The following is a 72,089-nucleotide window of genomic DNA, read 5'->3' on the forward strand; positions in this document are numbered from 1 at the left end:
GGTGAAGGTGCATGTTCAGTTGGTTCAGCATCATCAACTGTAGGTGTATCATCACTTGCATTCTCACCATGATCTTCTTCTTCATCTCCCCCATGATCATCATGAACTACAGGTGAAGGAACTGGACCCAAACTCCAAGGAATATAAACAGAGGTTTCTGGCTTCTCAACATTACCACTATCATCAAACAATTGGTCTTCAAGAAACACAACATCTCTGCTTCTAATAATCTTCTTGTTCACTGGATCCCATAATCTGTACCCAAACTCTTCATGACCATATCCCAAGAAGATACATGCTTTTGCCTTATTATCAAGCTTGGACCTCTCATCTTTGGGAATATGAACAAATGCTTTACACCCAAAGACTATCAAATGATTATAAGATATATCTTTTCCTCTCCATACTCTCTCTGGAACATCACCTTGTAGAGGAACTGATGGAGAGAGATTTATCAGGTCAATTGTAGTTCTCATAGCCTCCCCCCAAAATGACTTCGGTAACTTGGCGTGAGAAAGCATACACCTAATCCTTTCTTCAATGGTTCTGTTCATCCTTTCTGTCACACCGTTCTGCTGAGGAGTTTTAGGAACTGTTTTCTCAAGCCTAATACCATGAAACCTGCAATAATTCTCAAAAGGACCCATGTACTCGCCATCATTATCTGATCGAACACACTTTAGCTTCCTACCAGTTTCTCTTTCAACACTGACATGAAACTCCTTGAAAGCATCGAGTACCTGGTCTTTAGATTTCAAAGAAAAAGTCCAAACTTTTCTAGAATGGTCATCAATAAAAGTAACAAAATAAAGAGCACATTCAAGAGTTCTAGTTTGCATAGTACAAACATCAGTATGAACTAAATCAATAACATCAGATCTTCTAGATGATGGATATGTCTGAAATGCAACTCTATGTGTTTTTCCAACTAAGCAATGATCACAAGATTTAAGAGATGTACCTTGCAACTCTGGTAAGAACTGCTTTCTAGCAAGAGTTTGAAGTCCCTTCTCGCTGATATGTCCAAGCCTCTTATGCCAAAGATCTATACTTTCACCTTTTCGAATTGCATTAATCTCTCCTTTGTGTAGCTTAGCTTCCATGACATAAAAAGAGTTAATCTTCTTTCCTTTTGTCACAATTAGAGAACCTTTAGTGAGTTTCCATTTACTTTCACCAAAATAATGTGCAAAGCCCTCATCATCAAGTCTACCTGTAGATATCAAGTTAAGACGAATATCTGGAACATGTCTTACATCTTTGAGTATTAATTTGCTCACAATACTGGTCTCCAAGCAAATATCTCCAATACCCACAATCTTAGATGTACCATTGTTTCCCATTCTGACATTACCAAAATCACCTGCAGTGTAAGATCTAAAGAAATCACCATGAGAAGTGACATGAAATGAAGCACTAGAGTCAATTACCCAGCTACTGTCCTGAGCTACAAGGCTAAAACAACCTTCATCACAAACAATAGTGATATTACCTTCAGCAGCAACTGTATTGGTCTCTTTCTCATTTTTCTTCATTTCATTCTGTTCTCGCTTCCAAAACCTACACTCTTTCTTCATGTGACCTGGCCTGTTACAATGAAAACATTTGATATCTCTTCTAGACTTGGATCTTCCTCTATAACCATATGGATTTCTGCTATGACTTCTTCCACGTCTTTCTTGTTTTTCAGTAACAAATGCACTAGAAGAAGATTCACCCTGTTCTTTCCTTCTGGCATCTTCATTTAGAAAACTGTCTTTAACCATATCTATGGTTAGAGTCCCCTCTGGCGTGGAGTTACAAATAGTCATCACATACGTTTCCCAACTTTCTGGTAAAGAGCTAAGAAGTAATAATCTCTGCATCTCATCATCTATATTCATTTTCATAGCAATCAACTTGTTTGCAAGACTTTGAAATAGGCTTATGTGCTCAACAATGTTACCACCATCTTTATACTTCAAATTTACAAGCCTTTTGAGGAGAGAAATTCTATTTCCCACTATCTTTTTCGCAAAGAGGTTTTCTAACCTTTACCAAACAACATCAGCTCTGGTTTCATCTGAAATATGCTCATGTAAGTTTATATCCATCCATCTTCTAATATAGGCAATGGCTTTTCTATGTTGAACTTCCCATTCTTCATCGTCCATAGTAGAAGGTTTATCTTTAACCTTGATAGGCTTATACAAATCTTTGCAATAGAGTGTTGAATCTCGTATTTTGATGATGAAACTACTTGATATATGTCTATGATTTAATCTGCATTTTGAGTGACGCAGGATGCTTTGATCAGGATGAGACAATTAAAGCAGGAAAATCATGTTATGCCAGAGAAACATGTCAGAAGATTAGACGTCGGGATGGTGGATCGGTCGACGTATCGACAGAAGGCTTCGGGTCGTGGACTCGGGCATCGGACCAAGAAGAGCGGGTATTGTGCCAAGGATATCGGAGTTGCAGAGTCAACTGGCCGATTGGGCAATAGGCTGCAGGAGAGGACGATGCGCCAAAGAATCGGACGAAGCGTCGAGGGACCAATGACATGTCGGACAACTTGGTTAATTGCTTAGGATTAATTGTCTCGATCGAAGTTTTTGTTTTGAGTGTGCAGGATTAACTACGATGAAAGTAAGACATCCAGTAGGAGTTGCGCCGGAGTCATGACAATGATCACGTTGGGAGTTCCAGAGCTCGACGGAAGTTCGGACTGTCGTCGGAGGTTCTGCGGGAACAAATCTGAGAAGTCCAGAAGCTTGCCAAAGGAGCTTGTCGGAACTTGCCAAGTGGATCATCGCAAGTCTAGGAGTTTGCCGGAAGTCCGCAAGAGCATCACCGAGGGTTCGTCGGATGATCGACGAAATTTTGCCGGAAACTCGCCGGAAGAAGCGATTGACGCACCGGAGCAAGCTGCAGAATTTGTCTTAGGAAATAATCGTAGTTAGCACATTGATTAAGTTAGAAATGGGAGGTGATCCCATTAGCTTAATCTTGGGGCAATTGGGCCCCTGAAGAACTCAAATTGGGCCGAATGGATTAACCCATTCGGACCCAGGTTGCTGTGGGAGGTGCAACCGCCCAAGCCAGGAGGTAGCACCACCCAGGCTATGTCTCCCAACGAGACTGGGCAGTGCAACCGCCCCAGCCAAGAGGTGGCATCACCCCGGGCTCAGTCTCCGAGCGAGACTGGGCGATGCAACCTCTTCTGTCAAGAGGTAGCACCGCTAGAGCTCAAGTTTCGAGCTCTGCTAGGCGGTGCAACCTCCCCAGTCAGGCGGTGCAACCGCTTGAGCTCGATTTTTGAGCTCTGGCAGAGAGGTGCAATCGCCCCTGATAGAGGTGGCACCGCCCAGAGGCTCAGTCTTCGAGCTCTGCCAAGCGGTGCAACTGCCCCAGTCAGGAGGTGCAACTGCCTGATCCCGGAATTTCGGGAATTGACATATTTGAGCTCCAAATTTGAACTGGGTTGGGGCCTGTAAATACCCTACCCATTCAGCACTGAAAGCACATAACACACACTCAAAATCTTGCTGTCTTTTTGTGGTTCTTAGAGCTCAAAACTGCTAGTTCTCCTCTTTCTGTTCTTCAAAGTTTGAGTTGTAAAGAGAGGAGAGAAAACTTCTGTAAGGGTTATCTCCTAAGCCCGTCAAAAGGAGTGAATCTGTAAGAGGGTGGTTGGCCTTCGCCTATTGAAGGAAGGCCTCTAGTTGACGTCGGTGACCTCGTCGGTGGAGGAAGCCAAAAGTGGAGTAGGTCAAGATTGACCGAACCACTATAAATCTCGGTTTGCATTTCCTTTGAGCATTTTACCTTCACTGCAAACTTCTCAATAGCTTACTGCCCTCTGTGATTTTACGAACGAGTTTCAAGGTTCAGACGTAAATCTGCGTTTAGACGTAAATTTGCTTTTTCGTATGATCATCATATTGCAGATTGCATTTACGTTTTGAGCTTTACCATAACAGCACACTGCCTTTATACTCCTGCTTAAACTGCGTCTTATCTAATCAAGTGATTTACGAATCAGCATTTAGACGTAAATCAGTTTCTTCGTACGAACGTCGGATTTCAGTTTGCGCCGATATTCTGGTTTTCATCATAGCTGCAAACTGCCTGCATAGATTGACTTTCATACAGAAGTTGTTTTTATCGTTCAAACGCAGCTTTCGATTTTAATCGCAGAAAGTTTTCCGCTGCACTAATTCACCCCCCCCCCCCTCTTAGTGCTCTCGATCCTAACATAGAGCAAATCTTCCATCAGATGCCTCCAAGTGGAATAATTTGATAAGTTCAATTTAATCATACCATCTAACTGCTCTATTTCAATCACACAAGAAAACTAGCACCAAACAACCTGATGCTCTGATACCACTTGTTGGGAAGAAACCTGTTAAAGCGGAATAATTCTTTCCCTCTTTGTGTATCAAAATAGGTTCCTCATTAAAATACCAACTTGATGTCCAAATAAAAATATCATCCAACACAGCATAAACAATAGAGCAAAAATCAATCACACAATGAGACCAAATATTTTTAACGTGGAAAACCCAATGTGGGAAAAACCACGGGACCGTAGTCTACCTCAAACTTCCATTATCAATAATACTGATAATAGGTTTACAGTAGGTCTTCTCTAAAATAACTAGAGGATCAGAATAACATCAAGATCATATATCTTGGCTCAGCATATATTGGATGGATCTCCTCAAAAGAGAATTCTAGGTCTCAGAAAGTGGATATCGTAGGAAAGCACCTTAGAGACGGTAAACTGTAGATTAACACTATTAGGATTGTAGAGTTTGCTGCAAGGATTCTCCACATAAAATTTGGGCCGAAACTGACAATGTTTGGCCACCGATCGTCAAGTAGAAAACTCAGAAACCTAATTTTTCTCTCTCATCTTTCCTCTGCACACCGCCACACGCTGCACGCGCACTCTGATCTCACTTTTTTCTCACCTTCTCTCTCCTCTTTTTAATTTCTTTCATTTGCTGATTTGGGCTGAATAGGCCCAATTGTCCAAGCCCACATATGGGCTGGACCCAACAGGTAGGAGTAAATCATTTAATCAAATGATTTGTATCCAAACCACTATTGATTATAGTGGTAGTACTAACTATATGGTTTTAGGAAGATTATTATACTTTGAATTACTTACATTTAATCGAGAGGATGCGTTCGTTATGATTTTATGCTAATGTGGTCGCCAATAGCAGCATGTCTTTATTTTGTACTAGTTACCTAATTGTTGTTTAGGTCTTCCTTGACGATGAACACCCAATCATCATATCATCAACTCACATGACCCGAGATTTAGGATACTGGCTTCTTTCAAAATAGAAGATTGGAACCACATTACACTGATAGTGATCATTTACACCATTGCTGAGTGGGTCGGCATGGCTTGGTTCGATCCTGAGTGAGCAAGATCATCCACGTTGGTTCTTGGTCGGTAGGAGCCGTCATCCGATAGGGGATCGGGCTCAAATATGGGCTTCGAGATATGAAGACTCCCCCTTAGCTAACCGCCTTCCTCCCTATTGTCTATCCCTGCACATAGATCGAGGTCGGGAAGGGGGCTCCTGAGTTCGACCCCTCCGAAGATTTTGTTAGAACCGGGCAAAAAATGGGCCAAGAATCGATCCCTATTGCCAGCTTCACAATGGATTTTTATCCCTCAACCCGAGGACCAACTATACCTGTCCTGTTGGGTGGCGGGCTTACCCCTGGAGCAGATATAGGGCGTCCTCAGTGCCATGGCATCGAACAATGATGTCGTACTCGGTGTCGTCCCTACCTTTACGAGATGGCACCGTACTTGGTCGACGTTGTCCCGATCTTTGCGGGACGGCGCTGTACTTGGTCAGCACTATCCCGATCTTTATAGGATAACGCAGTACTCGAGCAGCGCTGTCCCGACTTTTGCGGGACGGTGCTGTACTCGATCGACACTATCTTGATCTTTACGGGATGGTGTTGTACTCGGTTGGTGCCATCCCAATCTTTACGAGATGGCACTATACTCGATCAGCGCCGTCCGACACTTTTGGAATGACATTGACCGGGGGGCGTGGTCTGTTATGTTGACCTTGACGCTAATGTGGCTATGAACAGTGGTTGGAGGGCAGGTTACTGAAATGTGCCCTATGATTCTCCCCCCCTAAAGAGCGGCTTGTATCGGGTTGCTCCCCAAGGGGCCTAGTGCATGGCGCAGTGCAATGTCGTAAGCCGGGTTTGCATGTGTAATGACTAGTGGTACAACCGATGGTTTGTCGGGGATTTTTGTGAGGGGAGATCGATCGTAGATAGGGTCCGTTGGGAGAGACTATTTATTATTATTTTTAAGGCAATCATAGATCTATTTTTGTGTGATCTTTCAATTATACAAGCATTAGATTCAAATTTAATGATATATTTATCCTTTATCACACAATTGACTAATGCTTAGTAGATTATGTTTTAAACCATCTGCTAATAACACATCTTTAATTAAAAGGTTTGACTTATTACCTATGATTCCTTTGCCAATAATTTTTCCTTTGTTGTTGTCTCCGAAGATAACGTACCATTCATCTTGGCTAGTAAGCTTAGAGAAGTGTGTTGGATCTTCGGTCATGTGACTTGAACATCTATTATAATATACCATCTTTTGCTCTTAGCTTTTGATTGTAAACATATCTACAAGAAATGAGATTTTCTTTTAGATACCCATTTAACTTTGGGTCCCTCATTAATAGATCTACCTATTTTAACTATTATTATTGAGTTATTTAAGGTTCCTTTAGGCACTCAAACTAATTTGTGTGGACTATACTTTTTAATAGAACATCTATAAGTATAATGTCAATATTTTTCATAAAAAATATATTTATTTGTAGGTGAGACATGTAATGTAGATCCTTTAAAAAAGATAGTTGGCTTTTGTTAAGTGTTACTCACAAAGTCAATTCCTTCCTTTCTATGAACATAACCCCTATTAGCAAAGATCATGTATAGAGATTTATTACCTATTTTAATTTTTTCTAATATTTCTTATAGTAAAATATTTTCTTCCTTAAGTGAATCTATCTCTTCACACTTAGTGCAGAGAGCTAATATACTACCATCATGCTCATTTTTTAATTTATCAAATTCACTAACAAGATAAGCATGCTCTTTTTTTAATAATTTATACTTTTTACTAACTAATTTAAAATCATCAAACAAATCATTAAAGATAATATAATTCATCGTAAGATAAAGAAGATGCGTTTAAGTTACATACCTCATTGCCAAATATCATTAATGCGTAATTTATAACTTCTTTGTTGATAGGCTTCTCATTTTCAAATGCACTTGAGTCGTCCCAAGTAGCTTTAAGCATTTTTTTTTCTTTAGTAGTTTTTTCTTCACTTGGGAACATTCATTTTTGAAGTGCCCCCGCTTCTTACACTCATAACAAATTATTTGATCCTTTTTTAGTTCACTTTTGTTCTTAGTGTCTTGTTTTGTTTTGTTTTGTTCCTTTTTAAAAAAAAATTAAACTTTCTTGTAAGAAGTGCTAAGTCATCATTGTCGCTTTGAGTTTTCTCCCAAATGGTCTTCTTTCGTTCTAAGTATCAAATATTTCTTGTTCTTTGGAAGGTTGTTCTCAAGTTTATCATATGCAATATATATCATTTCATAAGTCATCAAAGACCAAATAAGTTCTTCGAGTGAAAAATTGTTCAAGTCCTTTGCTTCTTATATTGCCGTTACTTTATGATCCCAACTTTTTGGAAGGGATCTTAGTATTTTATTGACAAGTTCAATACTAGAAAACTTTTACCAAGTGCTTTTATACCATTGATGACATCCCTAAAATGGGTATACATATCGCCAATGGTCTTACTTGGTTTCATACGAAACAACTTATAGCTATAAACCAAAATATTAATTTTTGACTCTTTAACCCTACTTGTGCCTTTGTGTGTGACTTCGAGTATGTGCCAAATCTCATATACAGTTTCGCATATAGAAACTCGATTAAATTTATTTTTATCAAGAGTGAAAAACAAAGCGTTCATCGCTTTAGCATTCAAAGATAAAGTCTTCTTCTCCAAATCATTTCATTCATTCATTAATTTGTAAGACTTTTCAAAACTACTTTCAATAATATTCCATAAATCGAAATCCATAGAATGCAAGAAAATACTCATTCTAATTTTCTAATACGTATAGTTCATCCTATTGAACATAGGAGGATGAGTGATAGAAAGACCCTCTTAATTACTGGTGAAAGTTATTACTCTTGGGTGTTAACTAAATGAGAAAAACCTTGGCTCCGATACCAACTGTTAGGATTGAAATCGGTACTAAGAGGGGGGGTGTGAATTAGTTTTTTTTAGAAAAACTACGTTAATTTAGAAAACTTCAATAATTTGGAAAAGCTTGATTCGATGAAACCATATCGGAAATGATATCCAAGTATGCTTGACTTAGAGTAAATGTAATAAGTAGTTAAAGTAGAAAAATAATAGTAATGAGGAGGAGAAAGAAGATGCATATCAAATTTATAGTGGTTTGGTCGTCGTGACCTACATTTACTCTCGATTCCTCCTCTGTTGAGGCCACCGACGTTTATTAATGGTCTTATTTCAATTGGCGAAGACTAAATATTCTCTTACAACCCTTTTCTCCTTTTCACGGGTTTAGAAGACAGCATTTGCAATTCACTCATCCTTCCCTCGAACTGAATTCAAAACTTAGAGCTAGAGAAAGGGAACATTTAAAGATTATAATAGCATTTCACACTAATTTTTATTCACTTTTCGTGCTCTTTCATGCAGGAAAGAGTGGGGTATTTATAGGCCCTAAATAGCTTCAAAAATAGAGCCAAAGAGTGTCTCATCCAAGGTTTCCGGGGTACTGGCGGTACCACCGCTAGTACTCCCAGACACTAAGTAGTACCATTGTCTAGTCTGGTGATACTACTGCTTGATAGGGCCTCGGAGACTGGGCTCTAGTGGTACCATCGCTTGCTTGGGCGGTACCACCGCCTAGACTCCCTAGGAGGCTAAGCCTCAAGCGGTTCCATCGCCAGCTCTAGCAATGCCACTGCTTGACATGGCACTAGGTCATGGAATAGGCTATCCATCCAGCCCAATTCAGCCTTGATTCAAGCCCAGTTAGCCCCTAATTGAGTTAGTAGGATTTCTTCCAAAACTAACTCAAATTGAAACCCTAACTATAATAATAAGGCTAAATAATTATAATACAATCAATCCTAGTTGTCCAGCATATCAATTGTTCATCCGAACTCTCAGTGAAACTTTCGGCACACTCCTGGCGATCTTCCAACGAGCTTTCGACGAACTCCCGATAAGCTTCCGACATATCGTCTGAACCTTTGGCATATCCCTTTATTCTTCTAGCCCGATGCTTGATCTTTGACTCTGACCCAATATTCTATTCTTCTTTAATTATTTTACCTTTTCATGATCGTAATTAGTCCTGCATCACTTTTCTCAATATATGGATTAAATTATTAATTTATTAATTAATTTTATTATCAAAATCGGAGATTCAATAAAAGTTTATTAAATCTCCCTCCTTCTACATGTGAAATTATCAATGCATATCCTCTGGGCATCGATCTATCAGTTGAAGTTAGGGCCAATGGGTATATAGAGCCCACGGATCGGGCCTCTAACTTAGACACCATTAACTAAGGATAATAAGGCTTGTTGAACTCAATGATAAGAGATCACGACACTCCATCTATTAGATGCTCAATTGGTTGTTGGCATTCAGGGGCGACATGTCACGATTATTCAAGGGATCTCAACTGAGTGTTAGTAGGGTTGTTGATTACTATAGGGCATGGGCTATTGTCAATTGGGTTAGTTGAGGGAGGAGAGAGATGATAAAATAATACATCATTCCAATCAGCATCTGAATTTGTTTAAGTGGAGCTTAGGAAGACCTCCATGGGGACCATCATGTGGGTATAGTTCTCAACTAGTTGAGAGAAACTAAGGTTATTGAATAATCGTTAGTACTATATTAGGGTCTGTATTGAGGTGAAAGTGTTTATAGTTAGAAACATCGATTGTTGTCTATTATTAGTGAAGATACTATGGGTCACGAACAGTGTACCCTAGTTCAAGCACTTATTAACTGGTCAACTACATAACATTCTTATGACATGGGCTCTCTTTTTAGCACCAAAATGATATAATAGATGTCGGTAATATTTGGATTAACCTGACTCAATTTGAGTCTATGTATACAATAAGAGGGTCTCAAAAGCCTAATTAGATGCCATCTTGGATAAAGACTAAGGTGCGATGTGGTTCCTCTAATGCTCTAATTAGTTCCAAAATAGAATGTTGGAGTTTCAAGTAAATAATAATCGACCTTGATAACTATGGTGTGATGATTGTGGATTTAACCATAGGAATATTCTATTATATAGATAAAATATTTCTTTGATATATTTTTTTAAATCGATGTTCATGTGGTTTAATTATTGAGTAGGCTCATATGGTGTCGAGCCGTGATTGGTGTGGTTATCCGAGCAAGAAGTTGATTGGGAGCTAAACTTTGAAATTCATATGAATCATGCAAAACAACTATGTCGAGGCATTTCTGATAATATCTCTTTGTATTTTCTCAAGGTGTCTTACCTATGAACCCCTTTTATGATAGATATTTGGGGCAGTTATGTTCGGATATTGCGCAATTCATGCAATTACGAATATTACGCAATTCATGCAATTACGAGGATATGGATTTCGATCATAACCGTTGCTATCTTGAATCCAGATTACATTGCTTTCTAACACATGTCAATGATAAGATGGCCAACTAGCTTCTCCCGCAAGGTCTTGGGCAATCGTACGTAACTAGATGGGATAAAATAATATTAATACATCTATAATAAATATTATGGATACTATAAATATCTCAATGCTTCTTATTTTAAATTTTGCAGGCCTACGAAACTAGAAGGGATAAAATATATGTAAGGGATCTCAATGCTTGTTTTGGTACATGTAAGGGCGAGTAAGTTATTTCAATTTTTCTTTTGTAGTCACTGTTTCAAGAAAAAAAAAATTTTAATTTACAATATTTGAATGTGTTCTTGACGAACACGTCGTATAAAGAACTTTCCTCACATATGCAATCTGACTTCCAAATTGGTCGAGTCGAATCTAAATTTACATTAGTTGTTTGTCTCCATTCCTATATTATTTGTTTGAAATGTCACAATTACATTAGACCATTCAATATTTGAATGGTCTCGTCCAATGGATTAAGGATGGATTAATGTGTGGAAAGGTAAGTTCATACATAACCAAAAATAATAATAAAATCTTGTATATTTATGTTTTATTGTTTTCTTTATTATCTTATCCGGAAAGACTCTAATGCAACTACCAAATATGTCACAAGGTGACTAGAAATGACAACATTGAATTCCTATCTAAAAATCATGTAAGATTACAAAGGGGTTGTACTCGATAAAATTCTTCTTATGCTTAAATCAATAAATAAATTTGGATGATTTGATTTCACATTGAATCTAAAGCGAGTCTAATCATGTAGTATGATAGATAATCATAAGAATGAGGAGAATTTTGAGGTAAAACATGAGGTATTTAGATTTCGATTAAAAAAATAATAAAATAAATAAAAAGTTAAAAGATGAAGTATAGAAAGAAAGCACGTAATCATTGTCTTAAAAAAAATTATATCCTTACATGTAGGATGGATCAAGATTGGGTTCTATCCCAAGATTCAAACTTGTATTATCCCTTAGAGTGGAGTGATTTGGCTTACTTTTTATACCAAAACAAATAGCAATACTGTTCTCTAAATTAGATTTATTAAGGGGTTTAGACTCTATTTATAGAGCCTACAAATGCCCCAAAAATTACCATATAAATATTTGCATTTATCCAAAGGACATGTCCTTTCATATATAATCATCAAAAAATAATTTTAAAATTTTTTAAATTTTAATAAATTTAATCTAACAATAATCCACAAAACTTAAAACTTTTAAGATTAAAATTAAATTCATTAATAAACAAAAATAACAAAGTGGTTGCTCAATGCTTAGACTATATGAACAGTGAAGTCATTTATAAAGTTTGAATTTCAATTAAGTAAATAACTTTCAATATAAACGAAATGATGTGGACTAAGTCTTGCTATATATTTTTTTTATTCAAATTTTTACTATTACACACATAATACTGTTGAATCTCGTATTTTGATGATGAAACTACTTGATATATGTTTATGATTTAATCTGCGTTTTGAGTGACGTAGGATGCTTCGATCAGGATGAGACAATTAAAGCAGGAAAATCATGTTGTGCCGAAGGAACATGTCAGAAGATTGGACGTCGGGCCGGTGGATCGGTCAACGTATCGACAGAAGGCTTCGGGCCGTGGAATCGGGCATCGGGCCAAGAAGAGCGGGTATTGTGCCAAGGATATCGGAGTTGAGGAGTCAACTGGCCGATTGGGCAATAGGCTGCAGGAGAGGACGATGCGCCGAAGAATCGAACGAAGCGTCGAGGGACCAATGACATGTCGGACAACTTGGTTAATTGCTTAGGATTAATTGTCTCGATCGAAGTTTTGTTTTAAGTGTGCAGGATTAACTACGATGAAAGTTAGACAAGCAGCAGGAGTTGCGCCGGAGTCAAGTTCATGATCACGTTGGGAGTTCGAGAGTTCGACGGAAGTTCGGACGGTCGTCGGAGGTTCTGCGAGAACAGATCCGAGAAGTCCAGAAGCTTGCCAAGCGAAGCTCGTCGAAACTCGCCAAGTAGATCGTCGCAAAGTCCAGGAGTTTGCCGGAAGTCCGCAGAAGAATCACCGAGGGTTCATCGGATGATCGACGGAAGTTCGCCGGAAACTCGCCGGAAGAAGCGATTGACGCATCGGAGCAAAGCTGCAAAAATTGTCTTAGATTTAATCGTAGTTAGCACGTTGATTAAGTTGGAAAATGGGAAGTGATCCCATTAGCTTAATCTTGGGGCAATTGGGCCCCTGAAAAGATTGAAATTGGGCCGAATGGAGCTAACCATTCGGACCCTGATTGCACCAGGAGGTGCAACCGCCTAGGCCAGGAGGTGGCACCGCCTGGGCTAAGCCTCCCAGCGAGACTGGGCGGTGCAACCTCCCCAGCCAGGAGGTGGCACCGCTTGAGCTCAGTCTTCGAGCTAGACTAGGCGGTGCAACCTCCCTGACAGAGAGGTGGCACCGCCTGAGCTCAGTCTTCGAGCTAGACTAGGCGGTGCAACCTCCCTGACAAAGAGGTGGCACCGCCTGAGCTCAGTCTTTGAGCAAGACTGGGTGGTGCAACCTCCCTGACAGAGAGGTGGCACCGCCTGAGCTCGGTCTTCGAGCTCTGCCAGGCGGTGCAACCTCTCCAGTCAAGAGGTGCAACCGCCTGATCCCGAAATTCCGGGATTTGATCGTTTTGAGCTCCAAATTTGAATTGGGTTGGGGCCTATAAATACCCCACCCATTCAGCACTGAAGGGATATAGATCCACACCGAATTCTTGATCTTTTCAGTGATTCTAAGAGCTCAAATTTGTGTAAAGTCCAAAAGTTCTCCTCTTTTCTGTTCTTCAAGTCTTGAGTTGTAAAGAGAGGAGAGAAAGGATCTGTAAGGGTTGTCTCCTGAGCCCGTCAAAAGGAGAGAAACTGTAAAAGGGCAGTTGGCCTTCTCCCATTGAAGGAAGGCAGCTAGTTGACGTCGGTGACCTCGTCGGAGGAGGAAGCCAAAAGTGGAGTAGGTCAAGACTGACCGAACCACTCTAAATCTCTGGTTTGCTTTTATTTCGAGTACCTTATCATTACTGCAAACCTCCTACATAACTATGGCTCTCTGCGCCTTTACGAACAAGTTTCTAAGTTCTAATCTTTCCGAATCTGGATTCAGACGTCAATAGGTGTTTTCGTACGATCTTTACATTGCAGCTTACATTTACGTCTTGAATCTGTTTATAACTGCGAACTGTCTTCTACGCTTTTACGAACGAGTTTCCTTGCAATTTACATTTACATTTTGATTCTATTTATAACTGCAAACTGTCTTCTGTAATTTTATGAACGAGTTTCAACATTTAGATGTAAAATTACATTTAGACGTAAATCGGCTTTCCTCGCACAATCATCAGATTTTAGTTTACGTTTACGTCTTGATTTCAACTGCATACTGCCTTCTGCGAGTATACAAATGAGTTTCAAAGTTCAGACGTAAATACGCGTTTAAGACGTAAATCTGCGTTTACACGTAAATCTACTTTTTGCAGATTACTTTTTGAGCTGTACAATAGCAGAACATTGTCTTTATACTTCTGCTTAAACTACGCTTAGACGCAAACTGTGTTTAGACGCAAACTGCGCTTAGACGCAAATTGCGCTTAGACGCAATCTGAGTTTAGACGCAATCTGCATTTAGACGCAAACTGCATTTAGATGCTAACTATGTTTAAACGTAAACTGCACTTAATCATAAGTAATCTTAGAATCGGCTTTTGCATCAAAATAGTTTTTATCGAACGAACGTAGCTTTCGTTTTTAATCGCTGAAAGATTTCCGTTGCACTAATTCACCCCCCCCCTCTTAGTGCTCTCGATCCTAACAATTGGTATCAGAGCGGGGTATTTCTCATTTCGGATTTACACCCGAGAGAAATGGCTCTTCAAGAGGGCTTGTCGGTCTTTCGTCCACCGTTCTTTAACGGATTGGACTACACTTATTGGAAAACTCGAATGAGAGTTTTCTTGATTTCTCTAAATCTGGATTTATGGAATATTGTTGAAAACGGTTTTCAACTTCCCTCTAAACCGATGAACGAATGGTCGGATTTGGAAAAGTAGTATTTTTTTTTAAACGCAAAGGCTATGAATGCCTTATTTTGCGCTTTGGACAAAAATGAGTTCAATCGGATTTCCACGTGCGAAACGGCTTTTGACATTTGGCGAACACTTGAAATCACGCACGAGAGAACTAGTAAAGTCAAAGACTCGAAAGTTAACTTTTTATTGCATGATTTCGAGCTTTTTCAAATGTAACCAAGCGAGACTATAGGCGACATGTACACCCGTTTCACGGATATCGTCAATAGTTTAAGAGCTCTTGGAAAATGTTTTTTGGATTTTGAACTCGTAAACAAAATTTTGCGTTCTCTTTCTAAAAAGTGGGATTCAAAAGTAACTGCAATACAAGAAGCTAAAAATCTAAACAACTTACCACTTGAAGAACTAATTGGTTCATTGATGACATATGAAATGGTGCACAATGCACATGATGAACATGTTGAACACAATCACCTTCCAAAGAACAGGAAGGATTTGGAACTCTGGACAAATGAATGCCACTTGAGCGATGACTCAAGTGATGAGGACAATGATGAACAAACCAACCTTCCAAAGAACAGGAAGGATTTGGGACATAGAACATTTGAAGACCACTCGAGCATAAACTCAAGTGATGGTGAACTTAAACTACAAATGAAACGAAAATTAAAAAGCAAAAAGAATCGAACTACTTGCTTTAAACGCAAGAAGAAGAACAAAAATTGGGATGAATCGAGCTCCTCCGAAGAAGAGAAAGTCAACAAAAGCAAGGCGGCAAACTACGACTTAACAGCCTACAATGATGAGGTAATCGAAATCCCCCTAATTTATTTTGAAATTACTTGATGCTTTCATGATGTATTTTTCTCTTTTAGTTTAGAATTAATTTTCTTAAAAATTACATGTTTAAAAAAAAAAATTATTATGATCATACTAAGTAATTTCAAAAATGATAATATTGCATATTTTATGATAAACAAATAAAATGATCTTGATTGAAAATATGAAATCATAGTTAAGAAGTAATAATGTGTATTACGTTGATTTCCATTGTTATTTCTCGATTTTGATTAAAGATCATGTTTGATTTGAAGAAATGCATAATGATGAAATTAAATATTTTGATTAACAATTTTATGCATGAGATTTTAAGCCGATGATAAGCATGTGTTATTCTCATGAGTATATTTGAAAAACTATGGCAAAAATATGCTCGAATGCATAAACGTGTTAAGATTATTTTTCGGACATTCTTGATTCAATGCTCAAAACACTTAATTGCCATGATGATTTTACACTATAACATGTTGGAAATTATATTTTTTGGATACATAAATTTTTATGATCATGAGCATGTTTTATCTTCATAATTGAACTTGAAAATCTATAGCAAAATCTTATCCGAATGCATGAAAGTACTAATTTCATTTTCGGATTCACTTAACAATTGGTATCCTAACAATCGGATTTTCTCATACACTTATGAAAAATATTTTTCTAAAATGGATTTGATGAAATGATTCCTGCTTATAAATTCCATCTCGAAATATGAATGATAGTATTTTTGCTAAAGAAAATAATTATTAAAATCATGATCTTGATAATTATAACATGAAGCTCTTTATAAATCAAGATCGTTCATTATGCTCCCTACATTTATCAAAAAGGAGTTCTTCAAATGAAATGCAACTTGTCTTTTGATTTCTTAGAATTCAATGAAGTGTCATATTGATATCTTGAAACTTGGAATATTTTAAAATGTGATCTTGATATGAATGTTTCAAGTTGCTCTTTGTACTATATCTTTTCAAATGAATCATGAGCCTTGATATCATATATTTCATAATACAGAAATAACAAGATTTCTTCGCCTTGTATGTCTTGTGTGATGATTGTACATCAATTTGCTTTATTAAGAATTATATGAATCTTGATCATGAACTTGTTATGAAGAATTGTAATGAACCATGAATCATATCTTTGGTATTCACGAATTGATCCTCATTGATATCTTTCATTGATATGATAAATTATCATCTCATGATATGTCGCATAATTATATCATGCCTTGCGATTGTATCATGTGATCGTTGCTGAATTTTCACATTGATATTCTTCATGACATGATTTCTTTGCATTGTTGTCCTGTATGCTTCATGTGATAATATGAATACATGAAACACTTATGATATGATTTTTATGCAATTCCTTGTATTCATGAAATGTTTATCTCATCACCTAATAATTCTTCTTGATATTCCTTATGTGAAGAGAAGAATACATGAAATATTCATTAATTTGTTTTGATATATACAAATAAGAAGTTTCAATCATGTATGGTAGGATATAATTTGACAAAATTGATACCATCATGGTATATTTATGATGTGCAATTATGCATGCAATACTTGTGCTTTCTAATTAAGATGTGATGTATTGCATATGATGTAAATCATGATTTAAAATGCTATGAGTGCTAAGTTACACACTTTGAGAAAAAATTGCTATATTGAAACATTAATGTAATTATGAATGATGATATGAAATTATGCATGTAATACTTCAACCTAGGATAACGATGCATGCAATGATATTCATGATGAAAAATTGTCTTGACATTCATGACTTGATTATTCATCCTTTGTCATGATTTTGAAATCATTGTAAAAGGAAAAAGAACTACAAAACTGTATTCTTCCTTTCTTTTTGACAATGACAAAGGGGGAGATAGCTAGCTTGTACAAGTCAAGAAGATGCAAAAACTTGATTGCTAGCTTGCCTATCTTAAGTAGCAAAGATTGCTAACTTGCTTATTTCAAGAAGAAAAATTATCTTCTTGAACATCACTATCTTGAATATCTCAAGAAGCAAAACTTGCAATTTGCACATTGCAATATGAAGCAAGAATCATGAGCTTACACAAGAAAGCTATCTTGCATTTGCTTTCGAAATTTTTGCTAGCTTATATATTGTGAAACTTGTATATCGTAAAAATTGCTAGCTTGTTGGTCTAAAGAGAAGCAAAAAGTTGCTATCTCAAAAGAAGCTAATGTGCTATCTTGCCTATCTCAAGAGGCAAAAATGCTAACTTGCGCATCTAGCAAAGTGAACAAAATTTTCAAGAAGCAAGAGTTGCCTTCTTGAACATCTCTAATTTGCTAGCTTACATGATGTAGAACTTGCTATCTTGAACATTACCAAAAGTGCTATCTTATATGCTATAAAACTTGCATATCTAAAACTTGATAGAATGAATGTTCTAAGCATGATTCAACACTTGCTATATTTTCTAGCAAAATTGCATGATGATAAAACTTGATATTATGTTTTTCATGCAATGAGTTGAACCAATATCACAAACACTTGATTGTGATACTTCTCCTTTTTGTTGATGACAATGGGGGAGAAGTATGTTGATGACATGACATGTGATGCATAAGTTTATGCATATGTTCATGTTGACGTGTTGCAAGTATTCATAATGAATATTGCAATGACTTGAATTCAGTTTGAATTCAAGGTTCTATCAATATGACATATTGATAGGGGGAGTTTGTTTAAACTCCGGGAGTTAAGTTTAACTCCGTCATCAAGTGGTTGTCATCATTAAAAAGGGGGAGATTGTTGAATCTCGTATTTTGATGATGAAACTACTTGATATATGTTTATGATTTAATCTGCGTTTTGAGTGACGCAGGATGCTTCGATCAGGATGAGACAATTAAAGCAGGAAAATCATGTTGTGCCGAAGGAACATGTCAGAAGATTGGACGTCGGGCCGGTGGATCGGTCAACGTATCGACAGAAGGCTTCGGGCCGTGGAATCGGGCATCAGGCCAAGAAGAGCGGGTATTGTGCCAAGGATATCGTAGTTGCGGAGTCAACTGGCCGATTGGGCAATAGGTTGCAGGAGAGGACGATGCGCCGAAGAATCGGACGAAGCGTCGAGGGACCAATGACATGTCGGACAACTTAGTTAATTGCTTAGGATTAATTGTCTCGATCGAAGTTTTGTTTTAAGTGTGCAGGATTAACTACGATGAAAGTTAGACAAGCAGCAGGAGTTGCGCCGGAGTCAAGTTCATGATCACGTTGGGAGTTCGAGAGTTCGACGGAAGTTCGGACGGTCGTCGGAGGTTCTGCGAGAACAGATCCGAGAAGTCCAGAAGCTTGCCAAGCGAAGCTCGTCGGAACTCGCCAAGTGGATCGTCGCAAAGTCCAGGAGTTTGCCGGAAGTCTGTAGAAGAATCACCGAGGGTTCATCGGATGATCGACGGAAGTTCGCCGGAAACTCGCCGGAAGAAGCGATTGACGCATCGGAGCAAAGCTGCAGAAATTGTCTTAGATTTAATCGTAGTTAGCACATTGATTAAGTTGGAAAATGGGAGGTGATCCCATTAGCTTAATCTTGGGGCAATTGGGCCCCTGAAAAGATTGAAATTGGGCCGAATGGAGCTAACCATTCGGACCCTGATTGCACCAGGAGGTGCAACCGCCTAGGCCAGGAGGTGGCATCGCCTGGGCTAAGCCTCCCAGCGAGACTGGGCGGTGCAAACTCCCCAGCCAGGAGGTGGCACCGCCTGAGCTCAGTCTTCGAGCTAGACTAGGCGGTGCAACCTCCCTGACAGAGAGGTGGCACCGCCTGAGCTCAGTCTTTGAGCTAGACTGGGCGGTGCAACCTCCGTGACAGAGAGGTGGCACCGCCTGAGCTCAGTCTTCGAGCAAGACTGGGCGGTGCAACCTCCCTGACAGAGAGGTGGCACCGCCTGAGCTCGGTCTTTGAGCTCTGCCAGGCGGTGCAACCTCTCCAGTCAAGAGGTGCAACCGCCTGATCCCGAAATTCCGGGATTTGATCGTTTTGAGCTCCAAATTTGAATTGGGTTGGGGCCTATAAATACCCCACCCATTCAGCACTGAAGGGATATAGATCCACACCGAATTCTTGATCTTTTCAGTGATTCTAAGAGCTCAAATTTGTGTAAAGTCCAAAAGTTCTCCTCTTTTCTGTTCTTCAAGTCTTGAGTTGTAAAGAGAGGAGAGAAAGGATCTGTAAGGGTTGTCTCCTGAGCCCGTCAAAAGGAGAGAAACTGTAAAAGGGCAGTTGGCCTTCGCCCATTGAAGGAAGGCAGCTAGTTGACGTCGGTGACCTCGTCGGAGGAGGAAGCCAAAAGTGGAGTAGGTCAAGACTGACCGAACCACTCTAAATCTCTGGTTTGCTTTTATTTCAAGTACCTTATCATTACTGCAAACCTCCTACATAACTACTGCTCTCTGCACCTTTACGAACAAGTTTCTAAGTTCTAATCTTTCCGAATCTGGATTCAGACGTCAATAGGTGTTTTCGTACGATCTTTACATTGCAGCTTACATTTACATCTTGAATCTGTTTATAACTGCGAACTGTCTTCTGCGCTTTTACGAACGAGTTTCCTTGCAGTTTACATTTACATTTTGATTCTATTTATAACTGCAAACTATCTTCTGCAATTTTACGAACGAGTTTCAACATTTAGACGTAAAACTGCATTTAGACGTAAATCGGCTTTCCTCGCACAATCATCAGATTTCAGTTTACGTTTACATCTTGATTTCAACTGCATACTGCCTTCTGCGAGTATACAAACGAGTTTTAAAGTTCTAACGTAAATCTGCGTTTAAGACGTAAATCTGCGTTTAGACGTAAATCTGCGTTTAGACGTAAATCTGTGTTTAGACGTAAATCTGCTTTTTGCAGATTACTTTTTGAGCTATACAATAGCAGCACATTGTCTTTATACTTCTGCTTAAACTGCGCTTAGATGCAAACTGTGTTTAGACGCAAACTGCGCTTAGACACAATCTGTGCTTAGACGCAAACTGTGCTTAGACGCAATCTGCGCTTAGACGCAAACTGCGCTTAGACGCAATCTGAGTTTAGACGCAATCTGCATTTAGACGCAAACTGCGTTTAGACGCTAACTGTGTTTAAACGTAAACTGCACTTAATCATAAGTAATCTTAGAATCGGGTTTTGCATCAAAATAGTTTTTATCGAACGAACGCAGCTTTCGTTTTTAATCGCTGAAAGATTTCCGCTGCACTAATTCACCCCCCCCCCCTCTTAGTGCTCTCGATCCTAACAAATACATATAATTTACCACAGGGTTGCATGTTAATAAATGTGCATGAATCTTAATTTTTCAGTTGAGCTTTTAGGAATTGCTCGATTCCTTATGATTTTATATAGATATCCTCGTACAAAAGTGTGCCCCTATTAAGGGATATGTACAGAGTCACATCTTGCATAATACAGAATTTCAAGTCTATTTAAGAGTTAAAACTCTTTTATTACCACCACATCTTAGCAATAAGCATTCACTAATGGATTGTTTATTCTTTATTTTTCGATATGCTCTTTGATTGATCAATCAACTTACTATTATCATATTAAATCTTTTTTAAATAATTTCTTTTATAGAGATTGAGTTCTTATCGTTCGATGATCCGCTAATGTATCCCCCCTCGATGATATAGGATAACAGACATTTTATATTTATATCTTTATTAATACTATCATGATGAATTATGTAGTCAATTTTTTTTTATTGTTTGGCATCCATAGCAAGAATAAACTTATAATCATAAATCATATATTTAATTAATTGACAAATGTGTCCAAAATGTAAATAATAAGTATAACAAGATACATGTAAACAAATTCATATATACAAATAAGATAGTTAAGGCCCCTATATTTTTAATAAAATTTAACATGAAAGAATTAATAATTTACTCATAATATTGAATATATAACTTACTCATTTGTATTTTTATAAATATTATAAAAAAATATTAAATAAGTTATATATTATCATTAACAAGAATTGAAATCCCAAAATTTTGAAAAATTAACATCTTAATCTTCATATATCGTAGCCCCATATTATTTCAAGAACATTTAGCATCTAAACATTTTGCAAGGTAAACCTTGTTGGAAATTTAAGAGTGTATAATTTTTTTTTTCATATGTGAATAATATTTCCATTCTTTTACATTTACATAAATAGAATATATCACACAGTAAATCATAAAATCTCCCACGTTTCAAGAAAAGCATAGGCCAAGCTTTTGGATTTAGGTCCATACAAAACAATAGTTATTTATGATGAGTAAAAGTGAATATGATGTATATGGATAAGCTTAGAAACACCTCAAAAGCCAGTCATACTGAAAAGTGATACTGGAAAGGCAATTGTCCAGGAGACATATATGTATTAGAGCTTAGAAATACCTCACTAGTCATACTGGAAAGGCAAAATTGTCCTAAGTGACATGTCCTTTCATATGTAATCATCAAAATAATAATAATTTTAAAAATTAAATTATAAGAATTAAATCTAATAGGAAGCTCCCATAAGAATCACAATAATAGATTTGAAGCGACAACCCAAGTTATACCATCGTGACTGTGCTTTAAATTGTATGTCTAGTGTCGAGTCATTAACGTGGAATTCCTCTATCGATTTAAATATCCTCACTTAATGCAATGCCAAAATGTCAAAACAATGCATCGTTGATATGCCATAATGGGCGGCCAGGTGTCAACTCTTCACATGAGCTTCAATGATATTTTTCTTAATATTTAATAATTATCTTCATTCGACTAGAAATTAAGCTCCACAATTAAAATTATACTTGAGTTAAATTCAAAATTAATAATTCTTATAATCATCTGAGCCAACAGTAGGCATATGCTTTATAAAACTCAATTGTTATGGTGTCATGATAAATTTGATTTGCATGTAATCTTCACAAAAAAAAAAATTTAATAAAAAAATAAATCAAATTTAAACTTATCGTTTGAGTGTTTGACAAGAATATGATTTAATAAAGTCAGAAAGTTGTAAGATTTTTCAATTAGAATTTTTTGAAATTAATACATATAATACTGTAAATTAATACATAAAACATATTTTTTGGATAAAAATTAATACATAAAATACTGTAAATAGTTTACAGGAAACATGTTTTGGATTGGGCTGAAAAAAATACATGACAGCTTTGGGGAGATGTTTTTGAAAATTTTGAAATAAGTGGTCACTGTTTAGGAATTATATAAAAAAGATATCATTCGAAAAATATCTTAAAATAGTATATTTTTCCTAGCAATCGCCCTATATACATCTCATAATTATTATTTACTTCCTAATTTTTGTTATATCCTAATATTAGATGCATCTCGTCAATTATTATTTATTTTATAGTGTTTTAAAAATACTGTATAGTGTTTTATTTTAAAACAGTGTGACATCAATATTTGGTTCAAAAACATTATATAGTGTTTTAAAAAAAAAATATAGTGTTTAAAATAAAATACCATGTTATAACACTATATAGTGTTTTTAAACTAACCTTATAATATTTTTTGATTAAAAACCAACCAATATTTTTGGAACATGAAAAATATTGGTGACTGTTTGAAAATTTTGAAAAAAGAGGTAACATCCGTGAAATACGCAAAAAAAAAAAAGATAATTTTCTCATTCGCCTATAGATAATTATCTCAATATTAGATTTATCTTATTCAACAATCCCCAATCTCAGTGTTAGATAGTCAATAGACCTATCTCTATTCCATATATATAAATATACTATATATATATATATATATATACATATATATAGAAATTGCAATTTTTTACATTTTTCCACGAAAAAAAATGATTTTTAGCCGCCGTCACCCGTGATGATCCGATTAAAACTCCCGCCAAGATTCGCGTTTGGAACATGATAAACGGACAAAGCTGATGGCGGAACACGACTCTGAAAGCAGACTCCTCGCGCCCCGACCGACTGGACCCGCTCGATCTATAAATAATCCCCTCGTTACCCCATACACGCCCCCTCGCTTCCGTCCCATTCGCCTTCCTCGTTTAGAAAGAGCTCTCTCCCTCCTCCAGTCCGAAACCCCAGACAAAGGAGGAAGTCGCGGTCTCTTCCCCTTGGCTCCCGATTTTTGCGTAGGGTAAAGATCAAGATGTGGAACGGCGGCGCGCCGTCGTCGTCGGCTCCGATGGCGCCACCAGGAATGATGCCGGGGCCTCGGATGGCCCCTCCCCCGCCAGCGGTGCAGCCGCCTTACAGCATACCGCCCTCGCCAGGGGAGCTGGAGGCGCAACTGGTGGAGAAGGCGAGGAAGTGGCACCAGTTCAACGCCAAGCGATATGGGGAGAAGAGGAAGTTTGGGTTCGTCGAGACACAGAAGGAGGATATGCCACCGGAGCACGTCAGAAAGATAATCAGGTGCTCTCCCTTTTCTCGGGCTCTTTTGTGGTTCTCTCTCTGATTCCGATTCCACTAGGAAGATGTCGGTTTTAGTGCGAGAGTGTGATGAACAACGCTTAAAATTGGTTTTTAGGTTTACAGAAACTAAAATCACTTTTAGCCCCATGGTCGGTCTTTCATATGTTGATTCTACTATTCTCAAGCGGTGAAGTGTGTGAGTTCTATCAGCAATCGTTTCAGAAGTTTTGTGGGAGTTCATTATGTTTATTGACCGACTATAAAATATTTTTTTCCTTTATTATTATTATTATTATTATTATTATTATTATTATTTTGAATTGTGCTTAAAAAAGAATGTATTATGATGTATCTGTTAAGGTTATATACTTGAGATTGTTAGTTGCACCAAAGGTTTGTCGGGTTAGTTTGTGCCAGGGTTTGAATTTAATTTGATACTTTGGACCTAAAAAGTCTTTCTAACCCAGTGGGATCGAAGCGTAGATATTGATGGAAGACATATATTTCAACCTATGAATTGTTAGAAGAAGATGTGTTTCGGATGTCTTTTCCCCTTTGTATGATGAAAATATTGAATGACACACACTATTTTGCATTTGAAGGTTTGTTTTTTGGCAGTATGAATGATTTCATTTTATTGCTGGCGTAGTTGTGAGGTGGATGAATGGATGATTGTGCTGTTATATTGGGAACTTGAGTACAACTAGTTTATGGTTGATATTTGCGTCATTTGTGATAAACAGACATGGCGATCCTAGTTTCAAGTTAATCGATATTGTTTGCTTTCCTTTTTTGGACAGAGATCATGGAGATATGTCGTCGAAGAAACATCGGTATGATAAACGCGTATACCTAGGAGCTTTGAAGTTCGTTCCTCATGCAGTTTACAAGCTTCTCGAGAATATGCCTATGCCGTGGGAGCAGGTACCCCTTTTTTTTTTCTTGTTTGCCTCTCATCAGCAATGTCTCCTCAGGTCAGGTTTCGAGAATTTTTGGAATTACTACTTAAATCTTCTAACAAAATAAAATTTTTCTTTCTTTTTTCGATTTAGGTTCGCAATGTGAAAGTCCTGTATCATACAACTGGTGCAATCACGTTCGTGAATGAGATCCCATGGGTGGCTGAACCTATATACCTGGCGCAGGTGTGTGTCTTGTTTGATCATCAAAATATACTTCTTCATGACGGCTTCCAGGTCGAAGAGCAATATACATGTCCTCCTAGTACACATCATGTTTTTTTTAATCTAAATTGACAATAAACAGTCCCCGAAAAGTCAAAATTTTGTTGAAGCATCACTGTAATTTGAGAAACTGCTAAATAAGATTGAGTTTGTGTGAAACAAGATAGTAAGCATCATCATCATCATCATCATCATATATATATATAATCCTTGATAGTAGGAATCTTATTTTTATTGTCTCTGGTTTGTGTTTTGGCAGTGGGGCACGATGTGGATCATGATGCGAAGGGAGAAAAGAGACCGAAGACACTTTAAAAGAATGCGTTTCCCACCTTTCGATGATGAGGAGCCTCCGTTAGACTACGCTGACAATTTGTTAGATGTGGAACCCCTGGAGGCTATTCAGATAGAATTGGACGACGAAGAAGATGCTGCTGTGTACTCGTGGTTCTATGATCATAAACCTCTAGTGAAAACGAAGCTTATAAATGGTCCTAGTTACAGAAGGTGGTATCTTTCGCTTCCCATAATGGCAAATCTTCATCGGCTTGCTGGGCAGCTACTCTCTGATCTGATCGACCGCAATTACTTTTACTTGTTCGATATGGAGTCGTTCTTCACTGCCAAAGCGTTAAACATGTGCATACCTGGTATACATCTATCTCACTGTGTTGTTCTTCTTCACAATTTGTTAGTGAATAATCATATTACGTATTTTTAGATTTGAATATTTTATTCGTTGTGATCTGCATGTATGTATGTGTGTATATATATATATATATATATATATATATATTTCACTTTACAGATGTGTGCTAATGTTGTGATCTGTTCACCCTTCTTTTTCCTTACGAATACTTTTGTTGAGATAATTGCAGGAGGTCCCAAGTTTGAGCCATTGTATCGTGATACGGAGAAGGGAGACGAAGATTGGAATGAATTTAACGATATCAATAAGCTTATAATTCGTCAGCCACTAAGAACCGAGTATAGGATAGCATTCCCTCATCTGTACAACAACAGGCCAAGGAAAGTTAAGCTCAGCCCGTATCACGGCCCCAAGATAATGTACATAAAAGCCGAGGATCCTGATTTGCCTGTGTTTTACTTCGATCCTTTAATAAATCCCATCTCTTGGAAAAAAGTTCAACACGAGAATGATGAGGAAGATTTTTTCCTTCCCCAAGGAGTCGAACCTCTCCTGCACGAGACTCCAATATATACCGACACAACAGCAGCCGGTATCTCATTGCTATTTGCGCCACACCCATTTAATATGAGATCTGGTCGAACAAGACGAGCTGAAGATATAGCTCTTGTGTCGGAATGGTACAAGGAGCATTGGTATGTCGTGCTGAATCTGCTGTGTATTTTATTTATCACCATCTTGTTTTCGTTAGAATTGAATTAGTTCCTTGCTTTTCTTAACTCTTGTGCTATTATTTGCAGTCCTCCATCCTACCCGGTTAAAGTTCGTGTCAGTTATCAGAAGTTGTTGAAATGTTTTGTATTGAACGAGTTGCATCATCGACCTCCCAAGGCGCACAAGAAGAAACACTTATTCCGGTCACTTCAGGCAACTAAATTCTTCCAAACGACACAACTAGACTGGGTGGAGGCAGGGCTGCAAGTCTGTCAGCAAGGTTACAATATGCTGAATCTGTTGATTCATCGGAAAAGTCTTAATTATCTTCACCTTGATTATAATTTCAATTTAAAGCCTGTGAAAACACTTACCACAAAGGAGCGAAAGAAGTCGCGGTTCGGCAATGCCTTTCATCTGTGTCGGGAGATACTCCGTCTGACGAAGCTTGTCGTCGATGCCAACGTCCAATTCCGCCTGGGAAACGTCGACGCTTTTCAATTAGCTGATGGCCTGCACTATATTTTCTCTCATGTCGGCCAGTTGACCGGTATGTATCGTTACAAGTACCGTCTCATGCGGCAGATTAGAATGTGTAAAGATTTGAAGCATTTGATTTACTATCGTTTCAATACTGGTCCTGTTGGGAAGGGACCTGGCTGTGGGTTTTGGGCACCCACGTGGAGGGTGTGGTTGTTCTTCCTTCGTGGGATTGTGCCGCTGCTAGAAAGATGGTTGGCCAATTTACTCGCACGTCAGTTCCAGGGTCGTCATTCTGAAGGAGTTGCCAAGACAGTTACGAAGCAACGTGTCGAAAGCCACTTTGATTTGGAGCTCCGGGCTGCTGTGATGCATGATATTCTTGATGCGATGCCTGGTAAGACCACACACGAATGATGTTTTTAATTTCTAAGATAAGTGCGATTTGGTCAACCACTTTGTATCGAATAAAAAATACTAGTAACTCGTCGCTCTGTGCTCTGCAGAGGGTATTAGGCAGAACAAGGCGAGGACTATCTTGCAACATCTTAGTGAAGCGTGGCGCTGTTGGAAAGCCAACATACCATGGAAGGTAAGCTAATCTAATGTGGAGGAGAGGAGAGGAGAGCTTATGTATGATCTCGTGGATTCTCGTTCGCTTCTTCTTCCCGTGGGTTGAGTCATGCTGGTTTGTTTCTTTCAGGTCCCGGCACTTGCAGTGCCGATTGAGAATACGATACTTCGCTACGTAAAATCCAAGGCGGACTGGTGGACGAATGTCGCTCACTACAATCGGGAACGTATCAGAAGGGGTGCAACTGTGGATAAGACCGTTTGTCGAAAAAATCTAGGAAGATTAACTCGTTTAATTTTAAAGGCCGAGAAGGTAAAAATCAAATTCAGTTTGCTTTCAGTCTTTGACTTCACCCTGATGGGCTCTCCATCATACACATCATATGACTTTTGACATTTGTCTACTCCGATTGTCTATTTTCTCATGTTCTTGCATCCTTTATATTCGTTCGACATCTAGTCTGGCGTCGTATGTTTTGGCTCCCTTTTGGGGGCAAAAGCATTTTCTTACCTGTTCGACAAATCACATTTCCTTTCTATTTGCAGGAAAGGCAACACAACTACTTGAAAGATGGTCCGTACATCACCCCGGAAGAAGCTGTGGTCATCTACACCACGACAGCCCATTGGCTGGAATCAAGGAAGTTTTCTCCTATACCGTTTCCACCACTGTGGTACAAACATGACACCAAACTTCTTGTGCTTGCACTAGAGAGGCTGAAGGAGTCTTACAGTGTGGCAGTGAGACTGAATCAATCGCAAAGGGAAGAATTGGGTCTTATCGAACAAGCATACGACAACCCTCACGAGGCTCTATCCAGGATAAAACGTCACTTGTCAAGCCAGCGTGTCTTCAAGGAGGTAAACCAAACCCCCGCCAGCCGTTTGTTTTAATGTCTCATGACCCGTCTTACAGTTTTGCAATTTAACATCCAATACGTACGCACGCATCTTTCACAGGTCGGCATCGAGTTTATGGATCTGTACAGTCATCTGCTTCCTGTTTATGAGATTGAACCTCTCGAGAAAATCACAGATGCGTACCTTGATCAGTATTTGTGGTACGAAGGTGACAGACGACAACTGTTCCCTAATTGGGTCAAGCCTGCGGATTCCGAACCGCCTCCTCTGCTGGTGTACAAATGGTGTCAAGGTATAAATAACTTGCAAGCGATATGGGATGCAAGTGATGGCCAGTGCGTGGTGGTGTTGCAAACAAAGTTTGAGAAGCTCTTGGAGAAAATTGATTTGATCTTGCTTAAGAGGTAAATCATTCGTCGTCCTCTTTCTTGCAAATTTATGCATTAAACTCACTCCTACTTCCATTTCCTTATCCGATTCACCGTTTGCAGGCTTTTATGTTTGGTTCTCGAACCATCACTTGCTGAGTATATAACTGGTAAAAACAATGTCGTTTTGTCATACAAGGATATGAGCCATACGAACAGCTACGGTCTCATTCCCGGTCTGCAAGTCGCCTCCTTTGTTGTGCAATATTATGGGCTTGTGCTTGATCTGTTGCTTCTTGGTTTGACCCGAGCCACTGAAATTGCCGGTCCTTCTCGGATGCCCAATGAATTCATTACTTATGCAGACACCAGAGTTGAGACCAGGCATCCCATTCGATTGTATTCCCGTTACATTGATAGAGTACACATGTTGTTTCGTTTCTCTCGTGAAGAGGCACGTGACCTAATTCAGCGGTATCTTATCGAACATCCTGATCCAAACAACGAGAATATGGTTGGGTATAACAATAAGAAGTGTTGGCCAAGAGATGCAAGAATGAGGCTGATGAAACATGATGGTACATCTCTTTGCCGCCTTAGCCTATCTATCTATTTAGCTTTTAGTTTCTGCTCTTTCTTTTCTCGGTGGTGGTGGTGGTGCTGCTGCTGTGTGTTTGAAGTTTTATTGGTTCATGAATCTGTTCGTGACTTTATTACCTGGACATTACAGTGAACCTCGGACGAAGTGTGTTTTGGGATATGAAGAATCGACTACCTCCAAGTATCACGACATTGGAATGGGAAAACAGCTTTGTTTCTGTTTATAGCAAGGACAATCCAAATCTTCTTTTCAGCATGTAAGGCTATTTCCTCCTGCATTTCTTTTCTCTTCAGTATGTTTTATGGCAACTCAGATCAGAGTGGTGTGCTGTAGTTTCAATTTTATTATGTATGTCTTTGCATGCTTGAAATTTATCTTTCCCAAAACGTTTAATTACATGCCCCTCATATTTTGATTGTCAAATGCCGTGTGTAGCTCTTCATCGTTGCTGCCCCTCATATTTTCTCTCTCTCTCTCTCTCTCTGCCTTAAATTGTAGCTCTTCATCATTGCTGCCTTAAATTTAGCTTGCACATCTGATGCAACCATGCAGAGAGCTCCACCGATTAATTTCTGAAAGAGTTCCTTTGTTGCTTCGAGTTGTTGTTTTTATCACTACCTCATCTGTGTATCAGCATGTGTGTAAGTATAAGCTATGTACAAACTTGTACTGTTTTTTCCTTGTTTTTGGTGCTAACAAAATATGAAGTGTGTTATTTTGCTTATTAAATGAGTACTTATATATTCAGTGCTATACACCCATTATGCCTCGTAAGACGGCTTTTTATTCTTTTATTCACTTTTCTCTTGTTCCTTTTTCGGATATTCTGGGTACCGAACTATCTTTTAGCGATCAAACTTTTTCTTATAGAAGCAATCTAGTTTTCAAAGCTTCGGTAACATTTATTCATCATCGTTTGTTGTTCGTAATGGATTGACTGTAGGTGTGGATTTGAGGTTCGGATATTGCCTAAAGTACGAATGGCTCCGGAGGCTGCTTTCGGTAACACAAAAGATGGAGTGTGGAACCTGCAAAATGAGCAAACCAAAGAGAGAACAGCGATGGCTTTCTTGCGTGTCGATGACGAACAACTGAAGGTGTTTGAGAATCGTGTACGGCAGATCCTTATGTCTTCAGGATCTACCTCTTTCACTAAGATTGTTAACAAATGGAATACGGCTCTTATTGGTACTCCCAAACTGACTCTCTAGCTTTCTATATCATACGGAGGCTCTATTGCTTAATTTATGTACTGTTTTTACTTGTTCGACAGGTCTTATGACGTATTTCCGAGAAGCAACCGTGCACACGCAGGAGTTGCTGGATTTGCTGGTCAAGTGTGAAAACAAGATACAGACCCGTATTAAAATCGGATTAAATTCAAAGATGCCTAGCAGGTAAAAAAAAAAAAAAAGCATTTTATTTTTTGTATTCACCAACTTTGCTGGTATCGTCGACGACGACGACGACGACGACAATCTCTGTGTGTGCTGACGTTTCTTCTGGTCAACAGATTTCCTCCTGTCATTTTTTACACGCCAAAGGAGATTGGAGGCCTTGGCATGTTGTCTATGGGTCACGTATTGATCCCACAGAGTGACCTGCGGTATAGCCAGCAAACAGATGTTGGAGTGACACATTTCAGGAGTGGTATGAGTCATGAGGAAGATCAACTTATTCCCAATCTTTACCGTTACATACAGGTTTTGTTTAATCAAACATCTTGGTTTTCGAATATATATATATATTTCATATTTGCTCATCTTGCACGGTGGCCTTTTTCTGATTTCTCCAGCCCTGGGAGAGTGAGTTTATCGATTCACAGCGTGTTTGGGCTGAATACGCATCGAAGAGACAGGAAGCAGGGTCACAAAATAGACGGCTGACACTCGAGGATCTAGAGGTATTTGGTTTTGCACCGTGAGTCAGTGGTGTACTCTTCTTACGTTAATCGAAAATAAAATTTCTTCAACCAAACCAAGATGATCCGTTTGCCCTGCGACTGCCGCTATCGCCATTGCCACTACTAATTCAAGTTTTGACGTGCTGTGCTGCGCTGTGCTGTAGGATTCCTGGGACAGGGGCATTCCTCGAATCAACACCCTCTTCCAGAAAGACCGCCATACTCTGGCGTATGACAAGGGATGGAGAGTTCGTACCGAATTTAACAAGTATCAAGTTTTGAAGCAGAATCCATTTTGGTGGACCCACCAACGGCATGATGGAAAGCTTTGGAACTTGAACAATTACCGGACCGACGTGATCCAAGCGCTGGGCGGCGTCGAAGGAATTCTTGAACATACATTGTTTAAAGGCACATAGTAAGTAGAAATTGGGGAGGGGGGGCATCATCGTCCTAGTAAAGTATTCATTTCATTTGACATCGTATTATTCGTCCTGTTATTCACCTTTTCTTTCAAGCTGATCGTGGCTATTATTATTATGTATTCATTCCAGTTTCCCGACATGGGAGGGTCTCTTCTGGGAGAAGGCATCTGGATTCGAGGAGTCCATGAAGTACAAGAAACTTACAAACGCGCAACGATCGGGTCTAAATCAAATTCCAAACCGCAGGTTTACCTTGTGGTGGTCTCCCACCATAAATCGTGCAAACGTGTATGTGGGCTTCCAGGTGCAGCTTGATCTGACGGGAATATTTATGCACGGAAAAATTCCTACTTTGAAGATATCTTTGATCCAGATATTTCGTGCTCATCTTTGGCAAAAGATTCATGAGAGTGTTGTCATGGACCTTTGTCAAGTTTTGGATCAAGAGTTGGATGCACTGGAGATTGAGACGGTGCAAAAAGAGACTATACACCCAAGAAAAAGTTACAAGATGAACAGTTCCTGTGCTGATATTCTTCTCTTTGCTGCACATAGATGGCCCATGTCCAAGCCAAGCCTGGTTGCCGAGTCAAAGGATGTTTTCGATCAAAAAGCAAGCAATAAATACTGGATCGATGTGCAACTTCGTTGGGGGGACTATGATTCCCATGACATAGAACGTTATGCTAGGGCCAAGTTCATGGATTACACAACGGACAACATGTCCATATATCCGGCACCCACTGGTATCGATTGCCGCATTCGGCACATGTATCTTATGGGGTCATTTGGGAAGTTGCTAAATGATGATCTTTCTTGTGTGTTTTTGCAGGCGTCATGATCGGATTAGATTTGGCATATAACCTTCACTCAGCCTTCGGCAATTGGTTCCCTGGGTCGAAGCCTTTATTGGCTCAAGCAATGAACAAGATTATGAAGGTATATTAGTTCTTCTTCTTCTTCTTCTTCTTCTTCTTCTTCTTCTTCTTCTTCTTCTTCTTTTACCTGCGACCTTCAATTGTTTTGCTTACTCTCTCTCATGTTTTCATGCAGTCAAATCCGGCATTATATGTCCTGAGGGAGCGCATAAGGAAAGGTCTACAGTTGTACTCATCCGAGCCAACCGAGCCTTATCTTTCGTCACAAAACTACGGAGAAATTTTCAGCAGCCAAATTAAATGGTTTGTCGACGACACTAATGTGTATAGAGTAACAATACATCGAACTTTCGAGGGAAATCTCACCACTAAGCCCATAAATGGCGCCATCTTTACATTCAATCCGAGAACAGGACAGCTATTTCTGAAGGTTTACCGATTTCTTTAAAACCTAGCTCAGCTTGGTTTTGAGCTGTGTTTGATTTTGTTGAGGTTCAGACTTGTGGTTGGTTGGTATCTTGCAGGTCATCCATACGAGCGTGTGGGCAGGGCAGAAACGGCTGGGTCAGCTGGCCAAGTGGAAAACCGCAGAAGAAGTAGCTGCTCTTGTGCGGTCATTGCCAGTGGAAGAGCAACCAAAACAAATCATCGTCACTCGCAAAGGAATGCTGGATCCTCTAGAGGTCCATTTGCTCGATTTCCCCAACATCGTAATCAAGGGGAGTGAGCTACAGTTGCCTTTCCAGGCTTGCTTGAAGATCGACAAGTTTGGTGATCTGATTTTAAAGGCTACCGAACCTCAGATGGTTCTATTTAATATCTACGATGATTGGCTGAAGACTATCTCATCGTACACTGCCTTCTCCCGTCTCATATTGATTCTGCGGGCGCTGCACGTGAACAATGAGAAAGCAAAGATGTTACTGAAGCCTGACAAGACCGTCATCACCCAACCTCACCATATCTGGCCTTCTCTAACGGACGATGAGTGGATGAAGGTAACCTTCCTTAGAATGAATTATTCATTCGATAGCGCCTTTTATTATTGCCTTCCTTCCTTTACCATGTAAAGATAATGTTATGGGTTAACGAGGGAAAGATCTGATTCAGGTGGAAGTCGCACTGAGAGACCTCATTCTTTCAGACTACTCCAAGAAGAATAATGTGAATACATCTGCGCTAACACAGTCTGAAATCCGTGACATAATACTCGGTGCGGAGATTGCTCCACCCTCGCAGCAGAGACAACAGATGGCCGAAATCGAGAAACAGGTTTTGTATTCGGTCATGCGTGCTTTGCTTGCTTAAAATTCTATTTCGTATTTTGAGTTCGTAATGGATGGCTTTCTCTCGGCTGTTGTAGGCCAAAGAAGATAGTCGGTTAACAGCGGTTACATCAAGAACGACGAACGTCCATGGCGATGAGCTTATAGTCACCACAACTAGTCCATACGAGCAGCAAGCATTCGGTTCCAAGACCGACTGGCGCGTGAGAGCTATCTCAGCTGCAAATCTTCATCTCCGTGTTAGTCACATCTATGTGAACTCAGACGACGCAAAGGTACTACTACTAACTAATTCGATTTTCTAATATCCAAGTCATCCTTGAGCTACGACTTGAATCGGTCTTTATTTGCATTTCCTTGTTTGTTGTGGTTTGTGATGAGCAGGAGACGGGATACACTTACATCATCCCTAAGAACGTCTTGAAGAAGTTTATTGGCATAGCAGATTTGAGAACTCAGATTTCTGGTTACCTTTATGGTTTGAGTCCCCAGGATAACCCACGGGTGAAGGAGATCCGCTGCATAGTTATGCCACCGCAATGGGGGACTCACCAGCAGGTGCATCTGCCGTCGGCTCTACCCGAGCACGACGTTCTAAACGACCTAGAACCACTGGGATGGATGCATACGCAGCCCAACGAGCTTCCTCAGCTATCTCCGCAGGTTGGATTTTTTAGTTGCTTTTAGTGATATTGGCCGTGCATTCATTGGGTGAGGAAATGCAATTTTCCCTTTGTTTTTTGTATTTTGTGCAGGATGTGACTGCTCATGCACGGATTCTCGAGAACAATAAGCAGTGGGACGGCGAGAAATGCATTATTTTGACCTGCAGCTTCACTCCAGGATCCTGCTCGTTGACTGCCTACAAGCTGACCCCATCCGGTTACGAATGGGGTCGTGTTAACAAGGATACCGGGAGCAATCCCCACGGTTATCTACCAACGCATTACGAGAAAGTGCAGATGCTTCTCAGTGACCGCTTCCTGGGCTTCTACATGGTAAATAAAATCTTCTCTCTCTCTCCAAATCACATTATTATGTTACGTTGCGATGGGTCGCTGAATCGCGGGTGTTTCTTTGGCTTGTCGGTTGGCATCTCAGGTCCCGGACGATGGCCCTTGGAATTACAACTTCATGGGAGTCAAGCATACGGTAAGCATGCGATACGGCGTGAAGCTAGGAACCGCGAGGGACTACTACCATGAGGATCACCGGCCGACGCACTTCCTGGAGTTCACTAATCTGGAAGAGGGGGGCGCAGCAGAGGCAGACAGGGAGGATGCCTTCTCGTAGTTGGGTCTATAGCGAGCGGCAGGCGATGAGCCTGTAGGATGATGGTGCGAGCCGACGTTTGTATTCCACTTTTGTACTCGGTGTTGTCCGTGAAAGAGGCCCCTCTCAGATTTTTATGTTATGGAATACTTGATGTTGAGCTCATCAAGACTCTGCTTCCTGAAAATTCTAGAATATTTCTTTATCACCATCGACTCTCACTTTTGCCTTCTCTGTTCTCTCAACATGGTAAGACAAATCGGTGTCTTTGCTTGTTGCAGCTCGAGTTCCCTCCCCACTCTTCTTGGTCTCTGACATTCCACGGATTGCAATGCCTCACAGCTCCGATTTGTTCTACTAGTATATAAAGCTGTCTGTAATCATCATAAAATATCCCATCAAGACCAACACCTCATTCCGATTTAGTTAATTGGAATTGACATATAAGGTTAGATAAATATATTATTATCAATTTATATTTAAATTTTTTTAATCATATGTGATTCTGTATCATTAAATTAATAAGTCGGATTCGAAACCATCCTCAACAATTTTTTTATACGGAAAGCACTAAGGTTATAATAGCAAATAATAATAATAATAATAATATTATATGAGACAAGCTTAAATTTGATGTTAGGTTCATCGTCCCATTAATTTCATATCCAAAAGAATAATAACTAACGTTGAAACATTAAACTGATAATAAAACATTTAACTTAAATTTAATAATATATTTAACTTAAAACATTAACTTGATTCAATCCGACAAGTGTTCTTACATACGAAACATTAAACTGATAATAATATATTTAACCTACTTTATAAGTGTTAAGGATTGAATATATTTTTATATCTACAAAATTGATTTGAAAATAAATTAAAAATGTCAAGTAACTTAAATTTAAAGTATCTTGATTATTTATTGTAAGATTTTGGAATCAAATCTTACCTTCAAATGAGAAAATTGAATCACCTATATAACCAGATTAATTAATTCACAAACATAAAAAACCATCCTCCACCCTCCTAAGGTGTCGTAAATTTCGATACAATTCCAAATAATATGCTGTTCTCACGTTGCATTGCAAGACTCCAAGTAAGGTTGCAAAATACGTAAATTGTAAGCCAACAAATTAAGGTAAGGTGCCCCGGTGCTAATATCTTGGATACTATGAGTTAAAACAATGTCAAATTCGCTAACTCAGCCTCCGCAAGCTACCTTTTGATGAAAGGAGACGCAATGCCTGGTCCGCATTCTTCAGAATGGAAGATGATCTGGGGACCTGCATCTTTCTCCTCTTCAAAAATTCCAAGGAATTTTCCAGGCATTGGGGAGGAGGAATGTCCTTCAGGAGAATTGTCTCAGGCCTAAAGATAAACCAACTGGTTAGCAGAATATTTCATAAATAATATAAATAGGAAGAGGAACAATTACCCCAATGCTTTCTTCTTTTTCTTTCTTTTAGTGTTTTTCTGCTTTACAATTTCTTCCTCAGAGTCTGATGAGAACGTTAACCTGTAGAAAGAAATTTAGTTCTCCACTAAAAAAAGTTTCTTTGCTCTTGATAAGCAAGCTCATCGAATTACTACAAGTGCATGATGCACTCCAATAATATAACAGAAGAAGGATTCAGGTACCATGAACAATCATGGTGATGACCAGATACAGTGATCCACTAAAAAAAAATTCAATCCTGAGAATACACGAGGCAATCCAAAAAGGCATACTTTTCACGGGCTGCAAGAACAGCAACTATGTTGCTTGGAAGCATTCCTGGTATACTGGGTGCGTCATCTGGTTGTTCAGTCTCTTCAGCTTCTACACCTTTCTTCTGTTTTGGTTGAGTCTTTCTCTGCGCCCATAGTCTCCTACGTTCTTTATTCTCATGAGCGACCCTTCAAAAAACAAGTCCACTCACTCATTTGTTCGCACTATTTTTCATATATTTTAAAGAAAGGAAGGACCAGAACTACATCTTCAACATACTTAAATAAGATTATGTACAGTTAAAACCATGTAAAAACAAGAAGATTGAAGTAAATGACATGGCATAGTGGCCTCAACATTTTATGTAGCATAAGAATGTCAAGATACCTAGCCAATCTGCAACTAGCATGTTGACAATTCTATCTTCACGTTGATAAAACCATATTTGAAAACCACAATACAACAATACTACACAGAAGTAGCCACACAACATATTTCACAAATATGCAGGACCATCCTATCTTGTGAATTCAAATTTACAGAAACTTGTACCAAGAAATGAATTGAATGCTCTCATGTTGAGGATAAGATGTTCATCAAAAAGCGCCTCCAAAAAAGATTACATCTGAGACATATTTGCTTTAAATTATTTCACATGCATCCTTCCCGTACTTCAGATAGTGGCAAGCTTTGGTTACAACTTATATATTCAATAAAAAAATACATTCCGAAATTATGTGAAATGCAAAGCAAAATTTTAATTTATCTTTGGTGAGGCAATAAAAGTCATGTATGCATTCTTAGCATGATTGATTGAAGCTAAGCTAAGAGAAGAAATTAACAGTCCAAAATAGCTATTCGACTCAACAGATGATAGAACAATATTTTCAGAATAATGAATGCATCTTCAGATAGGACATGTATAACTCTTAACAGAAGAGCGAGACAGCTCAAAGAAGTATTTGCCCTGCGTACAAACTTAATGCAGTGCTGCATGAAAACTAATGCCAGCTCAAACTATTGAGCTACATGTCCAATTGCACTGTTTATTGCATTCCACATTCAACTCAATAAAATTAATGCAGACACACCTAATATGAAAGAAACATTCAACATAACTCTTTTAACTATGGCAGGATACATGCTCATACAGGTATGCAACAACCAAAAAGTTGACCCTAAGAATTCAGAATAGGCTGACACAAACTTGCACCAGCAAACTTCAGCATGCATTGATGCCACCGAAACTGGCTGTTCAAAATCAGCATACCTGAGAATGTCTTGGTACCATTAAAACTAGTTTCATGTAGAAGCATGTCCCCATGTGCAGTAGCACATGAATCCTCGATTTGCACATTAATACTTGCATAAACTGTCTGATCCAATAATTACAACAGAAAGCTGTCGATCTCAACTATGTGGGTATCGGCTATATGAACTATTACTGATTAATTCAAGAGAAGTGTTTTTGCATAAATATTGCCATATCCTTTTTGCGTGCAGTCTGGATTATGGATTGGGTTACTAAAGGCAGCATGAGGGTTCCCCAGCATCTAAAATCCAGCACCTCCTGTACCTTAAAATTTTCGATTTATTTCCATCTGATGTTGCATTTGCTGTGGCTTTTGAATCGTAGCAAACATCTCATTTAGCTAAAAATACCTAAAACAATGTGGCATTTGAGCTCCTAGTAGAAGCATCCAACATCAATGCTTAATCACGTCGGCGACATGACCAGAAACCTATCTCATCTTATTTTACTTCAGAAAGCAAATAAAGAGAAAGAAAATATCATCGATTAAATCACCATAAATCTATAGGCATATCCAACAAATAATTATTTCCTCACGGATGTACGATAACTACGTTGAAACCCTAGTTGAAACCTAGGGTTCCCGAACCGAAAAGCAAACGACCAGTTTTAGCCGACAGATGATGAAGAAAATTGGGGAAGTAAACCACGAGAAAGGGCAAGGAAGGATCTGCCAAAGTTGGACCTCGGCGGCAGTAAGCTCCTCCGGTGCGTCGGAATCGCCGCCGTCATGCATCTCCTTCATCGCCGCTCTGCCGCCACCGACGGATTGGGGAATCGCCCAGGACGCTGGCCGCCGTTACATTATATAGGCGGCAACCGGTTGGTGACCAGACCGAACCGGTCCAACATAAACGGAGTGCGCTAAAAACCAAGACAACTTAAACCCCCAACGGAAGCGGCCCAAATGACTCGCTCCTCTTCTTCCGGTGTGAGTGAGAGTGCGGAATCCCTCCTCATCACACCAAATCCTGCCCACTGATTCGTTGTTCTCTAAATAATTGAAATGGTTAGTGATGATGTTTTCCATTTCTATTTCCTGGATAGTGTAGTCAGTGGTTCCGATCTTCTATTTTGAAAGAAGCGAGTATCCTAAATCTCGGGTCATGTGAGTTGACGATATGATGATTGGGTGTTCATCGTCGAGGAAGACCTAAACAACAATTAGGTAACTAGTACAAAACAAAGACATGCTGCTATTGGCGGCCACATTAGCATAAAATCATAACGAACTCATCCTCTCGATTAAATGTAAGTAATTCAAAGAATAATAATCTTCTTAAAACCATATAATTAGTACTACCACTATAATCAATAGTGGTTTGGATACAAATCATTTGATTAAATGATTTATTCCTACCTTCGTTGACTTGAGCAATCGACGGGTCCTCAAGTAGATGCATCCAAAGTTCAAAAAAAAATTCCACATCTAGCTTTTAAATAGAGAGAACCCTTAGATATGTCTTTCATCAAACTTTCCTCGTCTCAGTGAAAGATGATAGATACTATTAAAAAAAGATAGACCTCCAAATTCATTCAAATCTATATATCAAGGTGACGTTGAAAATGTATTATTAATATGAACGAAGCTTAATGACGCCTTTTGATTTCCTTCATATCCTCCCTTTAATTGATGATGATGTCTACAGAAACTTGAAACGTGACTCTGTTATTTTCACTTCTTACCCTTTTATTCTTTTGCTTTTGTTTGATTAGGTGTACGTTCTTGCTGCAGATGCAGGGTTTTTGCATCGTTGGGTACTGTTTTAGATTGATTGCTTGTGGTAAAGAGGCATGGAGCAGTCTTGTCTTTTATTTTTATTTTTATTTTTTCGTAAATAATAAGTGATGAGAGTGAAATTTGATCTAGTAATTTTTTTTACTAGCTAAATTTTATTCGACACATTGAAAAATCTTAACCAAATATGGTTTCGAATCTTCAACCTAGTGTGTTGAAAAAATTATGATTTAAAATGTTCGATCTAAGAAAAATAAATTGGAAATATTATCATTAAACTAATATTCTACTTGTTTAAATTTATATTATTATTATTATTATTATTATTATTATTATTATTCTAGTTGTTGTTGATAGGTTTAGATAGGTAACTCCTTCACCTTGATGATATCATGAGATGATGATGATGATGATATTATTATTATTAGAGGCTGTTGATCGATGAATAGTGAGCTAAGCCAGTACGTGTTCGTCACTTCACTGAATTTAATCTGAAATCATAAAGAATTCTTGATAAGAGTCATCTTGTTGGTCACATCTTGCAAGACTTCAATACAAATGTTGGACTACGACATCGAACAAACAAGAGAGAACATTTATTTCAACAAATTATATTACAAGCCTCTTAAACGGAAGACGGGAGGAGCAATATTCCAACAAACATCAGAAATAGATTTGCTCTTCAACACAATCACCACATCAGAAGCAGTGAGGATATTACGACCAAAAAGAAGAAAAGATGTCAACATATTTGTGAAGGGAACAGAGATGTTGTCATCTACAACATCACTGATAGGAAGAGACTCCACCAAAGTGGCTGCCAAAGAAACTCTTCTGACTGTCTGCTCCCAATCCAAATGCACATATCCAAAAACACAGAACTAGCAGAGCGTCCTGCAACACAAAGATCTAGGAGCAGTAGAACCACATGAAGCCAAACACAAGCATGGAGATGCTCCCAACCCACCTCATATGTTCATTGTAGGGAAGCTTGATCTCCCCGTACCTTCTGCCCACTATTTTAGCAAAACCCTGTAGACGCATGCAATGGCTTCCAACTCGAGGTTGATAGCCACAAGGAAAACTAACGGCTCCCCTCTCTTAGTGCTGTTCCGATCCTAACAGTTATCACGATGTCCCTCTCGAGTAACCTATGACCGAGATTATTTAGGATCTGTGTTTAAAGGTGAATCGATCTCATTATCGTGATCTCATCACGATCCGATTCCCATTGCACAAATCCAAGGACATCACAATATATATATATGCATATATGCAATAGTTATAAAGTGATATATGCCAAAATATAATAAGCAAAAATATTCTATATCAAGTCACACGAGCCATCGCTCACGTGATTGGCATGCTAGGTACCTATGACTAGCACCACCTTTGCAGGTGGGCGCCCCCGTGGGTAGCGCTAACCCCGCGGGCAGGTGCCCCTATGTGCGCCGCCCCTTTCGCGGGGGATTCTGCCCGCGAGGCTGGTTGCCAGCCCCGCCGGCCGCAAGCTTGCTGCAGGCACAGCGCTTGCGCATGCGCCGGCGCTATGCTACCTGGCTGCGACTACCGCTGCAGGTGGTTACAGGCACGCATATCGAGGGTAGCAACTATTGCTACCCTTCCTTGTTTTTGCGTCAATGATTTTGACGTCAAAATTCTTCCTAAACACAACACACGCAGTTCAAAACCAATCATTCGCACAAACAACCTAGCTCTGATACCACTGTTGGGAAATCTTGGGGGCAACGTCATATGCGTAATGGAAGAACAAGAAAACAAAATCCCCGATTCCCAAAGAGATGTTCATCGTTGTGCGAAGATTGGTGCACAAAATCCATGAAACTTAAAAACTGCGTATAGAGTAAATTGTGTTACCTAGGGAGATCGTATATCCCTATTTCCTAACAGATCTTTAGGAGAGGGTGAAGGAGGTCAAGCGTCCTCATCTCTAGTGGTGATCCACACAGTAGGGATGCGACGACGCTCCTCAAAACTCCAGGCCTGCTTTGAGGTGGAGAGGGGAAGGAGAATAGGAGAGGCAAGCAAAGGCTTTAGCCTATGAGGCTCTGAATCCATTCTATTTATAAAGGTCCCTTGTCAAACCCTAATGGATCCTCCCCTAGTGGGTATTGGATCTGCATCCAATAACCCAAGCCTTTTAGATTAGTGGATCTCTATCCAATAATCTCTCATGGGCTCTTATTGGATCTCGTCCATGGGATCCAATAATTCAAGGGCTTATTGGATATCCAATAAGACAAGGGATTCGTCGGATATCTTATATCCGAACCTCTACTCATCGCAATGCCTACCATATGTGTGTGACCCTCTCTAGGCCCACTATCAAGCTGGCCATGAGTCATACCTGTCAGAACTCCTTCTAACTCAGTGAATTATTATCTCTGTAATAATTCACTCGACTCATTGATTACGGACGTACTATGCCACTACGTCGTAGTCCCCAAACAATACAGGGGAAAACAATCCATTGGACATATCTGTCCTCAGTTACCGTGTAGCTATAGCCTCTCATCCATATAATATCCCAGAGACCGTATATCGAGCATGGTGCTGTCAGACCCATACGGTTTCTACTCGAGTCTCGCTCTAATCGGATTCTCCCGGAGAACTCTTTCCCTCTCAACCCGAATGACCCTGGCCATGGATTTGTCTGAGTAAGAACACATGGGATATTCCTCTCATGACGTTGAGAGTGGATGATCCTCTATTGACACTCAATAGCCCTCGTAAAGTCGACTACCACTCCCAATGACCAGTTGTACTAGATTTGTGACATCCAAACCTTTATACCCCCACTTACTCCTTTCTTAAACCACACTAACACTTAGAGCTTGAGAGGAGTTCTCACAATATTACAATAGTGTTTTTCTACTTTTTTGCTCTCAATTCTTTTGTATGTTAACCAAGGATAGGAGGGGTATTTATAGACTTCAAGTGGATTCAAACTTAGAGTCTAAAAGTATCTCATCCTCGGTTTTTAGGTACTAGTGGTACAATCGCTTGTGTTGGGCCGCCTACAACACTAACACTAGGTGGTACCATCACCCAGTCTGGTGGTACCACTGCTTAGGAGATTGTCTAGGCGGCACCACCGCCCAGACTAATGGTGTTGAATCTTGGATTTTTATGATGAAACTAATTAATAGTGTTAATGATTTGATCTATGTTTTGAGTGACGCAAGAAGCTTCGATCAAGGAAAGACAATTAAAAGCAGGAAGAATCATGTTGGATCGGAGTAGAACTGTTGAATCTCGGATTTTGATGATAAAATCAATTGATGGGTTAATTGACCTAATCCATATTATTGAGTTAAGTGTGCAGGATTAACTACGATAACCAGAAAACATAAAGCAAGAATACCGGAGTCAAGTTCGATGGACGTTTAAGAGTCTGAAGAATCATCGGAGATGTTGTCGGAACCAACTGAGAAGAAATCAGGAACTTGTCGGAATCTTAGGAAGTTCGCTGAAGCAATCGTCGGAGGTTCGCGGAGATCACCGAGAAGGCTCGGCTACTCGTTGAAGTTGTCACAAGATCGGGAGCCTGCTGGGAGTCCGTCGGAAGAAATCCTAGGGCATATCGGAAGTTTGCCGGAAGTTCGTCGGAAAGCTCGCCGGAACAAGACTCGACGTTCGTGGTTGAAAACTTGCTTGGGATTGTTTTAGTTATATAGTTCACATATAATTAGGATTAGGATTAAAAGATAATCCTATATCCTAGTTAGGGGCCATTGGGCCCAAAATTAGACTTGGTTTGGGCTAAATTTAAAGCCCAACCAGTGAATCGAAGGGTTTGGCGGTGGCACCGCCCAGCACCCGAGAGCCAGACGGTGGCACCGCCAGTACACTGTCAGTGTCAGACACTGACAGGCGGTGGCACTACCAGCATCGGGAACCAAAGAGAATTCAAATTTTGGAGCCCAAATTTGAATCCTCTTGAGGCCTATAAATACCCCTCAATTCTCAGCTGAGATTACAACTTTTTAGAAGAAAAGATTGAGAAAAAGGTCATAGAAAAGTCTTAGCAAGTATTGTTTTCAATTTGCTAGAGTGTTCACCTTCTTTCTTACTGAAAATTTGTAAGAGTATGAACTGCTTGTAAAAGGTTGTAATAGGGGTATTTGTTCATCCCCTTCAAGAGATTTGCTAGTGGAAGGTGGGAGCCTCATCGAAGAGGGCCTCGCAAGTGGATGTAGGTCATTTGACCGAACCACTTTAAAATCAGCGTGATCTCTGGTTTGCATTTTCTTATTGCTATTTACATTACTGCAAACCTTCTTACGTGCTTTATTTCCTCATTACCTTTGCTGCACACCTTTACGAACACACATTCAAGTTAAGCTTTTCAAGTTCGATTTTTATCGTACGAAAGATTTATCGAAACCAACGTTTTAATCCGCTGCACTAATTCACCCCCCTCCCTCTTAGTGCCACTCCGATCCTAACAGTTGGTATCAGAGCTAGGCTCACTCTCATATTTGGTTTGATACCCAAGAGAGATGGCTTACTCCGACATACATGAGGGTCATTCTATCACACGTCCACCCATGTTTAATGGGTCGGATTATACTTATTGGAAGACTCGTATGAGGATCTTCCTCATTTCCATGGATTTCGAGGTTTAGACTATTGTCGAAAACGGATTTTAAAAATCTTCTCTTTCGATGAGCGAATGGAATGAATCAGAGAAGAAGGGTTTTGCTTTAAACGCAAAGGCTATGAATGCCTTGTTTTGTGCACTAGACAAAAATATATTTAATCGTGTTTCAATTTGTGATTCGGCTTTTGATATTTGGAGAACTCTTGAGGTCACTCATGAAGACACTAGCTAAGTGAAAGTGTCCAAAATCAACATCCTTGTGCACTCTTACGGACTCTTCCGAATGAAACCAAGTGAGTCCATCGGAGACATGTACACCCGGTTCACGGATGTCATCAATGGACTCAAAGCTCTTGGTAAAGATTTTACTAACTTTGAACTAGTAACTAAAATCTTAAGATTCCTCCCTAAAAGTTGGGATCCAAAAGTTACGGCCATTCAAGAGGCCAAAGACCTTAAAACATTCCCTCTCGAAGAACTTATTGGGTCTCTAATGACCTACGAAATGACATGTCAAGCTCATGACGAGCTCGAGAACCCCCTTCCAAAGAGCAGGAAGGATATGACACTCACATCACAAGAAGATCACTTGAAAGGAACATCAAGTGATGAGGACAGTGATAATGACATTGCACTTTTGACTTAAAAATTTAAAATTTTTTTAAGAAAGAACAAATTTAAAAATAATACAAAAAATAAATTTGAACACAAGAAGGACCAAGTGATTTGCTATGAGTGCAAAAAATTGGGACACTACAAGAACGATTGTCCCCAAGCCAAAAAGAGAACATCAAAGAAGAAGGTGCTCAAGGCAACGTGGGATGATTCAAGTGCGTCCGAAAAAGAGGAGTCCAACACCGAGCAAGTTGCTCATTACGCCCTAATGGCCATCTGAGAAGAGGTAACGGATTTAATTGATGCAGATTTACCATATCATGAATTATTAAATGTCTTCCATGAGTTATTTGATGAATGTAAGACAATTAGTAGAAAATATAAATTGCTAAAAAAGGAGCATGATAGTCTCAATTGTAATGTCGATAAATTAAAGACTGAATATCATGATAGTTTAGCTCCATGTATAAAATGCCATGATCTAGAAACTCTCCAAAAGGAGAACTTGCTACTTAAGGACACCTTAAAGAAATTTGAGGTTGGTAGTAAGTCTTTGAACATGATCCTTACAAATAAGGGTCATGTTCCTAAAAGAAGTGGAATCAGATTTGTGAGAAGTCCTCACCAAAATCCAACCACCTTCATTAAAGGCCATGTCTTACATGTTCGGCACCAAAGCAATTGCAACTTTTATTGCAAATATAGACATAAAACTTATAAATGTTCATTCAAGAAAATTAGTCTGAACAAACTAATTTGGGTTCCTAAAGGAACTATGATCAATTATATGCAATATGATAAACAAGTCATATCAGTTTTTAAGGCACCCAAAAGAAAATGGGTACCTAAAAATAATCCCTTCTTGTAGAAACATACACCATCACAAGCTAGGAGCAAGAGATGATATCTCAATAATGGATGCTCAAGACATATGACTAGAGATCCATCTCATTTCTCTATGCTCACTAGCAAAGAAGAAGGGTACGTCACCTTCGGAGACAACAACCAAGGCAAAATCATTGGCAAGGGAACCATAGGTAACAAATTAAAATTTTCTATTGATGATGTCTTACTAGTTGATGGATTAAAACATAATCTCTTGAGTGTTAGTCAATTATGCGATAAAGGTTATATCATTAGATTTGAATCAAATGTGTGTATTATTGAAAAACCAAACCGTAACATAACTATGATTGTATTAAAATAAAATAATGTCTACACCATCAACCTTGATGAACTAAGTAATGAAATGTGCTTCTCCGCTTTAAATGATGATGCTTGGCTTTGGCATAGGAGACTAGGCCATGCAAGCATGAAACTAATATCTAAGATCTCATCTAGAGAATTAGTACGAGGAATTCCAAATATGAAGTTTATTAAGGACAAAGTATGCAATGCATGTCAATTAGGTAAACAAATAAAAACTAATTTTAAACCAAAAATTCAAATTAGCACCACTAGACCATTACAATTGATTCATTTGGACTTATTTGGACCAATTGACACGACAAGTCTAGGAGGAAGCATATATGCGTTTGTAATTGTGGATGACTATACTAGATACACTTGTACCTATTTCTTAGCTCACAAAAGTGATTGTTTCAAGTGTTTCTCTAAATTTTGTAAACTCACTCAAAACGAAAAAGGCTTCATGATTTCATCAATTCAGAGTGATCACGATGGCGAATTTTAAAACCGTGACTTTCAAAATTTTTGTGAAGTTAATGGATACAATCACAACTTCTCCACTCTGAAGAATCCTCAACAAAATGGAGTAGTTGAAAGAAAAAATAGAAACCTACAAGAAATGGCAAGAACGATATTAAATAAACATAGTCTACCCAAGTATTTTTGGGCCGAAGACGTGAATACGGCTTGCTACATCATGAATAGGGTCCTAATAAGAGCGTCCCTATTAAAAACTCCCTATGAATTATGGAATAACAAAAAATCAAATATTTTCTATTTTAAAGTTTTCGGTTGTAAATGCTTTATTTTGAATGAAAGGGATGCCTTAGGAAAATTTGATGCTAAATCCGATGAAGACATCTTTCTTGGTTACTCTTCCGTTTCTAAGGCTTTTCAGGTTTTTAACAAAAGAACCTTAGTAATAGAAGAATCTATTCATGTAGTTTTTAATGAAATTTCTGATTTAAAGAAAAATGATTTTGATGATGATCTTGGTTTTGATAATTTGAATTTAAATGAACCCCCTCCTCAAAATAGCAACTTGGATGCTCCTTCTTCCGAAATTTTCTTACCCAATGAATGGAAGTATATAGATGCTCATCCAAAGGAGCTAATTATAGGAGATACATCAAAAGGGGTTCAAACTCGTTCCTCTTTCTAGAATTTTTGTGCTAACGCTGCATTCCTTTCTCAAATCGAACCTAAATGCATTGACGAAGCCTTAAAAGATGATTTTTGGGTTATTGCAATGCAAGAGGAATTGAATCAATTTGAGAGGAATAAGGTATGGAAGCTTATTCCTAGACCTAGTGACCATTTAGTCATTAGTACTAAATGGGTCTTTAGAAACAAGCAAGACGAAGATGGTATCATGGTTAGAAACAAGGCTAGATTAGTGGCCAAAGGTTTCAACCAAGAAGAAGGTATCGATTACGAAGAAACCTTCGCTCCCGTGGCTTGATTAGAAGCCATAAGGATGCTCCTTGCCTATGCTAGTAGTAATAACTTTAAACTATTTCAAATGGACGTCAAATGTGCCTTCTTGAATGGTTTTATTTCGGAAGAAGTATATGTTGAACAACCTCCCGAATTTGAAAATTCTCTTCTACCTAATCATGTATTCAAATTGACTAAGGCTCTCTATGGTTTAAAACAAGCTCCTAGAGCTTGGTACGAAAGGCTTAGTTCCTTTCTTATTTCAAATAATTTTACCAAAGGCAAGGTTGATACTACATTGTTTATCAAATACTTTGAAGATAATTTTCTTATTGTGCAAATTTATGTTGACGATATTATTTTTTGCTCTTTAGATGAATCACTATGTGAATCATTTGCCAAATGTATGAGTCATGAATTTGAAATGAGATTAATGGGTGAATTAACTTTCTTTTTAGGATTACAACTCAAAAACTTAGTGATGGTATATTTCTTAACCAATCTAAATATACATTAGAATTGTTAAAATGATTTAACATGGATAATTCAAAAGCAACAAACACCCCGATGAGTACTTCGACTAAGTTAGATTTGGATGAAAATAGTAAAAATTTCGATCAAAAAACATATAGGGGAATGATAGGTAGTCTACTCTACCTCACCGTGACTAGACCGAATATTATGTTTAGTATAGGACTTTGTGCTAGATTTCAATCCAATCTTAAATTATCTCATCTTAAGAGCTTTAAAAGAATATTTAGATATCTTAATGGAACTCCAAATTTAGGATTATGATATCCAAAATCTAATAAATTTGATTTAATAGCTTATGCAGATGCCGATTTTGGCGGATGCATGATAGATAGAAAAAATACATCCAGAACATGCCAATTTTTAGGACATGCACTTGTCTCTTGGACTTCCAAGAAGCAAAATTTAGTTGCACTATCTACAGCAGAAGCCAAATACATTGCTGCAAGTGCATGCTGTGCACAAGTTGTTTGGATGAAAAATACATTAGAAGACTATGGAATTTACTTAAAAAATATTCCCATAAAATGTGATAATACAAGTGCCATATGTCTTACTAAAAATCCAATTCAGCACTCTAGAACTAAGCACATCGACGTTAGGCATCATTTCATACGTGATCATGTCCTTAACAATAATGTCGTTTTAGAATTTATTGACACAAAGCATCAATTAGCAGACATTTTTACAAAAACCTTAAATTAAGACCAATTTGAATTCATTAGAAGGGAACTAGACATGTTAAATTATTCCTGAAAATAAGTTTGTTTGAATATGACAAATATCTCATCCTTTTCGTTCCTTTGTGAATTTGACTTCAACCTTCTCCTTTTGCTTTTGAACGAAAATTGAACCCTCCTTTGAGATGTATTTTTAAATTCTGGATAAATGCTGATTTTTTTTTCTGAATGAATGTTGATTTTTTTTTTTCGAGACGAATGCTGATTTTTTTTGAATTCTGGATAAATATGTTTAGCAAATTTGAATGATGAATTTTATATGATTAATCTTAATGCTAAATTCTTTTTCTAATGATTTTATGATCACAAATTGTGTGCTTCACGTCTCATCTCCTTTTTATTGATGACAAAGGGGGAGAAAAGTGATGACTTGTACCATTTTGATAGCATGACTTATATGAATTGCAAAAGCTTGTGTGATATGAATGTCTTATATGCCTTGCAAAATCTTTGAGAATATCGTAAGATTGGTTGATCATATTGAAATCATGCCTTACATCTATATCATGAAATTCATGTTGAAAATCTTTATCTCCTGTTGGAGTAAAAATTGTCCCTTATCATTCGACTTGAAAATGATTTTCATCGAAGTTTCGTATTTACTTATGCTTAATGAGAATAACGATAAGTTCAATGGTTAGAACTTATCGGTTTATGCTTAAATTCAATGGGATGAAATTCAAGTGTTTTTATCTTCTCATAATATGACATATAGATAGGGGGAGTTACGTTTAACTCCGTCATCAATTGATTGTCATCATTAAAAAGGGGGAGATTGTTGAATCTCGAATTTTGATGATAAAATCAATTGATGGGTTAATTGATCTAATCCATATTATTGAGTTAAGTATGCAGGATTAACTACGATAACCAGAAAACATAAAGTAAGAATACCGGAGTTAAGTTCGATGGACGTTTAAGAGTCCGAAGAATCGTCGGAGATGCTACCGGAACCAACCGAGAAGAAATCAGGAACTTGTCGGAATCTTCGGAAGTTCGCTGAAGAGATCGTCGGAGGTTCGCGGAGATCACTGAGAAGGCTCGGCTACTCGTTGAAGTCGTCACAAGATCGGGAGCCTGCTAGGAGTCCGTCGGAAGAAATCCGAGGGCATATCGGAAGTTCGCCAGAAGTTCGTCGGAAAGCTCGCCGGAACAAGACTCGACGTTCGCGGTTGAAAACTTGCTTGGGATGTTTTTAGTTATGTAGTTCACATGTAATTAGGATTAAGATTAAAAGATAATCCTATATCCTAGTTAGGGGCCAACTGGGCCCAAAATTATACTTGGTTTGGGCTAAATTTAAAGCCCAACCAGTGTACCGAAGGGTCTGGCGGTGGCACTGCCTAGCACCCGAGAGCCAGGCGGTGGCACCGCCAGCATCAGGAACCAAAGAGAATTTAAATTTTGGAGCCCAAATTTGAATCCTCTCGAGGCCTATAAATACCCCTCAATTCTTAGGTGAGATTACAACTTTTTAAGAAGAAAAGATTGAGAAAAAGGTCTTAGAAAAGTCTTAACAAGTCTTGTTTTCAATTTGCTAGAGTGTTCACCTCCTTCTTTCTTGCTGAAAATTTGTAAGAGTGTGAACTGCTTGTAAAAGGTTGTAAGAGGGGTATTTGTCCTTCCCCTTCAAGAGATTTGCTAGTGAAAGGTGGGAGCCTCATCGAAGAGAGCCTCATAAGTGGATGTAGGTCATTTGACCGAACCACTTTAAAATCGGCGTGATTTCTGGTATGCATTTTCTTATTGCTATTTACATTACTACAAACCTTCTTACGTGCTTTATTTCCTCATTACCTTTGTTGCACACCTTTACGAACACACGTTCAAGTTAAGCTTTTCAAGTTCAGTTTTTATCGTACGAAAGATTTATCGAAACCAACGTTTTAATCCACTGCACTAATTCACCACAAAGATTGCAAATAGATGGGTTAAGGTAATAATATGCAGCTAAAATTTTCTGCAGCACAGATTTTCAAGTGCAGTAATTGGACATAAAAGATCTGTAATTTATATTGAAAATTTTCTAGATGAAACCAAAGGGAAATCCACTGTTAGGAAGTGTCAAAGCTATCCTAAAAATTTCATAGAGATTTGGATAGAAAAAATATTATATCAAGATCAAACAAACAGTACTATGCGGCTGAAATTTTATAATACAGATTTTCAAGTATAGCAGATTAGATGTAAAAATCAATGGTTTATATTGAGAATTTTTTGAAAAAACTAAAGGGAAATCTGTTGTTAGGAAGTGTCAAAGATGTCATAAAAATTTCATAGAAATTTGGATAGAAAAAATACAATAGCAAGATCAAACAGATGGTGCTATGCGGTTGGAATTCTACAATGTATCATTCGTCGTAGAGATGAAAACTTTATGACAAAAAGTTTATGCAGCAATATAGGAACATTTTTTTTTTTGGATTTTCGAATAAGGATAACTAAATTGCAGCAGTAGTAAGGTAGGAAACCAGAACCTGTTGCAATTCACGGGGATATCAAAGGATGATCCGTGGTGGTGGAGATGATGGTAGAATTCGGCGACGATCTTTTAAGCAATTGTGGGAATTGCTTTGGGCGGTTGTGGAGGGCTGATGGATGGCAATAGAAGGACAGCGAGATGCCAAGAACGCTGCTCTGATATCAGGTATTAGAACCCTTACAGATTCTAAACTTGGGGTTGATCTCTTTAGGGGATTGGCCTCTTTGGAACTCTATAGGGGTTCCTCCCTCCAAGTTGTTGCTCAAAGGCTGCAGAAAAGATTCATCCATTGCCTATCAAAAAAGGAGGAATACATGGCTATTTATAGGGTTTCTAAACCCTAACTCCTAATAGGACTCCTACTCAAGACTCCTACTTCTAACTAACTCATAATAGGACTTCTACTCAAGACTCCTATTCCTTTACAACTCCTAATTCTTCTCTAAGAAACAACCTCCTAACCCTAGCCAGCCTCTTCACCTCTTTAATAGGGGTCGACTTAGGTAGGTTTTACATGAATGTCCCTCTCAATTAGGACTCTCCTAGCTAGAGTCCTAACATACTTCTGAAGCACTCAAAGTGTTTGCATTCCTTACGTTGAGTTAGCTACTATGATTCACCTTCTCAATGCTATCGAATTTCTAGAATACAGAAAGTTTTCACTCCAAATTGGAGCTGTTATGATTGGGTTGGCACTAAGAGAGGGTGAATTAGTGTAGCAGATAAAAACGTTAGTTTTGAAAATCTTTTCGTTCGATGAAAACCAATAACGGAAATGCTTAAATTGAAAGCATGTGGAAGCGTAGTGAAAGTAAGAATTCCATTTGCAATAAAGGTAAATAGCAAGAAATAATTGCAAACCATATTTTTATATTGGTTTAGTCATCATGACCTACATCCACTCCACCGATTCCTCTTCTATCGAGGCCACTAGCATCCACTAACGATCTTCCTTCAATGGATGAAAATCAACTACCCTTTTACACTCTTTCTTTTTTTCATGGGTTTAGGAGACTGTTGGGAAATCTGGGGGCAATATCACATACGCAGTGGAAGTACAAGAAAATAAAATCCCCTATTCCCAAAGAGATGCTCGTCGTCTTGCAAAGATTGGTGTGCAAAATCCGTGAAACTTAAAACTGCGTATAAAGTAGATTGTGTTACCTAAGGAGATCGTATATCCCTGTTTCCTTGCAGATCTTTAGGAGAGGGTGAAGGAGGTCAAGCATCCTCCTCTCTAACGGTGATCCACACAATAGGGCTACGATGACGCTCCTCGTAACTCCAGGCTTGCTCTGAGGTAGAGAAGGGGAGGAGAATAGGAGAGGCAAGCAAAGGCTTTAGCCTATGAGGCTCTGAATCCCTCCTATTTATATAGGCCCCCTATCAAAACCTAATGGACCCTCCCCTAGTGGGTATTCGATCTGCATCCAATTACCCAAGCCTTTTAGATTAGTGGATCTCTATCCAATAATCTCTCATGGGCTCTTATTGGATCTCATCCATGGGATCCAATAATTCAAGGGCTTATTAGATATCCAATAAGACAGGGGCTCTGGTGGATATCTCATATCCGAACCTCTACTCATCGCAATGCCTACCATATGTATGTGACCCTCTAGGCCCAATATCGAGCTAGCCGTGAGTCATACCTGTCAGAACTCCTTCTAATTTAGTGAATTATTATCTCTGTAATAATTCACTCGACTCATCGATTACGGACGTACTGGGCACTACGCCGTAGTCCCCAGACGATACAGGGGAATCTAATCCATTGGACCTATTTGTCCTCAATTACCTTGTACCTATAGTCTCTCATCCATCTAATATCCCAAAGACCGTATATCGAGCATGGTGCTATCAGACCCATACGGTTTCTACTCGAGTCTCGCTCTAATCGGATTCTCTCAGAGAACTCTTTCTCTCTCAACCCGAATGGCCCTAGCTAGGGATTTGTCTGAGCAAGAACACATGGGATATTTCTCTCATGACGCTGAAAGTGGATGATCCTCTATCGACACTTAATAGCCCTCGTAAGGTCGGTTGCCACTCCCAATGACCAGTTGTACTAGATCTAGGACATCTAAACCTATAAGTCTGATATCAAAGAGTGGAGCACTTATACAGGACATCCTTGGTGTCTCAAGTCTAAGGACCAAATACACTACTAAGACTATAGAATCGTTGTCTAACAATAAAGCATCATCAACCGTCCAACATTCTAAAAGTGGATCAATTAGTGAACTTATTCTCCAATGAGCACCTGTACTGTATACCTAGTATCCCCACACGAGCAGCTATGAATCCAGCTACATCCATCATATGGATGGGTATACAACACACCAGTCTGTTCAGTTATCACGATATCCCTCTCGAGTAACCTATGACTAGGATTATTTAGGATCTGTCTTTAAAGGTGAATCAGTTATTATTGTGATCTCATCACAATTCGATTCCCATTGCACGGATCTAAGGACATCACAATATATACATGCATATATGCAATAATCAATATAAAGTGATAAATGCCAAAATATAATAAGCAAAAAGATTCTGTGTCAAGTCACACGTGTCATCACTCACGTGATTGGCTTGTTGGGCACCTATGACTAGCAATCTCCCACTTGACCTAAAGCCAATCACCTATGTGTCTGATCCCCATGAGACCCCTATGATGCTCAAAGACAATATGAGACAACGACTTTATTAGTGGATCTACAATGTTATCTTCGGGTGGAACTCTTTCCACTACTACATCTCCTCGGGTTATGATCTCTCTGATAAGATGAAACCTCCACATAACATGCTTAGATTTCTGATGAGACTTGGGTTCCTTCGCTTGAGAAATCACCCCATTATTATCGCAATATAAGGAAATCGGCTCCTCGCTATCTGGCACGACTCCCAAATCTGTGATGAACTTCTTCACCAAGACTTCCTCCTTTGTGCATCTGATGCAGCAATGTACTCCGCCTCTGTGGTCGAGTCAGCAGTAGTATCTTGCTTGGAACTCTTTCAGCACACTACTCCTCCATTCAAGGTGTACACATACCCCGAATTCGACTTGCTATCATCGACATCAGACTGAAAACTCAAGTCTGTGTAGCCTTCAACCTTGAGGCTACTACCTCCATATACTAGTAAAAGATTCTTAGTCCTTCTCAAGTACTTATGGATACAATTTACTATTTTGCAGTGCTCCAAGCCTGGATCCGCTTGATACCTGCTCGTGACACTCAAAACATGTGCTATATCAAGCCTAGTGTATAGCATGGCATACATGATAGACCCTATCATTGAGGCATAAGGTATCATATTTGTTAGGATCAAGAGCACTAAGAGGGGGGGTGAAATAGTGCAGCGGAAAACCTTCTACGGTTAAAAATCGAAAACTGCGTTCGTTCGATAAAAGTAATTTTGGTATGAAAGCTGATTCGTAAACCATCAACTAACAAAACATCTTCAATAAAGAAGTTGGATTTGTTACCTATGGTTCCTTTGCCAATGATTTTACCCTTGTTGTTGTCTCTGAAGGTGACATAGCCTTCGTCTATGCTAGTGAGCTTAGAGAATTGAGATGGATCTCCGGTCATATGCCTTGAGCATCCACTATCAAGGTACCATCTCTTGCTCCTAGCTTGCGATTGTATAGGTTTCTACAAGAAAGGATGATTTTTAGGTACCCATTTGCTTTTGGGTGCCTCAAAAATAGATCTACATTGTTTATCATGTTGCATAGAATTTGTCATGGTTTCTTTAGGAACCCAAATTAATTTATTTGGACTAATTTTCTTGAATGGACAATAATGCATTTTGTGTCCAAGTTTGCAACACAAGTTGCATTTGCTTTGGTGTCGAACATGTAAGATGGGGCCTTTTATGAAGGTGGTTGGATTTTGGTGAGGACTTCTCACAAATCCAATTCCACTTCTTTTGGGAACGTGACCCTTGTTTGCAAGGATCATGTTTAATGACTTGCTATCAACCTCAAATTTCTTCAAGGTGTCCTTAAGTAGCAAGTTTTTCTTTTGGAGAGTTTCTAGATTATGGCATTTTATGCATGAGCCTAAACTATCATGATATTCAGCTTTTAACTTATCGAAATTACAGGTAAGACTATCATGCTCCTTTTTTAGCAATTTATATTTTCTGCTAATAATCTTGCATTCATCAAATAAGTCATGGAAGGCATTTAATAATTCATAAAATGAAAAATCTGTATCTATTAAATTCGTTACCTCCTCTCCGATGGCCATTAAGGCGTAATGAGCAACTTGCTCGGTGTTAGACTCCTCTTCTTCGGACGCGCTCGAGTCATCCCACGTTGCTTTGAGCGCCTTATTCTTTGATGTTCTCTTTTTGACTTGGGGACAATCACCTTTGTAGTGTCCCAGCTTTTTGCACTTGTAGCAAATAACTTGGTCCTTCTTAAGTTCAAGTTTATTTTCTGTGTCATTCTTAAACTTGTTTCTTTTAATGAATTTTTTAAATTTTCTTGTTAGAAGTGCCAAGTCATCGTCACAGTCCTCATCACTTGAGTTTTATCTCAAGTGGTCTTCTGAAGTTCTAAGTGCCATATCCTTCCTATTCTTTGGAAGGATGTCTTCTTGCTCATCATGAGCTTTGCAAGTCATCTCGTAGGTCATTAATGACCCGATTAGTTCTTCAAGAGGGAAGTTGTTTAGATCTTTCGCCTCTTGAATAGTAGTGACTTTAGGATCCCAACTCTTAGGAAGGGATCTTCGAATCTTATTTATGAGCTCAAAATCTGAAAAACTTTTTCCGAGTCCTTTTAGACCATTGACGACATTCGTGAAACGGGTAAACATGTCGCCAATAGTCTCACTCGGTTTCATCTGGAAAAGTTCGAAAGAATGTAACAAAAGATTGATTTTTGACTCTTTCACTCTACTTGTGCCTTCGTGAGTCACTTCGAGTGTGTGCCAAATATCAAATGCGGTTTCACAAACCGAAACACGGTTGAACTCGTTTTTATCAAGCACACAAAATAAGACATTCATAGCCTTTGCATTAAGAGTGAAAGTCTTCTTCTCAAATTCATTCCAATCGATCATTGGAAGAGAAGACTTCAAAAATCCATTTTCGACAAGATTCCAAAGTTCAAAATCCATAGAAATAAGAAAGATCCTCATTCGGGTCTTCCAATAGGTGTAGTCCGTCCCATTGAACATGGGTGGACGTGTAATAGAATGGCCCTCTTAGTTTTTGGCGTATGCCATCTCTCTTGGGTTTTAATCCTTTTGAGAGTTAACCCCGCTCTGATACCAATTGTTAGAATCAAGAGCACTAAGAGGGGGGGGTGAATTAGTGCAGCGGAAAACCTTCTACGATTAAAAATCGAAAACTGCGTTCGTTCGATAAAAGTGATTTTGGTATGAAAGCTGATTCGTAAATCACTTCAACTTATGACTAGGAAAGATGCAGCAAAGATATATACGCAATTTGCAGTTATGATGGAAATCAGAATATAAGCGCAAACTGAAATACGATGTTCGTACGATAAAAGCGATTTCAGTATAAATGCTGATTCGTAAACCACTTTAACTTGAGATAAGGCGAGATGCGGTTAAAGCAAAGATATAAAGGCAGTTTGTAGTTATAATGAAATTAGAACGTAAGCGCAAACTAAAATGCGACGTTCGTACGATAAAACTGATTTGCGTCTTAAACGCCGATTCGGAAAGCACTGAACTTTGAAACACGTTCGTAAAAACACAGAAGGCAGTAAAGATAAGATGCTCAAAGTAAATGCAAACCAAGATTTAGAGTGGTTCGGTCAATCTTGACCTACTCCACTTTTAGCTTACTCCACCGACGAGGTCACCGACGTCAACTAGAGGCCTTCCTTCAATAGGCGAAGGCCAACCATCCTTTTACAGTTTAACTCCTTTTAACGGGCTTAGGAGACAACCCTTACATAATTTTCTCTCCTCTCTTTACAGCTCATAACTTGGAAGAAAAGAGGGCGAAAAACTTTTGGCCTTTACAACAATTTTGAGCTCTAAAAATCATAGAACGAGATCAAGATTTCGGTGTTAGTTCATGCCCTTTTAGTGATGAATGGGTGGGGTATTTATAGGCCCCAACCCAGTTCAAATTTGGAGCTCAAAACTGTCAATTCTCGAAATTCCGGGATCAAACGGTTGCACCTCCTGACTGAGGCGGTTGCACTGCTTGGCAGAGCTCGAAGACTGAGCATCTGGGCGGTGCCACCTCTGTCAGGGGCGGTTGCACCTCCCTGCCAGAGCTCGAAGACCGAGCTCAGGCGGTGCCACCGCCTGACTGAGGCAGATGCACCTCCTACCAAAGCTCGAAGACCGAGCTCAAGCGGTGCCACCTCCTGTCAGGGGAGGTTGCAATGCCCAGTCTCGCTCGAAGACTGAGCCCAGGTGGTGCTACCTCCTGGCTGGGGCGGTTGCACCTCCCAGTCTCGCTCGGAGACTTAGCCCAGGTGGTGCTACCTCCTGGCTTGGGCAGTTGCACCTCCCAACAGAAATCAGGGTCCGAATGGGTTGATCCATTCGGCCCAATTTGGTTTTTCAGGGGCCCAATTGCCCCAAGATTAAGTTAATGGGATCACCTCCCATTTCCAACTTAATCATTGTGCTAACTACGATATTTCCTAAGACATTTACTGCAACTTGCTCCGGTGCGTCAATCGCTTCTTCCGGCGAGCTTCCGGCGAACTTCCGTCGATCATCCGATGAACCCTCGGTGATGCTCCTGCGGACTTCCGGCAAACTCCTGGACTTGCGACGATCCACTTGGCGAGTTTCGACGAGCTTCTTTGGCAAGCTTATGGACTTCTCGGATTTATTCCCGTAGAACCTCCGATGACTATCTAAACTTCCGTCGAACTCTCGAACTCCCAACGTGATCATTATCTTGACTCAAGTGCAACTCCTGCTGCATGTCTTACTTTCATCGTAGTTAATCCTGCACACTTATCTCAACATATAGATTAGATAACAAATGACAATTGACTTCATCATCAAAATCCGAGATTCAACAATCTCCCCCTTTTTGATGATGACAATCAATTGATAATGGAGTTAACCTTAACTCCCCCTGTCTATATGCCATACTTGAGATAAGTCATTCTTGAATTCAAAACCTAAGAATTCAAGAGACATATTGATAAGTTAAAATCTTTTGAACTTATCAATACTCCCATCATGATTCCCATCATGATGTATCTCTCTAAGATGATGTCAAGGCTTGACATTCATTTTCAAATTTTACATTACAAGTTTAAATGATGGTAACGGTACCAATTCATCATATTGTAAGATATCAACATATGAAACTGCGAAGTAAGATTTTGAAATCATTACATGATGTACACATTTCAAATGTTTTAGCAAGTATTGCATTTCATCACATGGTAAGATATCAACTCGTAAAATTACAATGCAAGTTTTTATTTGATATCTTGACACGATACAAACAAGGCATAATGCAAATTATAGCAATCATAACATCTATTCATATATCTCTTGGTGATGCAAGCATGGCATAATCATAGCATCAGTGTTCATAGCATCAATTCATATATTTCTCCCCCTTTGTCATCAACAAAAAGCATGGTAGTTGTGATACCAGGAGAACAATATAAGCAAATTTTGAACATAAGTGTGATAGTCGTTCATGCCTTTACTAGGTTCAAGTTATTTTCCAATAGTAAGTGATAGGAAATCAATTGTACAAGCATATAAAGGAAAGCATGATATGTAGATCGCTTTGAATACTTCTTCCTTTTTATTTGTTATAATATTTTTGCATGAAGGAGGAAGGTCATTTGTGATACCAGCTATTTATGAGTTTACTTTGAGTGACGTTAAAAACCGATGAGAGATTAAATCATGCTTCAGGTATCAAAATATGTATGTGAAGCAAATCTTTGCAAGTAAAAACATTATCATTCATATTTCAAGATGGAATTCATAAGTAGGAATAATTTCATCAAATCCATTTCAGAAAAATACTTTTCACATAATAAGTGTATGAGAAAATCTGATTTTTAGGATACCAATTATTAAGCGAATCCGAAGATGAAATTAACACTTTTATGCATTCGGACAAGACCATGTTATAGACTTTCAAATACAATCATAAAGACAAAACATGCTTATTGTTATGGAAATTTTTGCATTTAACACATAATTTCCAACATGTTATTTAGGCATGTAATGGCAATCAAGTGATTTGATCATTCAATAAAGTCCGAAAAATAATTTTAACTAGTTTATGTATTCGGACACATCAACATTCCTAATTCTCTTCTTATGAAATCAAATTATTCTTCACTTAGAGGTTTTGTAAAAATATCAGCTAGTTGATGTTTAGTATCAATAAACTCTATGATTACATCATGATTAGTAACATGATCTCGTATAAAGTGATGTCTAATATTAATATATTTTGTTCTTGAGTGTTGTATAGGATTCTTTGTTAAGCATATTGCACTTGTGTTATCACATTTAATGAGAATATTTTAAAGATGAACTTTATAATCTTCTAAGGTGTTTTTCATCCATACAACTTGTGCACAGCATGCACTTGCTGCAATATATTCAGCTTCGGTTGTTGATAGTGCAATCGAGTTTTGTTTCTTAGATGACCAGGAAACAAGGGCATGTTCTAAAAATTGACATGTTCTTGATATGCTTTTTCTATGTAGTCTACAGCCAGCAAAGTCCGCATCAGCATAAGCAATTAACTCAATATTCTTTGATTTTGGGTACCATAGTCCTAGATTTGTGGTACCATTAAGATATCTAAGTATTCTTTTAACTACTTTGAGATAAGATATCTTAGGGTTTGATTGAAATCTAGCACAAAGTCCTACATTGAACATGATGTCTGGTCTGGTTGCAGTGAGGTAAAGTAAACTTCCTATCATACCCCTATAAGTTATTTGATCGAAGCTTTCTCCACTTTCATCAATTTCTAACTTAGTGGAGGTGCTCATAGGAGTGTTAATAGCTTTTGAGTTATTCATATTAAACTTTTTTAGTAAATTTATAGCATATTTAGTTTGACTAATAAAGATGACATTGCTTAGTTGTTTGATTTGTAAGCCTAAGAAAAATGTTAATTCTCCCATTAAACTCATTTCGAATTCAAGACTCATAGTTTTAGCAAAAGATTCACAAAGAGATTCATTCGTAGAACCAAAGATAATATCATCAACATAAATCTGAATAATGAGAGAATTATTTTCAAAATTCTTGATGAATAATGTAGTATCAACCTTGCCTTTTGTGAAATTATTTTCAATAAGAAAAGAACTAAGTCTCTCATACCAAGCCCTCGGAGCTTGTTTTAAACCATAGAGAGCTTTAGTTAATCTAAACACATGATTAGGGAGGCTATTATTTTCAAATCCAGGAGGTTCTAATCGAGCCACAGGAGCGAAGGTTTCTTCGTAATCGATACCTTCTTCTTGGTTGAAACCTTTGGCCACTAATCTAATCTTGTTTCTAACCACGATACCATTTTCATCTTGCTTGTTTCTAAAGACCCATTTAGTACCAATAACTAAATGGTCATTTGGCCTAGGAACAAACTTCCACACCTCATTTCTCTCAAATTGATTTAATTCATCTTGCATTGCCATAATCCATGAATCATCTTTCATGGCTTCGTCAACACATTTGGGTTCAATTTGGGAGATAAAAGCGACGTTGGCACAAAAATTTTTAAGAGAAGATCGTGTTTGAACCCCCTTTGATGTGTCTCCTAAGATTAGCCCCTTAGGATGAGCATCTACATACTTCCAATCCTTAGGTAAGGATGTTTCGGAAGTGGATGCATCCAAGTTGCTAGTTGGAGACGGGGTTTCATTTAAATTCAAGGAATTAAAATTAACATCATCATCAAAATCGTTTTTCCTGATTTCGGAAATCTCATTGAAAACAACATGAATGGATTCTTCAATAATTAAAGTTCTTTTATTGAAGATACGAAAAACTTTAGAAACCGAAGAATAACCAAGAAAGATTCCTTCATCGGATTTAGCATCAAATTTTACTAAGTTATCCTTTTCATTCAAGATAAAACACTTACACCCAAAGACTTTAAAATATGAAACATTGGGTTTTTTGTTGTTCCATAACTCATAAGGAGTTTTGGTGAGTAAGGGTCTTATTAGAACTCTATTCAAAATATAGCATGTAATGTTTACGGCTTCGGCCCAAAAATATTTGGGTAGGCTATGTTCATTCAACATGGTTCTTGCCATTTCTTGTAAATTTTGATTTTTTCTTTCTACTACTCCATTTTGTTGAGGATTTCTTGGAGTAAAGAAATTATAGTTGTATCCATTGAGTTCACAAAATTCTTGAAAATCATGGTTTTGAAATTCTCCACCGTGATCACTTCTAATTGACGAAATCATAGAACTCTTCTCATTTTGAACAAGTTTACAAAACTTGGTAAAATATCTAAAGCATTCATTTTTCTATTTTAAGAAGTAAGTCCATGTGTACCTGCTATAGTCATCCACAATGACGAAGGCATATTTGCTACCTCCTAGGCTTGATGTAGAGAATGGTCCGAACAAGTCCATATGGATCAATTGTAAGGGCCTAGAGGTGCTTATTTGATTCTTAGATTTGACACAACCCTTAATTTGTTTACCTAATTGGCAAGCATCACATACATTATCTTTGATGAACTTGATATGAGGAATTCCTCTTACAAGTTCTTTAGATGATATTTGAGTGATTAGTTTTATGCTAGCATGACCTAATCTTCTATGCCATAGCCAAGCATCCTCATTCAAAACCGAAAAACACATTTCATTACATAAATCATTGATGTCAATAGTGTATACGTTATTTTGTTTTAATGCAATCATAGACAGGTTTTTGTGTGGTTTTTCAACGATGCAAGCATTAGATTTGAATCTGACAATGTATCCTTTATCACATAATTGACTAATGCTCAAGAGGTTATGTTTTAAACCATCAACTAACAAAACATCTTCAATAAAGAAGTTAGATTTGTTACCTATGGTTCCTTTGCCAATGATTTTACCCTTGTTGTTGTCTCCGAAGGTGACATAGCCTTCGTCTATGCTAGTGAGCTTAGAGAATTGAGATGGATCTCCGGTCATATGCCTTGAGCATCCACTATCAAGGTACCATCTCTTGCTCCTAGCTTGCGATGGTAGAGGTTTCTACAAGAAAGGATGATTTTTAGGTACACATTTGCTTTTGGGTGTCTCAAAAATAGATCTACATTGTTTATCATGTTGAATAGAATTTGTCATGGTTCCTTTAGGAACCCAAATTAATTTATTTGGACTAATTTTCTTGAATGGACAATAATACGTTTTGTGTCCAAGTTTGCAACAAAAGTTGCATTTGCTTTGGTGTCGAATATGTAAGATGGGGCCTTTTATGAAGGTGGTTGGATTTTGGTGAGGTCTTCTCACAAATCCAATTCCACTTCTTTTGGGAACGTGACCCTTGTTTGCAAGGATCATGTTTAATGACTTGCTACCAACCTCGAATTTCTTCAAGGTGTCCTTAAGTAGCAAGTTTTCCTTTTGGAGAGTTTCTAGATCATGGCATTTTATGCATGAGCCTAAACTATCATGATATTCAGCTTTTAACTTATCGAAATTACAAGTAAGACTATCATGCTCCTTTTTTAGCAATTTGTATTTTCTACTAATAATCTTGCATTCATCAAATAAGTCATGGAAGGCATTTAATAATTCATCAAATGATAAATCTGCATCTATTAAATTCGTTACCTCCTCTCCGATGGCCATTAAGGCGTAATGAGCAACTTGCTCGATGTTGGACTTCTCTTCTTCGGACGCGCTCGAGTCATCCCACGTTGCTTTGAGCGCCTTCTTATTTGATGTTCTCTTTTTGACTTGGGGACAATCACTTTTGTAGTGTCCCGACTTTTTGCACTCGTAGCAAATAACTTGGTCCTTCTTAGGTTCAAGTTTAATTTTTGTGTCATTCTTAAACTTGTTTCTTTTAATGAATTTTTTTAATTTTCTTGTTAGAAGTGCCAAGTCATCGTCACAGTCCTCATCACTTGAGTTTTCTCTCAAGTGGTCTTCTGAAGTTCTAAGTGTCATATCCTTCCTGTTCTTTGGAAGGATGTCTTCTTGCTCTTCATGAGATTTGCAAGTCATCTCGTAGGTCATTAATGACCCGATTAGTTCTTCAAGAGAGAAGTTGTTTAGATCTTTCGCCTCTTGAATAGTAGTGACTTTAGGATCCCAACTCTTAGGAAGGGATCTTAGAATCTTATTTATGAGCTCAAAATCCGAAAAACTTTTTCCGAGTCCCTTTAGACCGTTGACGACATCCGTGAAATGGGTAAACATGTCGCCAATAGTCTCACTCGGTTTCATCTAGAAAAGTTCAAAAGAATGTAACAAAAGATTGATTTTTGACGCTTTCACTCTACTTGTGCCTTCGTGAGTCACTTCGAGTGTGTGCCAAATATCAAATGAGGTTTCACAAACCGAAACACGGTTGAACTCGTTTTTATCAAGCGCAAAAAATAAGGCATTCATAGCGCATTAAGAGCGAAAGTCTTCTTCTCCAATTCATTCTAATTGATCATTGGAAGAGAAGACTTCGAAAATCCATTTTCGACAAGATTCCAAAGTTCAAAATCCATAGAAATAAGAAAGATTCTCATTCGGGTCTTCCAATAGGTGTAGTCCGTCCCATTGAACATGGGTGGACGTGTAATAGAATGGCCCTCTTGGTTTCCGGCGTATGCCATCTCTCTTGGGTTTTAATCCGTTTGAGAGTTAACCCCGCTCTGATACCAATTGTTATGATCAAGAGCACTAAGAGGGGGGGGGTGAATTAGTGCAGCGGAAAACCTTCTATGATTAAAAATCGAAAACTGCGTTCGTTCGATAAAAGTGATTTTGGTATGAAAACTGATTCGTAAATCACTTCAACTTATGACTAGGAAAGATGCAGCGAAGATATAAACGCAGTTCGCTGTTATGATGAAAATCAGAATATAAGCGCAAACTGAAATACGATGTTCGTACGATAAAAGTTATTTCAGTATAAAAGTTGATTCGTAAACCACTTTAACTTGAGATAAGGCGAGATGTGGTTAAAGCAAAGATATAAAGGTAGTTTGCAGTTATAATGAAATCAGAACATAAACGCAAACTGAAATGCGACGTTCGTATGATAAAACTGATTTGCGTCTTAAACGCCGATTTGGAAAGTACTGAACTTTGAAACACGTTCGTAAAAACACAGAAGGCAGTAAGCTATTGAGGAGGTTTGCAGTAAAGATAAGATGCTCAAAGTAAATGCAAACCGAGATTTAGAGTGGTTCGATCAATCTTGACCTACTCCACTTTTGGCTTCCTCCACCGACGAGGTCACCGACGTCAACTAGAGGCCTTCCTTCAATAGGCGAAGGCCAACCACCCTTTTACAATTTCACTCCTTTTGACGGGCTTAGGAGACAACCCTTACAGAATTTTCTTACCTCTCTTAATAGATTAGAACTTGGAAGAAAATAGGAAGAAGAACTTTCAACTCATACAACACTTTTGAGCTCTAAAAATCACAAAGTAAAATCAGAATTTCGGTGTTTTTTGGGTGCCCATTCAGTACTGAAAGGGTGGGGTATTTATAGGCCCCAACCCAGTTCGAATTCCGAGCTCAAAACTGTTAATTCTCGAAATTTCGTGATCTGGCGGTTGCACCGCCTGACTGAGGCGATTGCACCGCCTAATAGAGCTCGAAGACTGAGCCTTTGGGCGGTGCCACCTCTGTCAGGGGTGGTTGCACCTCCCTGCTAGAGCTCGAAGACCGAGCTCAGGCGGCGCCACCGCTTGACTGAGGCGGTTGCACCTCCTGCCAGAGCTTGAAGACCGAGCTCAGGCGGTGCCACCTCCTGTCAAGGGAGGTTGCACCGCCCAGTCTCGCTCGGAGACTGAGCCCAGGCGATGCTACCTCCTGGCTGGGGCGGTTACACCACCCAGTCTCACTCGGAGACTTAGCCCAGGCGGTGCTACCTCCTAGCTTGGGCGGTGACACCTCCCAACAGAAATCAAGGTCCGAATGGGTTGATCTATTCGGCCCAATTTAGGTTTTTCAAGGGCCCAATTGCCCCAAGATTAAGTTAATGGGATCACCTCCCATTTCCAACTTAATCATTATGCTAACTACGATATTTCCTAAGACATTTACTATAACTTGCTCTGGTGCGTCAATCGCTTCTTCCAGCGAGCTTTCGGCGAACTTCCGTCGATCATCCGATGAACCCTCGGTGAGGCTCCTACGGACTTCCGGAAAACTCCTGGACTTGTGACGATCCACTTAGCGAGTTCCGACGAGCTTCTTTGGCAAGCTTATGGACTTCTCGGATTTGTTCCCGCAGAACCTCCGACGACTGTTCGAACTTTCGTCGAACTCTCGAACTCCCAACGTGATCATTGTCTTGACTCCGACGCAACTCCTGCTGCATGTCTTACTTTCATCGTAGTTAATCCTGCACACTTATCTCAACATATAGATTAGATAACAAATGACAATTGACTTCATCATCAAAATCCGAGATTGAACAATATTCATGTTCTTCCTTTCTTTTGGAGTCTTTGGGGATATACTCCTAGAAAGCGATATTCAATGTCTCATCGGTGTGAGACCTCTCTTGGAATTTTCCATGCCAAACCTTTTGACAATGGTTTCTATGTATCTGGACTGAGACAAACCAAGCATCCTCTTAGATCTGTCTCTATAGATTCGAATCCCCAAGATATAGGATGCTTCCCCTATGTCCTTCATGGAGAAGTGTCTAGATAACCAAGCTTTTACTGTAGATAGCATTCCTACGTCATTCCCAATGATCAGGATGTCATCACATATAACACCAAAAAGGTGATAGCGCTCCCACTTATCTTCCTGTACACAAAAGGCTCATTTTCGTTCTTAATGAAGTCATAAGATCTGATTGCCTTATCAAATCTTATGTTCCAACTTTGGAAAGCTTGCTTTAGTCCATAAATGGATCTAAGCAACTTGCACACCTTATCTAGGAAATTCTTGAACACGAATCCCTCTGGTTGTATCATATACACCTCCTCGAGGTTCCCATTGAGAAATATAATTTTCTCATCCATTTGCCAGATCTTATAATCATAGTGTGCTGCAATAGCCAATAGAATTCGGATGGATTTTAGCATTGCTACGGGTGAGAAGGTTTCGTCATAGTCAACACCTTGCCTTTAACGATACCCCTTAGCTACTAGTCTTTCTTTATAGTTCTCTACCTTTCCATCTACTCCGATATTTTTCTTAAAGATCCACTTGCAACCGATGGGTACAATATCTTCGGGTGCATCAACTAGGTTCCAGACCTTATTGGAGTACATAGAATCTATCTCAGAATTCATGGCTTCTTGCTACTTCCCAGAGTCTATACTCATAATAGCCTCCTGTAGGTCTGAGGATCAATATTCTCAACATCTTCTCCTCTATTATGTCCCACATATCTCTTAGGAGGATAGGATATTCTACCGGACATACCTAAAATTGGAACTTATGTGTTAGGTACCTGAACAGACTCGGGCTGTAGAGTGGTGCTTGAGCTAGGTTCTCCAACCTTGCTCAACTCTATCATTCTCCCATTGTCTCCGCCAAGAATGTGTTCCTTCTCAAGGAACACTGCTCTCTTAACTACAAAGACCTTTTGGTCCTTAAGTTAATAGAAATAATACCCATAAGTTCACATGAACTTGCACCGCTCTGTCCTCGATTCCAACTTATCGGGGTTGTGTCTTTTAACATAGGCAGGGTAGCCCCAAACCTTAATAATCTTAAGATCGAGCTTCTACCCTTTCCATATCTCATATGGTGTAGGCACTACTGACTTAGTTGGAACTCTGTTTAGAAGGTAAGCTACGGTCTCTAGGGCATATCCCCAGAATGAGATGGGTAGGTTAGCGAAACTCATTATGGACTGTACCATGTCTAATAGTGTACGATTTCTCCTTTCAGATACACCATTGAGCTAAGGTGTATAAGGAGGTGTCCATTGGGATAATATCCCATGGTCCTTGAGGAATTGAGTAAACTTTGTACATAAGTACTCACCTCCTCGATCTGATTGAAGAGTCTTGATACTCTTTCCAATCTGGTTCTCTACTTCATTCTTATACTCTCTGAATTTCTCAAAGGCCTCGGACTTGTACTTCATTAAGTACACATATCCATACCTTGAGAAATCATCAGTAAAGGTAATGAAGTAGGAGTAACCACCAATGGCATGAGTTGACATAGGTCCACATGCATCACTATGTATGAGTTCCAATAGCTCAATGGCTCTCTCTCTAGTTCCACTAAATGGAGAGTTGGTCAGTTTTCCACGAAGGCAAGGCTCGTAAGTTGCATATGACTCATAGTTGAATGGATCTAGATATCCATCATTTAGCAACTTTTGAATCCTTTCTTCATGGATGTGACCTAGCCTACAATGCCATAGGTATGCACTGTTCATCTCATCTCATTTCCTCTTGGACACACTTACATTCATGATATGTGGAGTAGTATCTAGCATAAATAAACCATTATGCAATGTTCCTTTCGTGATGATCTTATTATCTAATAATATCGAACAACCATTATTCTCAAAAAATAATTTATATCCGTTAATTGTCAAACATGAAATGGAGATAATATTTTTGATAATAGAATGAAGAAAATAACATGCATCTAATGTAATAAAAGCTCCACCAGGTAGATATAGGGCGACCTCGCCAATAGCTACTATAGCAACTTTTGCTCCATTGCCCATTTTGAGGTTCATCTTGCCTCTCTCTAGTCTCCTAGGTCTTGCTAGAACCTGCAACGAATTGCATATATGATAAGCACTACCGGTATCCAATACCCATATGTTATCATAAGAGTCTAACAAATGGAGATTGATCATGAATGTACCTGAAGCTTCACCAAGCTTTTATTTTGCCCTCTCTGCAAGGTACTCTTTGCAGTTCCTCTTCCAGTGCCAATCTTTGCCATAGTGGAAGCACTGGCCTTTGTCATTTGTTGGGTATTTCTTAGCAACTTTTGCTTTACCTGATCTACCCTTGCCCTTTCCCTTCTTAAGGGATTTTTCTGCTTTCCTTTTCTTTCTGGTCTCACTAGTGTAGAGAACTGGCTTCTCTTTCTTAATAGTACTCTCTGCCTCCCTCGACATATTGAGGAGCTCTGGGAGAGTCACCTCAAGCTTGTTCATATTAAAATTTATTATGAAGTATGAAAAGGATGTTAGGATCAAGAGCACTAAGAGGGGGGGAGGGTGAATTAGTGTAGTGGAAAACTTTCGACGATTAAAATCACGTTCGTATGATAAAAGCGATTTCGGTAAGAAAGCTGATTCGTAAATCATTTTAACTTTTGATTAAGCGAGATACAGTTAAAGCAAAGATATAAAGGCAGTTTGCAGTTATAATAAAAATCAGAACGTAAACGGAAACTGAAATATGATGTTCGTACGATAAAAATGATTTACGTCTAAACGCCGATTTGGAAAATGCAGAGCTTGAAACACGATCGTATATGCGCAAAAGGCAGTAAGCTTTTGAGGAGGTTTGCAAAAAAGATAAGATGCTCAAAGTAAATGCAAACCGAGATTTAGAGTGGTTCGGTCAATCTTGACCTACATCCACTTTTGGCTTCCTCCACCGACGAGGTCACCGACGTCCACTAGAGGCCTTCCTTCAATAGGCGAAGGCCGACCACCCTTTTACAATTTCACTCCTTTTGACAGTCTTAGGAGACAACCCTTACAGAATTTTCTTTCCTCTCTTAACAGATTAGAACTTGGAAGAAAATAGGAAGAAGAACTTTCAACTCATACAACACTTTTGAGCTCTAAAAATCACAAAGTAAAATCAAAATTTTGGTGTTTTTTGGGTGCCCTTTCATTGCTGAAAGGGTGGGGTATTTATAGGCCCCAACCCAGTTCGAATTCCGAGCTTAAAACTGTCAATTCCCGGAATTTCGGGATCTAGCGGTTGCACCGCCTAGCAAAGCTCGAAGACTGAGCCTCTGGGTAGTGCCACCTCCTGTCAGGGGCAGTTGCACCTCTTGCCAAAGCTCGAAGACCGAGCTCAGGCGGTGCCATCGCCTGACTGAGGCGGTTCAATCGCCTGCCAGAGCTCGAAGACCGAGCTCAGGCGGTGCCACCTCGTGTCAAGGGCGGTTACACCTCCTGCTAGAGCTCGAAGACCGAGCTCAGGCAGAGCCACCGCTTGACTGAGGCGGTTCAACCGCCTAGCAGAAATCAGGGTCCTAATGGGTTGATCCATTCGGCCCAATTTGGGTTTTTCAGGGGCCCAATTGCCCCAAGATTAAGTTAATGGGATCACCTCCCATTTCTAACTTAATCATTATGCTAACTACAATGTTTCCTAAGACATTTACTGCAACTTGCTCTGGTGTGTCAATCACTTCTTCCAGCGAGCTTCCGGCGAACTTCTATCAATCATCCGATGAACCCTCGGTGATGCTCCTGTGGACTTCCGGCAAACTCTTGGACTTGCGACGATCCACTTGGTGAGTTTCGACGAGCTTCTTTGGCAAGCTCCTGGACTTCTCGGATTTGTTCCCGTAGAACTTCCGACGACCGTCCGGAATTTCGTCGAGCTTTCGAACTCCCAACGTGATCATAGTCTTGACTCCGGCGCAACTCCTGCTGCATGTCTTTCTTCCATCGTAGTGTTAATCCTGCACACTTAAAACAAAACTTCAATCGAGACAATTAATCCTAAGCAATTAACCAAGTTGTCCGGCATGTCATTGGTCCCTCGACGCTTCGTCCGATTCTTCGGCGCAACGTCCTCTCATGCAGCCTATTGCCCAATCGGCTAGTTGACTCTGCAATTCCGATATCTTTAGCACAATACCCGCTCTTCTTGGCTCGATGCCCGAGTCCACGGCCCGAAGCCTTCTATTGATACGTCGACCGATCCACCGGCCCGACGTCCAATCTTCTGACATGTTCCTCCGGCACAACATGATTTTCCTGCTTTAATTGTCTCATCCTGATCGAAGCATCCTGCGTTACTCAAAACGCAAATTAAATCATAAACATAAATCAAGTAGTTTCATAATCAAAATATAACATTCAACAATCTCCCCCTTTTTGATGATGACACTACTTGATATATGTTTATGATTTAATCTGTGTTTTGAGTGACGTAGGATGCTTCGATCAGGATGAGACAATTAAAGCAGGAAAATAATGTTGTGCCGGAGGAACATGTCAGAAGATTGGACGTTGGGCCGGTGGATCGGTCGACGTATCGACAGAAGGCTTCGGGCCGTAGACTCGGGCATCGGGCCAAGAAGACCAGGTATTGTGCCAAGGATATCGGAGTTGCGGAGTCAACTGACCGATTGGGTAATAGGCTACAGGAGAGGACGATGCACCGAAGAATCGGATGAAGGGTCGAGGGACCAATGACATGCCGAACAACTTGGTTAATTGCTTAGGATTAATTGTCTCGATCGAAGTTTTGTTTTAAGTGTGCAGGATTAACTACGATGGAAGAAAGACATGCAGTAGGAGTTACGCCGAAGTCAAGACTTTGATCACGTTGGGAGTTCGAGAGCTCGACGAAAGTCCGGATGGTCATCGGAGGTCCTGCGGGAACAAATCCGAGAAGTCCAAGAGCTTGCCGAAGAAGCTCGTCGGAACTCACCAAGTGGATCATCGGAAGTCCAGGAGTTTGCCAGAAGTCCGCAGGAGCATCACCGAGGGTTCATCGGATGATCGACAGAAGTTCGCCGGAAGCTCGCCGAAAGAAGCGATTGACGCACCGGAGCAAGTTGCAGTAAATGTCTTAGGAAACATCGTAGTTAGCACAATGATTAAGTTAGAAATGGGAGGTGATCCCATTAACTTAATCTTGGGGCAATTGGGCCCCTGGAAAACCCAAATTTGGCCCTTGAAAAACCCAAATTAGGCCGAATGGATCAACCCATTCGGACCCTGATTTCTACCAAGCGGTTGAACCGCCTCAGTCAGGCGGTGGCACCGCTTGAGCTCGGTCTTCGAGCTTTGGCAGGAGGTGCAACCGCCCCTAACAGGAGGTGGCACCGCTTGAGCTCGGTCTCCGAGCTCTGGCAGGCGGTTGAACCGCCTCAGTCAGGCGATTACTCCACCTGAGCTCGGTCTTCGAGCTCTGGCAGGAGGTGCAACCGCCCCTGACAGGAGGTGGCACCGCCGAGAGGCTTAGTCTTCGAGCTCTGCCAGGCGGTGCAACCCCCGGAATTCCGGGAATTGACAGTTTTGAGCTCGGAATTCGAATTAGGTTGGGGCCTATAAATACCCCACCCTTTCAGCACT

General features: G+C 39.2%; 2 protein-coding genes across 4 annotated transcripts; one reads left to right on the forward strand and one right to left on the reverse strand.

The window, feature by feature from the left end:
* The first annotated feature begins 23,899 nt into the window (after window positions 1-23,899).
* Window positions 23,900-35,412, forward strand: LOC103974786 (pre-mRNA-processing-splicing factor 8A-like). Its single transcript, XM_065193953.1, has 26 exons — window positions 23,900-24,129; window positions 24,930-25,053; window positions 25,182-25,274; window positions 25,573-25,963; window positions 26,192-26,657; window positions 26,763-27,553; window positions 27,663-27,748; window positions 27,860-28,042; window positions 28,276-28,590; window positions 28,690-28,994; window positions 29,082-29,536; window positions 29,689-29,815; window positions 30,503-30,747; window positions 30,833-30,956; window positions 31,073-31,262; window positions 31,355-31,462; window positions 31,627-31,880; window positions 32,017-32,633; window positions 32,720-32,826; window positions 32,941-33,195; window positions 33,290-33,763; window positions 33,876-34,037; window positions 34,129-34,326; window positions 34,436-34,714; window positions 34,807-35,049; window positions 35,153-35,412. Exons 1-26 carry the CDS (start codon window positions 23,900-23,902, stop codon window positions 35,342-35,344), a joined length of 7,014 nt encoding a protein of 2,337 aa, XP_065050025.1. The 3' UTR covers window positions 35,345-35,412.
* An 870-nt stretch (window positions 35,413-36,282) lies between these two features.
* Window positions 36,283-39,189, reverse strand: LOC135679056 (uncharacterized). 3 transcript variants are annotated; one of them, XM_065192443.1, is made up of 4 exons: window positions 39,032-39,189; window positions 37,055-37,222; window positions 36,762-36,842; window positions 36,283-36,694 (listed from the first exon to the last, which is right to left on the reverse strand). In XM_065192443.1, the coding sequence occupies exons 1-4, from the start codon at window positions 39,076-39,078 to the stop codon at window positions 36,523-36,525; spliced, it is 468 nt and encodes a 155-aa protein (XP_065048515.1). In that variant the 5' UTR covers window positions 39,079-39,189; the 3' UTR covers window positions 36,283-36,522. The 3 variants fall into 3 exon arrangements, with proteins under 3 accessions (XP_065048515.1, XP_065048513.1, XP_065048514.1); XM_065192441.1 differs by having other exon boundaries at window positions 38,994-39,148; XM_065192442.1 differs by having other exon boundaries at window positions 38,997-39,143.
* Between the last annotated feature and the right edge of the window lie 32,900 nt (window positions 39,190-72,089).

This window comes from Musa acuminata, chromosome BXJ1-7, assembly GCF_036884655.1.
Source record: "Musa acuminata AAA Group cultivar baxijiao chromosome BXJ1-7, Cavendish_Baxijiao_AAA, whole genome shotgun sequence".
In the NCBI taxonomy this organism is placed as follows: Eukaryota; Viridiplantae; Streptophyta; class Magnoliopsida; order Zingiberales; family Musaceae; genus Musa; species Musa acuminata.

Excerpts from the sequence above, each read along its gene's own strand:
- LOC103974786 (XM_065193953.1), top strand. The coding sequence starts at position 23,900 with ATGGCGCCACCAGGAATGATGCCGGGGCCTCGGATGGCCCCTCCCCCG. Across the intron at positions 25,275-25,572 it reads AACCTATATACCTGGCGCAG|TGGGGCACGATGTGGATCAT; the intron begins GTGTGTGTCTTG and ends GTGTTTTGGCAG. Across the intron at positions 32,827-32,940 it reads CAATGAACAAGATTATGAAG|TCAAATCCGGCATTATATGT; the intron begins GTATATTAGTTC and ends GTTTTCATGCAG.
- LOC135679056 (XM_065192441.1), bottom strand. The coding sequence starts at position 39,091 with ATGAAGGAGATGCATGACGGCGGCGATTCCGACGCACCGGAGGAGCTT. Across the intron at positions 37,223-38,993 it reads CTTCCTTGCCCTTTCTCGTG|GGTCGCTCATGAGAATAAAG; the intron begins GTTTACTTCCCC and ends TGTTTTTTGAAG. Across the intron at positions 36,695-36,761 it reads AAAAAGAAGAAAGCATTGGG|GCCTGAGACAATTCTCCTGA; the intron begins GTAATTGTTCCT and ends GTTTATCTTTAG.